The 67583-nt window shown below is 52.4% G+C and overlaps 5 protein-coding genes, 1 long non-coding RNA gene and 1 other non-coding gene across 8 annotated transcripts in view; 3 read left to right on the top strand and 4 right to left on the bottom strand.

Moving 5' to 3' along the window:
* Nprl3 (NPR3 like, GATOR1 complex subunit) overlaps window positions 1-19451 on the top strand; it is a 37903-nt gene extending 18452 nt beyond the window's left edge. The window contains exons 6-13 of the mRNA XM_059270255.1: window positions 1205-1286; window positions 7577-7714; window positions 9509-9665; window positions 14630-14736; window positions 15105-15234; window positions 17168-17357; window positions 17985-18177; window positions 18959-19451. Of these exons, the coding sequence (XP_059126238.1) occupies window positions 1205-1286; window positions 7577-7714; window positions 9509-9665; window positions 14630-14736; window positions 15105-15234; window positions 17168-17357; window positions 17985-18177; window positions 18959-19124 (1163 nt within the window). The 3' untranslated portion in view covers window positions 19125-19451. The remainder of the gene's footprint in view (window positions 1-1204; window positions 1287-7576; window positions 7715-9508; window positions 9666-14629; window positions 14737-15104; window positions 15235-17167; window positions 17358-17984; window positions 18178-18958) is intronic.
* Window positions 10407-10528, bottom strand: LOC131918144 (small nucleolar RNA SNORA55). The gene has a single exon (XR_009380884.1). It is a non-coding gene; the product is annotated as a small nucleolar RNA SNORA55 (small nucleolar RNA).
* LOC131916753 (uncharacterized) lies at window positions 11747-14997 on the bottom strand. Its single transcript, XR_009380591.1, has 2 exons — window positions 14521-14997; window positions 11747-11926 (listed from the first exon to the last, which is right to left on the bottom strand). It is a non-coding gene; the product is annotated as an uncharacterized LOC131916753 (long non-coding RNA).
* Window positions 19452-19892: 441 nt separating the features above from the next.
* On the bottom strand, window positions 19893-26186 carry Mpg (N-methylpurine DNA glycosylase). Its single transcript, XM_059270254.1, has 4 exons — window positions 25946-26186; window positions 24696-24896; window positions 22474-22678; window positions 19893-20330 (listed from the first exon to the last, which is right to left on the bottom strand). The coding sequence occupies exons 1-4, from the start codon at window positions 26129-26131 to the stop codon at window positions 19942-19944; spliced, it is 981 nt and encodes a 326-aa protein (XP_059126237.1). The 5' UTR covers window positions 26132-26186; the 3' UTR covers window positions 19893-19941.
* Window positions 26187-30715: 4529 nt separating this feature from the next.
* Rhbdf1 (rhomboid 5 homolog 1) lies at window positions 30716-43890 on the top strand. The gene is made up of 17 exons (XM_059269218.1): window positions 30716-30806; window positions 37353-37493; window positions 37563-37693; window positions 38526-38739; window positions 39050-39466; window positions 39538-39695; window positions 40160-40417; window positions 40496-40607; window positions 40728-40802; window positions 40887-41048; window positions 41645-41745; window positions 41871-41934; window positions 42306-42400; window positions 42611-42686; window positions 42755-42855; window positions 42962-43115; window positions 43262-43890. Exons 2-17 carry the CDS (start codon window positions 37377-37379, stop codon window positions 43679-43681), a joined length of 2655 nt encoding a protein of 884 aa, XP_059125201.1. The 5' UTR covers window positions 30716-30806; window positions 37353-37376; the 3' UTR covers window positions 43682-43890.
* A 723-nt stretch (window positions 43891-44613) lies between these two features.
* On the bottom strand, window positions 44614-47946 carry Snrnp25 (small nuclear ribonucleoprotein U11/U12 subunit 25). The gene is made up of 5 exons (XM_059269216.1): window positions 47724-47946; window positions 46540-46630; window positions 45861-45966; window positions 45209-45283; window positions 44614-44907 (listed from the first exon to the last, which is right to left on the bottom strand). Exons 1-5 carry the CDS (start codon window positions 47763-47765, stop codon window positions 44850-44852), a joined length of 372 nt encoding a protein of 123 aa, XP_059125199.1. The 5' UTR covers window positions 47766-47946; the 3' UTR covers window positions 44614-44849.
* Window positions 47947-53217: 5271 nt separating this feature from the next.
* Window positions 53218-63991, top strand: Il9r (interleukin 9 receptor). 2 transcript variants are annotated; one of them, XM_059269215.1, is made up of 9 exons: window positions 53218-53245; window positions 59200-59313; window positions 59647-59758; window positions 59842-60020; window positions 60491-60636; window positions 60999-61209; window positions 61670-61775; window positions 62725-62809; window positions 63557-63991. In XM_059269215.1, exons 1-9 carry the CDS (start codon window positions 53218-53220, stop codon window positions 63989-63991), a joined length of 1416 nt encoding a protein of 471 aa, XP_059125198.1. The 2 variants fall into 2 exon arrangements, with proteins under 2 accessions (XP_059125198.1, XP_059125197.1); XM_059269214.1 differs by having other exon boundaries at window positions 60996-61209.
* The last annotated feature ends 3592 nt before the right edge of the window (window positions 63992-67583 follow it).

The raw sequence follows: 67583 nt of genomic DNA, 5'->3' as shown, positions 1-67583 counted from the left end.
GAGCCAAAGGCCAGTGGATCTCTGAGGTCCAGGTCAGTCAGGGATATATAGAGAGACCATATCTCCAAAACAAAAACACTTGTATTGGGGGCCTGGAAATAGTTATAGAGTGGTTGCCTAGTAGATGTGAGGCTCTGGATTCCAGCCCCAGGACCCAAAACAATAACAACCAAAACAAACACAAAACACTTAGATTTTTATTTTAGTGATTTTTATTTTAGTTAATTATAAGTGTGATAGTAAGCAACTCAGAAATTTTATTTCCTCTTCTTCTTCTTTAATGGTACTCACTTTTAATCCCAGGATTTGGGAAGAAGAGGAGGTGGATCTCTGTGAGTTCGAGGCCAGCCTGGTCTGCATAGTGAGTTCCAGTCTAGCCAAAGCTACACAGTGAGACCATGTCTTAAAAGGAAAGAAACAGACAAACCAAAAGCAACAACAAAAATCTGTTAAAAAATTAAATACTAAAAAAACCCCACATTTATCTCAATTATATATATTTTTGTTAGAGATTTAGGAAGGTTAATAAAAGATAATTCAGTTGTAAAAACATCTCATTAGCATATGAGTGTGAGAAGAGGAGTGGGATATGGCGTGGGAATATCCAGTCACTGCAGCAGCAGGTGGGGTCTGGTGAGCCAAGAGACAGTTTGCTCCTGTGACTACAAGGTTGTGTAGGCCAGTGACAAGTTTAAATACAGATATTTTATGTAGAAATAATTTCACAGCCGGGCTGTGGTGGCGCACGCCTTTAATCCCAGCACTTGGCCGAGGAGGCCGAGGCAGGTGAATCTCTGTGAGTTCGAGGCCAGCTTGGTCTGCAAAGCGAGTTCCAGGTCAGCCAGGACTGTTACAGAGAAACCCTGTCTTGAAAAATCCAAAAAGAAAAAAGAAATAATTTCACAGATCAGCATGAGTCTACTTTTATTTTACAGGGATCAGGGATACACTGATTTTATTATTTTTATTATTATTATTATTATTGTTATTATCATCACTACAAGGATTTCCTGATGTTAGTTTAACATTATTATTATTATTGTTGTTGTTGTTATCATCATCACTACAAGGATTTCCTGATGTTAGTTTAACATTGCTTTAACATTACTTGTTAATGTTGACTTTGTTCTATAGTTCCTGTTCTGGCCTGTGCATGTTTCCTTGCTTTGGAAGCTGTGATCCTTACCTGTTGTGATTCTTGTAGCAAATGAAGGTCCTCAGTCCCCGTTCCACCACATCCTGCCCAAGTGCAAGCTGGCTAGGGACCTCAAGGAAGCTTACGACAGGTAAGACAGGCCATGCTTGTTAATCCCTCCTCCTGGGTCAGCTGCCCTAAGCTTCCTTCCAGAGCTGGAACACCCTGCAGCAGTGCTGCCATAGACTGGGGAATGCTCTGGCCTGTGTGTGCTGGGACTCTGCTGAGACAGCAACGAGGAAGGCTAGGGAAGGGACGGCTGGGTGGCCACTCTTCAGGAAAGCCACCTTGGTGTCCAGTTTTCAAATGGCAGCCCCTTTGTTGAGTGATGTGTACTTAGCAGGGACACATCACTTCAGACTCCTTTTAAAACAGAAGATTATACAAGATTATACACGAAAGCTGAAATTATTTTTCAACCATTAAACAAAATGACATTTTATTGAGCTTAACTTCCTGCCAGGTTCTTGACCACTTTTATTGAGGTGGGTCTCATTGAAGGCTACCTCTTCACACGTGAGGAAATCTAGGTTCAGTGGATAGAACTAGACTTGACTGTTATAGTCCTTGTTCCAGGAGAGCTGGAGTGTGAGACACTGATGTATAGGGTCAGCAAGTGTAGGGACACAATGGAACCTTATGTTTATTATATTGGTGACTGAATACTCTATTAAAATGTATACAAAATACTTAATATATAAAAAAAAAAAATTGTGTGTGTGTGATAGCGTTTCCCTAAGTGGTCTGGGCTGGTTTGAGACTTAAGCTCCTTCTGCTGGGATTGCAGGTGTGTGACTCTGTCTGGCTTTCTCTCTCTCTTTGTTTTTTTAGACAGGGTTCCATTATGTAGCCCTAGCTGGCCTGGAACTAACTCACTTATGTAGAAAAGGCTGGGCTACATAGCATCCAAAAAACAAAGTAAAAAGCAAATCAGAGACTTTAGGTTTCTAAAGAAAAAAGAGTGGACTGGGATTGTGGTGGAGAGTTGGAAGGAAATAAGACCTTATTATTATTTTTTTTAAACAAAAAAAAATTTTTTTTTTAAAGATTTATTTATTTATTATGTATACAGAAGAGGGCGCCAGATCTCATTACAGATGGTTGTGAGCCGCCATGTGGTTGCTGGGAATTGAACTCAGGACCTTTGGAAGAGCAGTCGGTGCTCTTAACCTCTGAGCCATCTCTCCAGCCCCCCCAAATTTTTTTATTAAGATATTTTCTATTGATTTTACATACCAACCACAGATTCCCCTGTCCTCCCTCCTCCCACCCCCCAGTCCTCCCCCACATTCCACCCCTCATTCCCACCTCCTCCAAGGCAAGGTCTCTCATGGGGTGTCAGATAAGCCCTTACAGCTTTGTCTGTCATCTGCCAGGCACAGCTCAGGGCTTGATGCATCACAGCACCACCTAGTGGACCAATTTGGAGGAGCACAGGAATTTGAGCTTTTGGTGAGAAAAATTTCTTCTCCTAGCCAGATATCCTGTCTGTTAGTACCCAGGGTCTCACTCCTCAGGTGAACTCTTACACCAGCCAGTCCTGGGTCCTAGAACCTGCCTTGGTGAGGCTGAGAGCCACAGTTCGTTGGCAAGATGTGGCAGTTGTGACCTCCTCTGCTTCCACCCATCTGGTATTGCCCAGTAGCCCTCTTGGCCTGATTCCCCCAGCCTCATCCCACAAGGTGTGTGGTTGGCCTTGAGGTCCTGTTCTCTCAGCAATAAAAAGGTGTGGCTGAGTGACATTGGCTGGGTAGCTGTCTTCTGACAGCAGGTCCTGCCAGATTCCTGAGAAAGTTCTCCTCAGAGAAGACCTAAAAGACAGGAAGTTGTGGGCTTAATTTGTGTAGAGCTTTGAGAGCATCTTTTCAACAGAATCATTCTGGATTTACTATTTTAACCAAAGCTAGGGTTCTGGTATGGTTGGGTAGCTAGTAATCCTGTTCCCTAAGTGTCTGTGAATATAGACTGGAAGTGGGAATCTCTTAGGAGGTCACCCTGACTGTCCCAGTACCTGTGTCTCCTTACAGAACTCCATGAGCCCATGTGAAGAAATGTTTTGTTGAGTGATTCTCTGAGTTAACAGGGACTGTGAAGAGTCTGGGAGGCTTAGCTCTTGGGAGCGCTGTGTTAGGCCTGGCCAGGCAGGGAGTGCTGGCTGCACTGCTCACTGCTCAAGAGCAAGAGCAAGCCTGTAGATGCCTCGGAATATTCCGAGAGTTACAGTCTGTATTTCACAAATATGTACCTAAAGTTTTGTTGGAAGTCTCAAGGTAGGACTTTTGAAGCTCACCCATGTCTCTTGGTTTGTGCGGCATCCCACCACATAGAGCAGGAAGCCTGACTCCCGCCGCCGTGTGGGGCAGAGGACACAGCACACATGATTCAGTCTCAGAGTAGGAAGAGGATGAGCTGAGTGGAGGTCAAAGAGTGACCTTTGGTTCTTAGCTAAAGGTAGGAGTTGGCATTCTTTCTCAGGCTGAGGAGTGAGGGGGTGAGATAAGCTTACACAGGGTGCATCTTGGGTGTGGACCATAGGATCCTGGTGCTCTGCACAGTCATGGTGTGCAGATGCAGGGCTCTGGCAGAAGCATTATCTCCTGTTGCAGAAGGGGCTGGGCTCTTCTGCTGTGAAGGCTGGATAAGCTTGGGGACAGTGTTTTTTTTTTGTAGACTGTTTTCAGACTAAATAATGAAACACCTGCAAACAGAAACACAAGCTTAGCAGAAAACTTTTCTGGGTGCAGACCCTGGGTTTTGTCTTGAAATGCAGATTACAGAAGTAGGGACAGCCCATTTTCTTCCCTTCTCTTAACAGACGTTAGTGTGTTTCCTGGTTTACCCTCTTGCTGTGAAGGTTTCCCCTGACTTTCTCCAGAGCTAGAGGCTAAAGTGGGGCAGGAATATTTCTAATGCTCCCTGTCCTCCCCGTGTACTGCAGAGGTTTGTCTAGAGTGCATCTGTTCCTTGGGGGACTCCTAATGGCAGCGCTCAGTGTCTCCACACACAGAGTTTGGTTAGTTCATAGAGAGGCTATAGCTCAGTACCAAGTATTCAGAGGGAAAATCATAGGCTGGGGATCCAAAGTCAGCTGTCAGGAGGATGCAGAGACACTTGAGCTGTGCTGGCCACAGCTAGCAGTTAAGCCTGGCCAATACTGTAGTCACACAAGTCTCTGATGTGCCTTTCCCTATGACTCTGTGGTTTATATAATTTGCTAAAGGCTGTCTTCCTTAGTGTCAGCCAGAGTAAGATTCTTCCAAGTGCAAGGCTGTAATTTGTTTCCTTTCTTGTCATATCCCAGGTACCTGAAACAGTACTTAGAGTTGCACCTAGCAAATGGTTGTCACAGTGTCACTGAGGTCCTAGGTGGAGCAGATCAGTTGTATTTGAAATGATAGGAGTCTTGGCGTTTAATTCTGATTTCATGTTGTTCCAATAGCTACCCTGTGCTATACCCTAAATAAGACAGCTCAAAAATAGGGCCTATTATTTCTTCCCTTTCTGACCATGCATTAGCAGATTGGAGGAGCCTGGCTGGTGTTCACATGGCATGACTCCATGCAGCACACTGTGACCTCTCCCCTTTTGCTCTCTTTTCCCATCTGCGTGTAGATCCTGGGAGCTTACGATGCAGTGTTTCCTTAGGTGGTTTCTGAAGGTTGGTTGTGAGCTTTGCATCCTGAAGAAGGGTACAGCTCTGGAAACTGCACTCAGAAATGCGTGGTTAGGGCCCATTTCTAGAAGAGTCCAAGTGTGTTGACTCCTCAGGGAACCTGGTCTTCGACCCACTTCTTGACACTCATTGAACCGTCTAGTTTGTTCTCCCCAAGGGCCTGTGAACCACCATTGCCCTCTAGACTCAGCCACAGCGTGTGCCTGTCCCTACACCCATCCTTGGTGCTGAGGCCCTGGGAGAAGCAGACGTGTTTGGGAGCCATGGCGTGCTTTGCATTGAACAGACAGTCAGTGCTGCAGGGATCCTGGGGGAGTGAGGAGTCACAGATGTGTTCTTCCAGGTCTCCTGTCCCCACTGCCTAGTCCATGCTTGAAGGGGGAAAGACTGGTTTTTGTGTTTGGAACTGTTGGCTAGAGTTCTTGGCAACCCTCTGGGGAAATTCAGAAACCTAGGGCTCTTGGTTTATTGCTGGAGGCTTCAGGGAAGAGGCTATAATAGTCCTCAGCAGCTATGTTGTGACACATGTTGAGAATCTCAGCATTTGGGAGGTAGGGAGGCAGGAGGATCACATGCTTGAATTCAGTTTGGGGTTACACAGCAAAATTGTGTCTTAAAAAAAGGAGTGGGCATGGTGGCACAAACCTCTACTCCCAGCTCTTGGAAGGCAGCGGCAGGCAGATCCTGTGAGTTTGAAGCCAGCCTGCATATCGAGACCTGGGACAGCCAGGGCTACATACAGAGACCCTGTCTCACAAAAAGAAGTGGGGGGGAGGGGAGAAAAGAGAAAAGAAAATGTGTTTTCCCGGGACTGGAGCAAGGACCTTGTTTCTCCCACAGTACCCAAACATTTCCACCTTTGACCTGGACAGGAAGAACTCTGGCCACAGTTCCTTGAGCTGCTGGCCTGCCCTATACTTGGCCATTCCCATACTGGGAGCTGAGAATAGCAGCAGGGTGGGTGGTGATGGGAAAGTATTTCTTGGCTGCTCTTCTGGGTAAGAGGCAGCAAAGGAAATGAGATGGGGGAAGGTGCTTTAGAAACGGGCAGTTTGAAAACCAAGTGATGTGTCCTGTACGCTTATTGGAGAACTGAAGTTATCATGAAGCTTTAGGTTGTATTTCCTACATTGGATGAAGGAGGCTACCTGCCTGCTTTTCTCTGAGCTTGACTGAGTTGGGGCGGATGACAAGAAACAGCTTTCTGGTGCAGAATCAGTAGTCACAGGGCTTTGCCTACACGGTCGCTTTCCTTCCTTTATGTCACTTGTAGAACTGCAGAAGTGTGCTAACATACTCCTGCCACACTGCATATAGACCTGAACAGATTCTGTTTAATAAGCACATGCTGTTGGCACTTAACACAAGCACTGTGTGGCTGAGCTATGGGGTGGGACTCCTTTGCACAACCCTCTTCCTGTGTGTGGTTCTTCCAGGGACAGCCTACAGGGCCACATGTCCATATGGATCCTGTTCTCAGCAGACAGTGTTCCTGAAGACCATTGCCTGACTCTGGGTTCTCCCCTCCTCTACATGAGTGCTGTGTATGCCAGTGCAAACCTGGTATAGACATGGTGTAGTTGGTCAGCACAGCAGTAGGTAGCAGACAAGTAGTATCCTGTGGTCCTGAGTACATGGGCATAGGGTGAGGGGTCAGAGTGAAGGTGGGACCAGGTGTCATGGGTCAGGGAATACCTCATTGAAAATGTGACTTTGGTTGAGATTGAAGTAATGAGAAAGCCATGAGGCATTTGGGAAGACAGTTCATGGCAAAATTTTAAGTGCCAGGGTCCTGACAATGGCTAGATTTGAGTGATGGAGCAGGAAATGAGAGCAGGAAGTGTGTGCAGGCCGTGGGGTTCTCTGTGTTGGAAGACGTTGGATGGTACTGCCCAGGTAGAAGCTGTGAGGAAAGTGGCCCAGGTGTTGGTTGTCTGGGCAGCTCTGGTCTGGTGTTGCTGAAGAGGTCTGGATTTTGATTATCCTTGCAGGTAGAGCACATAGGATTTATTGATGGTTTGGGTTTCTGTTTGAAATAAGTGAGTTGGGGACAGTGCTGCCATGTTTGCCCTGAACATGCTGAAGCTGTGACTATGTGTCAGTCATTGAGAATGTGGAGTAAGACGTTTGCCGTGGTAGGATGTGGGGGCTGGGTTGGATAGTCACTTGTATATCCTCTGAGTGATCGCTACATACACTGTACCTTAGCACTCCTACCACCAGCAAAGCGTGGGAAGGTGGGTGCTTTGTGCTTCTTACCAGTGACTGCTTCCCTCTTTTACCCATTTCTTCTCTTTGGAACTAGGCCCTATCCTGCCCAACTGCCCAGCCTGTGCCTGGGTGTGCAGCAGGTGTTCAAGACAGGTCCTCTTAGAGAGGATGTGCTGTGGATGCTAGGTGTCTGTCTGCCAGGGCTCTGCAGACAGAATTCCCAGGAGAGACAGAAGCAGCATCCTTTAGCTGACCGGCTGATTGGATTATACATTATTCCAGGGGGGTGGGGTGGGCTCTGAGTGTGTGTGTGTGTGTGTGTGTGTGTGTGTGTTCTTTACATGTTCTTAGATATATTGAGACCTGAGAAAATACTCTCTCAGCCCTGAGATCTCCACCTGCATTTTCCTCTAGCCAGCAGGGCAGTGTGTGAACAGGGTGGTGGTCTATGGGATCAGGTAGGTGGCAGCTGTACTAACAGTGACCACTCTTCATAGCCTCTGCACATCTGGTGTGGTGCGGCTTCACATTAACAGCTGGCTGGAAGTGAGCTTCTGTCTGCCCCACAAGATCCACTATGCAGCTTCAAGTCTGATCCCTCCTGAGGCTATTGAGCGGAGCCTGAAAGCCATCCGGTAAGAGCCAACTCTATCATGCCTTTCCCGTCAGCTGCTGCCTGAGACTTTAGTAGTTACTTCATTCCAGAAATGCTCTTCTTCCTGCCACAGAAGTTGGAGGTAGGGCTTTGCTGTTAGTAAAACCACATGATTTTACATCCAGCTCTGCCCAGAAATGACCCATCCCAGGTTTTTCCTGGGCCCTCCCAGCATAGTCTGGGTGAGTAGAACCTGACAAGGGTAGCCTGGGGCTAAGCTAGGCCTTTAGCAGCTTGCCTTCATGGTACAGTACACTCAGTAACTGTCAGCATTTCAGTCAGAAATTATGGGAACCCAAGTAGTTTCTTAGATTAAGTGATTTCCTGCAAGGAAAAGCTGGGCTGGAACAAAGCTCAGTGGTCTAGTGCTTTCTAGGCCCTGGGTTCTAGTTCTGTCCTCAGCACTACAAAGGAGAAAGAAGAGATGAAAAGAAATCTGTACATTCCTAACACTGGAAATGACAGGCACGCTCAGAGCACTCACCGCCCAGTCCTCCCTCCTCCTACCTCTGTGCTCCAGGTCAAATGGCCTCCTTTCCTGCTGAGCATATGTTGGTGGATATTTTGTTTTTCCTGCTTTAGAAAGAACACCCCCCACCCACCCCCGGCTTCTTTTTTTTGTAGTACTAATGATTGAACCTAGGACTTTGCACAAGCTAGGTAAGCACTTTACTAATGCATGCATATATATGTACATGTATATACACACACACACACATATATACATACACACATACATACATACATTTCTTCCCTCATGAGACAGGGTCTCTCTGTCTTCCTGGTTGTCCTGGAACTCACTTTGTATACTAGGCTGGCCTTGAATTCACAGATATTCACCTGCTTCGGCCTCCCAGGTGTTGGGATTAAAGGCATGGGCCACCATCCTCAGAACTTTTTTTTTTTGCTTTTTATTCTAATTTATTTATATGTGTGTGTGCATGTGTATGTACTTGTGTTTAAGGTAGCAGAGACAGGCAGATCTCAAGGGCTTGGTGGCCAGCCAGTCTAGCCAAATTGGTAAGCTTCAAGTTCAATGAGATGTCCTATTTCAGAAAATAAGGTGGAGAGCTGAGCATAGTAGTGCAGGCCCTTAAACCCAGCACTTGAGAGGCAGAGGCAGGAGGATCTCTAGTTTGAGGTCAGCCTGGTCTATATAGTGAGTTGCAGGACAGCCAGGGCTATACAGAGAGACCCTGTCTAAAAATAAACAAACAAGTAAAATAATGTTGAAGATTGATGAGTTGGCTCAGTAGGTAAAGGCACTTGATTCCAGGCTCGATGTGAGCTGAGTTCAAACCATAGAACCCACATGGTAGAAGAGGAGAACTGTGTGTGTGTGCCTCACACACATACAACATAAGTAAGTGTAAAAAAAAAATGGTGGAGAGTGATAAAGACATCTGATGCTGACCTCTGGTCTCCATACTCACATGCTTATGCACTGCCTCCCCCCACATACATAAACACACACACACACACACACACACACACACACAAACACACACAGAGGAGGTACTGGGAAATCCCAGAAGGGGGATGGGAAGTCAGGTATTCAGACTCTCCCTAGTTTTGTTCTAATTTCTGCACCCTGCCCCTCTAGGGCAGTAGTAATCCTTGCAGATTTTATTAAGGCCCCTGGACACGTGACTGCTTTCTCTGATTTCTCCCTAAACCTCTCCTGCCCACAGTTCAGTGCCTATGTTCCAAGCACTTACCTGGTACAGGGCCTGTGGCCCTTCATGTTCTGCTGACATGTGCCTCTGTCCTTCAGCCCGTACCATGCCTTGCTACTACTCAGTGATGAGAAGTCTCTGCTGAGTGAGCTTCCCATTGACTGCTCTCCGGCTCTCGTGCGGGTCATCAAGACCACATCTGCTGTGAAGAACCTGCAGCAGCTAGCCCAGGATGCTGATCTGGCCTTGTTGCAGGTAGGCTGGGGATGTGGAAGAGTGGGAAGAAGAGGCCTTTGGGTACATTTAGGGGCAGCCTGTGGGGGAAGTGCTAAGTTCTGAGAAGAGCAGACTGCCTGCCATGCTGACTCTCCAGGGTCCTTGTCTAGCACGTGAGAAGACAGTCCATGACCGGCCACAGACCAGAGTGGTCTAGGTGGGAGGGAGGCTTGGGGTTCTGGCCTCTGAGTCACACCTGATTTAGAGCTGTCTTTGTGAGCACTGGAATGACTTCCTTCTCGATGAGCCACAAGAGAAAGGAGAGAAGTGTTCCCAGCAAAGGCCTGGAGGACAGGCCGGGGACGTAGTAGCATACAGCAGACCCACAGCTCAGGCCAGTCACGGTGACACATAAGCAAGCGTGTGGGAAGTGAGAGCTCGGACCTGAGCTGCTAACTTGCCCTACTGTGTGTGCTTCTGTCCTTTGCACATTTCCCCACCTTTTATTCTTTCTCTTTTCTTAATAAAATACCTCTTTAAAGATGAGACATGCAGAGATTCAGCCTTATTCTAGAGATCAGTTAAGTCCAATCAAATGTTCAGAGAAAGCCTTCCCTATAAGACAGAATCTGTTTAATTCAATCTCTGATGTCTGCAGGACCAGTATCTAAGTGAGTTACTGGTCCACGTGTATCCCTTTTGTTTCACTGCCCCACTCCCATTTTTTTTTGTTCCCAACCCAGCCCCAGAGTCATCAAAATACCCCCATTCTCAGTGAGGAGGTGTGGCAGAGCTGTAGAGACAGGCCCCAAGGCAAGTGAGAAACAGCTGATCAGGTTGTCCTCTACTCGTGAGGTAGCACTGTCTGTCTCAGACCAGCAGAAATGGAAAAGATCAAGTGCTAGATTCCACTCTGGGCTCAGAGGGAGGGCCCCTCGGCCTTGTCTGTGTTTCTGGTTGAAGTGTGGTGGAGGAAAAGCACAGAAGAAGCTGGTGTGCAGGGGCTTGGAGTGCTCCCCAGGTCACCTATGCCAGGGCGGGAGGTCCCATCCAGGTGACAAGTGTAAGGACAGGACCAAGTGAATGAATGCCAGTATCCTGATCTGGTAGTTGTGTGCACCCTTTGGCCGCCAGGGGGTAGCAAAAGCCCACCCCAGGCACCTCGGTTTGCTCAAGGGCTAGACTTCTCAGTGGGATGAAGTGACCACAGCTCTGAGGCAGGCCCTCTCTGATCTCTCTTGCTATGGCTCATGTGGACAAGAGAAGTGAGTTGGCATTGCTGGTAGTTTTTGCTTTGTGGACCTATTGGGCTTTTTTTCCCCCCCAAAAAAAATCCTTTCTATTCTCAGAATAAGTTTGTTCCTTCTCTCTATCTGGCTCTCCCTGGGCTCTGTGAGAGCACTTAGCATTCCTGCCTTTGTATTTCAACTTGGCCTCCTAAGCTGGACGAGACCCAGCAAGGACCACATTCTGCTTCCCTCTGTAACATCTAAGACACAGAACTTCAAATATATTCATTGTCCCAGATATCCACACAGAGGGGCAATGCTGCTGTTGTAAAGAGTTTGGCCTACATGGATGATAGTGTATTTTCATTTCCTACTGCAAGTTTGAAAAGACTTACTAAGAGGCTGTTTGATGGAGTCTGTGCTAAGACTGCGCCTGACCCTCACTGTTACAGTCCTCTTTGATAAACCTTTGATGTCTCCTCCATTTCCTTGCCTTGGCCTTGTCTGGGATCAGGGAAGAGGGTGTTGTTTCCTTCTGTACCAACACCCTGCTGAACCTGATATAAATAGGAATTTACTGCTGGTGTGCTTGTGTGAGACCCTGGGAGTTCTAGCCCTGGTGGTTCACCTCACCATTCTCTGGGACTGCTGTTTCCTGTAGATGTCCCTGTGGGGTACAGTGGACCTTTGCGGGGAACATGTGCCTTGGGTGTGAATGTCACACATAATATAAGATCACTCTGATGGGCCTTGGGGCACACTTGTGTAATTCCAGCCCTCAGGAGGCTGAGGTGGAAGGATCTGAGTTCAAGGATAGCCTGGGCTATGAAGGGAGACCTTGTCTTCAAAAAGCAAGATAAAACAATTAGAAAATCACTCATACCATATCAATCCAGAGAGCATAAAATTCTGGGAGTTTTGTCTTGATGAATCACTAATAAATAGTGCTGGAGAGGTGGTTCATTCTGTCGTTATTGCAGAGCACCTGAGCTGGATGCCCTGCACCCAGATCAGGCAGCTTCTGGGAACTCCATCTGATGCCTTTGGTCTCTGAGGGCACCTGTACACAACCTGAACACACATGTACACATAATTAATACAAATAAATGAAAAATTATTAACAGTTTCTCATGAAAGTTCTACATAACATAAATTACAGATCAGAAAGTCCCCACAATCCTCTATTCCAGAGATAAACCCTGAAGATCCTGTCAGCATTTCAGTTGTTGGTTTGAATCAGCGTCTTGTTATGTCTTCCTGACTGGCCTAGAACTTAGAGATCTGCCTGCCCCTGTCTCTTGAGTACTGCATTAAAGGCCCCTCAGACTTCTGTTGTTTTGAGATAGGCTGAATTCTGTGTGGCCTTGGCTGTTTTGTTTCTTCCTTTCTTTTTTCTTTTAGTTTTTAGAGACAAGGTTTCTCTGCACAGCCCTGGTTGTCCTGGTGCTCACTCATTAGAACCAGGATGGCCTTGAACTCAGAGATCCGCTTGCCTCTGCCTCCCAAGTGCTGGGATTAAAGGCGTGCGCCACCACCACTTGGCCTGCCTTGGCTGTTTTCAAGCTTGTAATTTTCCTGCCTTGGCCTCCTGACCTCTTGGGTGTGTCACCATACTCAATTCTTTTCAGTTTTTTTTTTTTTTTTTTTTTTTTTTTAACAGTCTAGCTGTCCTGGAACTCACTTTGTAGATCAGGCCGGCCTCAAACTCACTGAGATCCTCCTGCTTTTTTCAGGTTTTTAATGTATGTACACATATTTTTTTGGCAGTACTAGAGATGGAACCCAGGTCCTCATGACTGATTAGGCGAGCACTCTACTACTGAGTTTCTGATGTCCTGCATATCAGATGTTTACATTATGATTCATAACAGTAGCAAAATTACAGTTATGAAGTAACAAAATAATTTTATGGTGAGGGGTCACCACAACCTGAGGAACTGTATTAAAGGGTCGCAGCCTTAGGAAGGTTGGGAACCACTGACTTAGAGGTTTAAGAGTACTTCACTGCTCTTGTAGAGGACCTGAGTTTGGTTCTTAGAACTCGTGCTGAGCAGTTTACAGTCTCCTGTAACTCCAGCTCCAGGGGATCTTACAGTCTCTTCTGGCTTCTGAGGGTACATTATCATGAACACACACACACACACACACACACACTATTTTGAAGAAGGGAGTTGAAGGAGAGTTGATTGCAGAAGAGAAGAAAGTGATGTAAGAGTGGAGTTTGGCTTGATGAGACTGCAAGCCAAGGAATGCCAGCAGCTGGAATGGACAAGGACAGATGCTTTGTTTGAACCCCCAAGGGAGCACAGGTTTGCTGGCACCTTGATTCCAGCCCTGTCATTCTGATTTTGGACTTTTAGTCCCCAAAGTGGTGTTCTGGCTGCCTAGTGGGAACGTTTTAGGGGTAGAGGGGAGATGGAAATCAAGTGTCAGCAGAAATAGAGAAAGTGGGCATGTCTGCCCGACAGCTCATGCCAGTGGCATTTGGGACAAGAGCAAAGAGGGGCAACAGTGAGATGGCCGTTTGCTCCATGTTTGAGCTGGTTGTTGGCAGATACCTGCCCTTGGTAATATAAGATACTGTGTCCAGGCAGGAGAACTCACCACCCTGGGCCCATCTGCTGAAAGGATGGAGGGGGGGTCTTTGTGATCTATGTAGAACGTCATTGCTTGGGATTTCACACACCTTCTCATGAAGGGCTGTGGTGCTGTATTTTCAGGTCTGGCTGTCTCCATGAAGTTAGTGTGTATGAAGGCCACCCTTAGAAATGATTTCTGGTATCTTTGTGTATTTCCTGGTATATGAGAGCCTAGGAGAGCAGGATGGTCTTTGGGGAAAGCAAGATACATAGGGATGAGTTGGGGCTTTCAGTATGCAGGAGTGGATACAATGAGAGACTCCATATTTCATTACTTTGGAGAATGGTGCTGGAGTTCTGGTTGCCATGGGAACACTATGCTTCTGCTGGAAACATCCAGCCCAGGTAGGCTGATCAGGCTCCCCAGCACGTCAGTGTCCTTGTGTTCATGTGCTTACTGTCTAGCAAAACAGTGGTACCAAGCAGCACAGGGAACTCTGAACACAGAAACAGTGCTGTAGTAGTCTTTCTCTGTCCCACTTGCCAGTTTCCAAATAACTACATGGAGACTTCTTATTAATTATAAAAGCTCAGCCTATAGCTTAGGCTTGTCCCAACAGCTCTTATAACTTAAATCAACCCATTTCTATTCATCTATGTGTTGCCACATGACTTCATGGCATTTACCTGTTGTCCTGTATGTCTTGCTCCCTCTCTGTCTGTCTGGCGACTCCCTTCTTCTTCCTAGCATCCTCTCTGCCCTGAAAATCCTGCCTAGCTATTGGTCATTCAACTTTTTATTAAACCAATCAGAGTGACACATATTCACAGTGTACAAAAAGATTATTCCACGGGCTGGAGAGATGGCTCAGAGGTTAAAAGAGCACTGGCTGCTCTTCCAGAGGTCCTGAGTTCAATTTCCCAGCAACCACATGGTGGCTCACAACCATCTATAATGAGATCTAGTGCCCTCTTCTGGCGAGCAGGCATACATGCAGACAGAACACTGTATACATGATAAATAAATAAATAAATTAAAAAAAAAAAAGATTATTCCACAACACAGTGCTGGTGGTACTCACTGACCCAGGGGCTGGGGTGGTACAGTGCTGCTTTAGATTGGAGGTGTTCCAGAGTGTAGGCAGGAAGGCCATGGCCTCCAAGTTCAGTCCCTCCATCTCCCCTTGGTCTGCAGGTCTTCCAGCTCGCAGCTCACCTGGTATACTGGGGCAAGGCCGTCATCATCTACCCATTGTGTGAGAACAACGTCTATGTCCTGTCTCCCAATGCCAGTGTGTGTCTGTGAGTACCATTGGCTGCTAAAATCTAGAGTCTAAAGCCAGAAAGAGCCCAGCAGGACCCTTTAGTGGCACCTCCAGTAGCCAGGCACCAGAGACCCTGAGGCCAGCTCTAACTGTATCCTGATGTGCATGCTCACTCAGGTGTAGATCCCAGTTGATGTGGTGCTGCCCATGTTAAGGCTATCTCTTCCTGGCTCAGAACAGAGAGGGGTTCTGTGGCTCCTGCCATGTCTTGAGGGACAGTGCCTGCAACTTTGTCCATCTAAAGGCCTGCTGGGTCACCATACTTGATTCTGTTGTCATTATGCTCACCCAGACGGTTGCTGTGAGCATGGGAGACTGCATTGTGACCACCGTTGTCTGCTCTAGGTACTCCCCACTGGCCGAGCAGTTCTCCCGCCAGTTCCCGTCCCATGACCTGCCATCCATCCTGGCCAAGTTTTCCTTGCCTGTTTCTCTGTCAGAGTTCAGGAGCCCTCTGGCTCCCCCGGCACAGGAGGTGAGTCATTAGAGCCCCCATGTGGCTGATAAGGTAGACTGGGTCTAACTCCCTGTCTGGTGGCCCCTGACTCAAAGGCATTGTGGACCTTTTTGCCTTAGTTTGGGGGGACTTGCTGGTGAGTACTGCAGGCTTCCTATGGTCCATGGAGCCCACCATGGGTATCCTCGGGTCTAGGACTGGGTTAGGTTTGCCAGAAGGGCATTCATTGGCTTTTCTTGGGCTGACAGGATCCCCTTGTGCTGCCTCCTGGAAGAGGGGCTTCTCATAACGGAGGCTGCAGACAGCTTTGTTTTCACTAAGCCTGGGCCCTGCTTTCCAAGACAGCTTAGTTCCTACACCCCTTCCTCTGGGGGCTTAAGAACCATGGGATCTTTGTGTAGAACCCTAGGGTCTCTGGGCCTAGAGTCCTTTTCCTAAGACCTACTGTACATCAGGCTAGGACTGTCTTGCCTGGTGGGCCTGGGTCAGGGGAGAGGCTGGCAGTTGGAGGCTGGTTGTGGTGGGGGTGCTTCTAAAGGTGCAGTGGGCTGCAGGAGTCAGTCACTTTTCACAGCCCCACACTCAAGAGATGGTGAGATGGTGACTTGGAGCACAGAGGCTTTGCCCCCGCTCTCTATTAAGTGCTTTGAGCTCTAGGAGAGGATCTGGGGAAAGAGGACAGGTGTCTGAGACAAGCTGGGTGATCTCCATGCTTTATCTTCAAAGCAAAGTATTTGTTTTAATAGGTGTCAGATACACTGGGCAAAATCAGTCTTTAAAGTCAAATACTTCCCCTTCTCAAATTGTGAATGGGAATAAGATCCTGGGTTTTTAGCTCATTTACATGCCGAGTGTGCCAAAGTTTAAAGCTGCCTTTCACGGAGCCCTTGGTTTCCAGGAACTGAGCCAGGAGGATGAAAGATCCACTTTGCATCTGTACCCTCCCTCCTCTCCCCCAGGCAGTTCTTGGGGGAGGGTCTGGCAGTGCTCCCACCCCAGCAGAAACTTCCCAGTTGTCTGGATAACGGCTGATCTTCCAGGCCATGTCTGAGCAGCTGCTTCAGGCCTTGTCAGGGGGCTGGGATGGAGCTGTTTGGTTTGCCACATCCCAGGGACATACTGTCTAGTGCTTATGAAGCTTTTGTGTTTTACTTTTTATATTTTGTGTTTCAATAGCTTGAATTCCTATCGAATTTTATTTGGTTTTGACCATGATTGGTATGCATGTCTTCCTCCCCAGTAACTCAGCCCCTTCCATGAGTGACCTGAGCAGCAGCTCTTCTGGGCCTCCCAAAGACCAGAGCACTGTTCTGTCTGCACACACCTTACTGCTTGGTGTCTGTGCCTGAGAGGTACTTTTCCATTGGTGCTGGCTACTGCCTGGCCAGTGCTCCTAAGGCCTGATTGTGCCTTACCAAGGAAGAGCTGTTGGCTCCACACTGGAGCAGTAGGTCCCTTTCTCATATCCTGGAATCACCTCTGCTCTCGGAGCAGACTTTCAGCTAGAGCCAAGGACCCCCAGGGCAGTTGCTTCTCTGAACAGTGTGTGGGGCCTGCCTAGCTGTGGACTGTTAATGGGAGCAGGACTCAGTGGGCTGGAGGGAGGGAGGCAAGAACAGACCCTGCTGTAGGTAAGGTCAGCTCAGAAAAGGGAGGGAGCTGGTGTGTGATGAGAGTTCCTGCAAGTGCGCTCTGGGAATTCTTCCGGCCCCATTGCTGACCTTCTTCCAACAGGAGGCCTTCCTGTGTAGGTACTGGGGCTGCTAAAGGCCACAGTTCTCATTCTCCAGGAACAGAATCAAGACTGGAGTTGGGGTTGGGGATTTAGCTCAGTGGTAGAGCACTTGCCTAGCAAGCGCAAGGCCCTGGGTTCGGTCCTCAGCTCTGGGGGCGGAAAAAAAGAGTGGAGTCAGGGAAGCAGTCCCCACTGTCTCGCTCTGCTCACCCACAGACCCAGCTCATTCAGATGGTGGTGTGGATGCTGCAGCGCCGGCTCCTCATCCAGCTGCACACCTATGTTTGCCTGATGGCCTCACCCGGTGAAGAGGAGCCCCGACTGCGAGAGGATGATGTCCCCTTTACGGCCCGAGTTGGTGGCCGCAGCCTCAGCACGCCCAACGCCCTAAGCTTCGGCTCCCCAAGTAGGATCCCCATCCAGGACATCTGTCTGGTAATGGGGGGCTGGGAGACTTTGGGATGGCATCCAGGAAGCCTGGGCACTGTTGGAGTAAGAAGTGTCTTTACATGTCTGTACACTCACCTGCCTCTCCTGTACTGCCATTGGTCTGAGCGGGAAGCTCCTCCTCTGAGCGTTTAGCTGTAGTCAGGAACAGCCTTTGCCTACTGCAACACAGCTGGACTCCCCCACTCCAGCCTGTGCTCAGAGCAGGGCCTCATACTGTCATCATAGGGACCACAGCTGTCTGCTGTTGGCGTCCATGTGAACTCTTAACTAGTGCTTCATCCCCCATGTTGGCTAAGGTGTGGAACAAGACACCCAGGCCTGCCTTAGTGGGCATGCATCATTCTTCCATTCTGGGCCCTTGAAGCTCTTCCTGTAGGGACAGCTCCTTGTGTTCCAGGTTAGCCATACAAGAGGCATACACACTGAGGAGGTGGGATGGCAGTGAGTTCTTGCATGAAAGCATATGGTACAGTTGGGTACCGGAGTGGAGTGTGGCAGTGACGTCAGGATCTGGATGCTGTCAGTGCCTTTGATGCTCCCCATCTTGGCACACTTGGCATCACTTGGCGGTTCTAACCCACAGCCAGCAGTGATGACATGACCCTTACCAGCCCCAGTATGGACAACTCCAGTGCAGAGCTGCTCCCCAGTGGGGACTCACCACTGAACAAGAGGATGACAGAGAACCTGCTGGCCAGTCTCTCAGAGCATGAGCGGGCTGCCATCCTCAGTGTGCCTGCAGCCCAAAACCCTGAGGACCTCCGCATGTTTGCCAGGTAGGGAGCAGGCGACTGAGTGGGACGTGGATAACTGTGCACAGCTGCCTACTACCACAGTTCGCGGTGGGTCTCCACCTGGAATTGAAGGGCAGGAGCTATTGTCCAGGGGTGAGGATACAGGCTCTGGCCAAGCCCCTGGGTTTAGTGGGCAGCTTACTCAGTACTTCTGGATGTTCCTTGTCACTCCTCGAGAGGCAGCTACCCTCAGGTTCTGACCCACTTGGGGCTTGGCAGGAATAAATTCTTGGCCCTGGGGGAACTTAGGACCCTGTGTGATAGCAGCTTGATGTCTGTCATATCCATCCTGACTTAGGTGTTGTAAGGGCATGGTGTAATGGGAGAGGTCAGGTTGTCGGTGGTCAGTGTTTGAAGAATCACACTGCAGACTGTTGGAGGACCATTTGCAACTTTTCCAAGTGCTGATCAGGCCTTCCCTGTTCCCTGGCCTTCTCTGTGCTGGACCCAACAGCAGAAAGCTCCTGGAGCAGACTGAACCCAATGCCATGGGAGAACAGAAGGAAGCCGTTAGCATTCCTCTCTCCATCAGGGTGCATGCTTGGGCTGCTCTGGGTTTGCACAGCTGGGCTGCTTTGTGGACTCACTTCAGGCCCACCACCGGTCACTGGGGGATTGGTGGACATCAGTCCAGGATGCTTGGGCCCCGTCCCACAGCTCTTTACAAGCTTGCAGGCAGCTTACAGGTCTACCTACCAATGGCTATTGGAGTCCTTAGTAGCACTGGTCTTCTGCTAGGCTCATGCCACTCTCTGTCCTCCAGGCTCCTTCACTACTTCCGTGGCCGTCACCATCTGGAGGAGATCATGTACAACGAGAACACACGGCGTTCCCAGCTGCTCACGCTCTTTGACAAGTTCCGCAGTGTGCTGGTGGTGACCACCCATGAGGACCCCGTCATTGCTGTCTTCCAGGCCCTGCTCACATGAGCCCAGGCAGCGTGCCCAGTGTGAATGGGAACTAGTCTACCCCTGACCCAGAACTCCTGGCTGGCCTTAGGAGGATGGGCAGCCCCAGCCTGGCAGAACTGGTTCTTGTCCCAGCTGTCCGTCTGGTCAGAAGAAGCTATGGGGCATCCACTGCTGGACTTTTTAGTTTTGAGACAAAGACTTATGTAGCCCAGACCTCATACTTGCTATGTAGTCAAGGGTGACTTTGAACTCCTGATATTCCTGCCTCTGTTCCTGTGTGCTAGGATTACAGACATGTGTTACCAATGTTACTTTAAGAAATACATGTATATTTATTTTCATTTATAGCTTTGTGAGTGTGGGTTCCCTCAGAGGTCAGAAAAAAGCATACGCTGGAGCTAGAGTTACAGAGGTTGTGAGCTGCTGGGTGTGGTGCTGGGAACAGAACTCTAGAAGAGCAGGAAGCACTTTTAACCATTGCCATCTCTCTAGCCCCAGCAGTCTTACTGTTCAATCTTAATGTTCAATCCTTACAGCATCTTAACATTGCTGAGCTGGAGAAGGTTTTCTAGATGCGTCTCTCAAGTCCAGACCTTCACACACACAAGTTGTGTCTTTCTGATCCTTTTCTCAACCCTTATGCAGCTACTGTGGAGTATCCTAGGTGTGTGTACCCATACACTGATGATCCCCCTCTCCGGTGCCAGACATACTGGGTACCCAGGTTTTCTGACCTGGATGAAGAATTAACTTCATGCACACAAATTCTGGCTGAGACTTGGACAGTTCCCCACAAACAAGATATTTATTCTACTTTTAAACAATAAAAAGCCTGTCAGGCTGTTTGCTGAGGCTGATACATCTGTTCAGCCACTCTATCTACCACACTGACCCATGGGCTGCCCTGGACATAGAAGCGCAGGGGCTTCTGGGTCCACTCCCCTGCATGACCAATGCCTATGCGAGCTGCTGCCACCACAGCTGGGCTCCTGGACTCTAGAGGGCCATGTTCCAGCCACACAGCCTCATCTTGGCCCAGGTCTCGCTGGTCAAAGCTCTTGTCAATGGCCAGGGCCTGGCACAGCTTGGAGGGACCACTACAGAGCTCACGGTCCTTGAGGGTACGGCTGACAGGGCTTTTCCGGCGGGTGTTGCGAAACTGCCGCATGGTCTCCAGGCCCTCCAGGGGCTCTAGTGCTCTCAACAGGACACAAGCCCCAGCCCCTGTGGGACAGACAGACAGCCTGGAAGTAAACTTCAGACCTCCTGCCATATCCAGTGTTACAAGGGTGCTGCTGTCTTCCTGCACATGTGAACTGGTATCCACTATATCCAGACCCTTGGCATCCCCTTCCCTGTAGCGTCAACTAGGTTGGTTGCTATGCCTTCCCTGAGTACCCTGGGAAGCCTCTACCAGACAAGCCTGACAGTGAGACTCCACCATTGCTCTCCAAAGCCAGAACTATGATCAACTAGTGAGGCTGAGTCTTTGGCATCCTCTCTCTGTAGCTTCCCCTAGTCTTGACTGGTAGTGGCTATGAGGAGGGCATAGGAAGCCCCAGAGAGCCAGCACCTCTGGGGTAGAAGGGATGCCACTCTACTAGCAAATGGTAAGTCTCAGACCTAATCCACATATGACACAGGTCAAGGGAGCCTGAAAGGTCCAGTCTCTTGAATTCCTCCCTCCCATGCTGTACTTAGCTCATCATCTGTGACTTCCTCTGCCATTTCAGGGAGAAGCAGGACACATGATCCCTACTCTCAGCTCCCAGGACCACCTTATCATCCCCTACCATCCTGGCTCCCTCTCATCTTCATGCAAACACTTTTGATCTCCAGGTCCTTGCCTAACTCTGCTACACCTCTGCTTTAACTTAGCACTCTGACCTCTGCTCTGCTTGGCCCCGCAACCCTCATCCTCTTCCCAAACCTTCAGCGTTCACACTTGAGTGTCAGTGATACCCAGGTCTTTCGCCACTACTCAACATGGATGACCCTCACCAGGACCATGTGCGCCCTTGTGGAAATTTGCCCCCAACCTGGATGTTCTTGGGGGGTTTGGTTACATGTTCATCCTTGCCTCTGCCTTGTTCCCCATGCCCTAAGAACCCGAGAGTTTTCTCCCTCAGAGACTGCAGCACCAACCATCTCTGTTTCCTTAGTTCAGCCACACTAGCGGAGGTAGTTCTGTCTAAGAAGGCTTTGTCATCTCTCTCTCTCTTTAATTAGAAGAGGAGGAGGAGGAGGAGGAGGAGGAGGAGGAGGAGGAGGAGGAGGAAGCAGCAGCCTGGTGCTGACAGAAGCCAGAAGAGGGCACTGGGTCGCTTGGAACTGGAGTTACAGACATGGTTGTGAACTGCCATGGGGGGGGGGGGGGCTGGGAAGAGAACCCAGGTCCTCTGCAAAAGCAGCCACTGCTCTTAACCACTGAACTGCCTCTCCAGCCTCCTCTTGTGATGTTTTGATGTCTAGTCTGCCATAGTGTCACTCAGTATCAGCTTTGCGGTAAGCACAGAGCCAGTTACCTCCAGCTCCCATGGCCCCTGCACTGGACACCTTCAACCTTCTGCTATGGACAACCACAACTCCCTGCATCACAAGTACTTGTCCAACAAACCAAGAACCTTTGGTGACTTTGGGCAAGCAGGGGGTTGCTCAGCACATAGATGTTGAAATATGCCAACCATGTTCCTAGCCAGTGGTGGCTTTGGCAGGATGGTACTGTTCTTCAGGCTCAGAGCACTGAGAACCCAAGGCTACACGCTTGTCATGACAGAGCTGGACCCCAGAGGAGAGCCGGTTTCTCCCAGGAGCACTGCACCAACATCCCTCCATAAGTGCTGTCTGGGGCCAGAAGGTCCTATGTGGTTATTACAGGGTTTCTAGCAAGCCTTTACCTGCTAGATGCTAGCCAGTTACGGTAACTAAATGTGTCACCAAACATTGCCCGATGTCCCCTAAGGGGGCAGAAATGCTCCTGGGTAAGAATAACTGAGCCAGATCCCATAATAGGACTTTTGGCAAGGCTCCTGTAAGAGCCCAGCTCACCCACCAAACCACCAGTCTCTTGATTTCCACTTCCCTACCCCCTGGCCCACTCCAAATCTAACCCAGAATCAAAAACACCATTCTGAACTCTGGCCCCAGAACCCGACTGCTTTGCATTCAGGTTATCCTGTAGCCTCTGTTCTGTGGAGCCTCGGCTGCTTTAGCCACGCTTGCCCTGTCAAGAACAGCCAAAGCTCCTGAAATCCCCACTTAGCCCCTGGCAATGGCACCTCCTCACTCAAATGCCTGTCTACCTCAGTCTTCCAGGGGCACTGGCCAGCTGCTAGCCTGTCTGCTTCCCAAGCCCAGCACCACTAACCTTGACTGGAGACATTCAGGCAGAAGTACATGCCATAGATGAGGTACACATACAGGGTCCCAGGTTTCATGAACATGCCACGGTTGCGGGGAGTCTGCCGGCCACCCCTTGAGTGAGCAGCTTCATCTTCTGGCCCCAAGTATGCCTCAGTCTCCACAATGCGCCCTCGGAGTTCTGTTCCATCAGCGAGTCGTCGGACAAGTACCTGTGGGCAGTGAGTCTGCTCAGACAGTAGGGATGGGGGGGGCACCCACCTGGGCAGTCCCCACTTAGACCTCCTCTCTTAGGCTCAGGATGTACCAGGAACCCAGGCCCAGCCAGACCGAGCTACCTGGCTCCTCCATTGTGCCTCTTCTTTTGGTCTGCTCAGAGCTTGAATGCCGCTGTTAAGGTCAGCAGCCCTTCTTGACCAACTACAGTTGTTCACTAAGGGTTCTGACCACATCTCGAGATTCACTTGGATTCACTGTGAAGGTTGACCTCAAAGTCCCCTCAGCGGTGTCCTCTGCTTTCCCACATCCTCTCCCAGAGTTCCCTTGAGAGCCTTAAATGTTCAGTGGCCCCAAGGGGTCTCTACACAGCTTCCTGAGATAGTCCAGATTCCATGGTGTGCTTATTAAGCTAGGCTAGCCACAAACGATCTCCATGCTCAGATTGTGCCCACTAGTGCCAAGGCTTTAATGAGAAACAGGGCCAGCAGGGCCAGCTCATGCAGTGCCTAGTCTGGTCCATGGTCCTAAGAATGGCCAGCAGTCTTAACCAGGGCTCATAGAAGGATTTCAGGATCCAGCCATGTCCCTCACATCCTTAGGTTTGAGGGGTTATTTGGCCAGAGGGCACCTTCATCTCAGTCCGGGTAGACCCATGATGCCTCAGGGTTGATGTAACAGGCAGGGAGAAGGAAAAGAGGGCCAGTGCTTGCCATGGAAGCCTGGAAATCCTTTCAGGAACCCAGAACACTGAAGACAGGGATGAATGTTTTGGGAAGAGAAAATGGTCAGGGAGTGTTCCTTTACTAACTATACTCACATGCTCCCACGTCTCCAAGGGGCACACTGGGACTTTCCTGGTGGAGGGCCTGGGAAGGCAACATGATCTTCAGTCCTGAGTAGCCTGCTGTCTTGGCAGCTCACTGCAGTGAACCTTTACTGAGCGTGTGACCCACACCTGGGGTTTCCTTGACCAAAGGAATACACAGGCTAAAAATACTCCTTTCACTGCCAGACATCATCTTGTCTACCAATGTGGGCTCAAGCAGGCATGACAGGGAGCCAGTTGACATGCCCAGGATGCTGAATAGAGGCAGATGTATGGTGGTGGTGGTGGACCATCCTTGGGCCCTTGACCTAAACCTGAGATGAATCTGTGCCATGTTGTTTTGTCATATTATAGATGTTGATTACTATGGTGCTTTTAGAAGGCACACAGATGCTTGGAGCTTAAAACATCCTGACAACAGAATTAAGTCTCTTCTCCAGTCAGTCAGGGTCTGTTCCTGTTAACATGGAACTCTTAGTATCAGTTCTTCTATTAGAGAAACTGGCTGTCCTTGGCCATGCTACCCTAAAGGGAAGCTTGTTAAAGGAAAGAGGTGGGCCAGGGAACCTTTAAAACTAGGTCAGGCCTAAGCTCTGGCACCTAGGAATAGAGAGTGCTTCAGTGAACCTGGCCAGCTTCATGATGTGCATTTGGAAGGTGGCAGGCCACACCAGGCTGGGCCTAGGGTAATCCCCACCTCCCACTCCAAGCATGCCTGGCACAGCCCAGATCCTGGGCCTATACTGAGCCATGCAGCAAGAAGACCAGCTCTTTCAAGTGATTCAGATACTGGCAGCCTAATGGTATCCCTGGCCCCAGCCATAAGGGAACAAGGTAGGCAAAAGTGGTCCCTCACAGATGCTGGGGCCTATACCGTCCATAGTCCTTGTAAACAACCTGTCCTAAGGGGATTTCAGATAGAACAGTCCCTATTTCCCTGCTGGGTAAGGCTAACAACATACCTATTGTTACTGTCAAAGCAGGTCAGTTGCCAGTAGCCCTGCTACCTCCACCGAGGAACACCACTATCAATATTCTTATTCTTTGCAGTGATCCTAGACAATAGCCAAACTATCTGGGGCCAATGTGAACAAAGCAGCTACCTATGTGAGCACAAGGAAGGCCGAATTAGAGACGTGAACAAGTAGTGACCACCTAGGAACCTGTACCTGCATTTATATTACCTGTCCCAGAAATGCACGGGCCAGGGTGACTGCTGGCTGGTCAAAAAACTCTGGTCCCAGCCTGGTAGGGTGGTCCTCTGGGCTGGAGAAGTAGATGCTCCGCTGGAGGCCCAGGGTTGAGGGTGGCCTCTCTTTAGGGATCTGCTGCTGCTGCTGTGATTCTGCCAATTGCTGCTTTTTTTGCCCAATCTTTCGAGAAAGCTGTAACAGGAAAAATACAAAAGCAAGCGTGCCTGCCTGAGTTTATCTGCAAAGTGGAGTGCCCAATGTGTGGGTCATTTCGAGGCATAAACAGAATGCTCCAGCTAATACAGCCTCAGGGGCCTTGGAACATGGTGTGGGTAAGGACAGGCTGTAGGCAGTGCCAGGGTGGGTTGGGTGGGCATTCTTTGCCCACAGCTGATGTACATAGAAGAAACTAGAGTCGGGGGCAAAGGGAGAAGGTGGGTGCCTGAGTTTGATACAAAAAGGCGGGCATTTTCTGATTCCCATACATTATATCATCTTCAAGGAAACTTGTTTCTGGAACCTGGCTCTTTGTTCCTAATCCTGGCCAGAACCTGGGCAGGGCCTAGCACAGAAAGAGACTGAGTTTGTCTTGTCATTGTTCAAAAGATAGCTCATGAGGCTCCCTCAATGCTGGCCAGAAGACCTGACACACAAGGGTGCACATGGGGATGACCACCTGCCTGGTCCCATTGTAAGTGCTCAGGGTATAATCCTGCTGGCCCCCAACTGACCTGACTGCTTGGATATAAGACTAACTAGGAACTGGGATAAAAAGTCTATGAGTCAGTAAGACACAGCAGGCCTTAGTTTACCAAAAGCCGGGTAAACAAAGTAGGGACATCTGACTACATCCTTCAGCTATTGTGGTACAACAGAAGGGGAGTGAACCTGGGGCCCGGGCCAAGGCCTGCTCTCAGCCCAAGCTGGGCTTCAGCTATGACCACGGCTCCGTGGCTGGTTAAAGCGCCATTACTTTTCTTTAAACAAAGTTCCACGTAGACCACTCTGGCCTTGAACTCCTGATCCTCCTGCTTCCATCCACTTCCCAAGCACTGGAAATACAGACGTGCGCCACCACGCCCGGGTAAGACCCATTATTTTTATCTGCTGTGCTGACGTCCAGGTTGGACCGAGGCTGCCAGGCTGCCGGGAATGGATGCTGACGTGACCGTCTCTGCAGCCCGACCCACTGTGCCAGCTCGCCGTGGGCTCAGACTCCGCGACGCTGCGCCCCCTCTCACCGGCGCTGGCATCTGGCCGGCCTCACGACGTCCGGTCACTCGGGATCCTGCTCTGGCATTCCCCGGGCGACGGGCTCGTCCAGGAAATAGAGGCTGGTCGGTGTCGGGAGGCAGGGTCACGGACACCGGTTTTAGAGCTCCTCTGCCCAAGCCCGCACTCAGAACGGCCCGGCCGCGGGCGCGCATCTAGCTGCTTACAGGATGCACCCGGCCGCCGGAAGCGCGGAGAGGGCGGGGACAGGAGCCTGCGCCTGCGCAGAAGGCTCACAGCTCGGGGGTGGGGCGAGTGTGCGAAGAGGCGGAGCGAGGAGCCTAGGGGAGGGGCGAGGCGAGTTGAGGATCTTTCTTTACCTTCACCACTCGGGCAGGACCTCGGTTCCCCAGTCCGGTTCTACCCCAGTGGCTCGACTGCCGTCAATCCCGCCCCCCGAACCTGGACTGAATTTTCGAGAGTCCCAGGCCGGAAGGCCTTGCTTTGCGACGGGCTGGGTCACAGCGGGTGCTGTTGGTGCTGTGGAGAACAAACATGAGGTCTTGGAACCTCAGACCGAACTCTGATCCTGGAACTCTCCTTCTCCAACCTTATGGGGTGGGGTGGGGGGAGGGCTCGAACTGAACGGAAGTGGATGCCTGCCCCATCTGGAGGCCCCTGCCCTGGGTCATCACAGCTGATAAGTGGAAGGAAAGGGAACCCCGCCTTGGCAGTAGACTCCCCCCCCCCCCCCATGCCTGGAATTGCTGCGAAGAAGGCTCACCACCTAAGCTTGGCCAGCTTGTGGGGCAGGACCAAGGCTGCAGGGACCTGGAAATACCCGTCTAATTGGGTAACAGTTGTCCTGCACCTCTAAGGACTACCTCTGCCCGTCTTAGGCCTGATACCCACCCTATGGGCAGCCTCTCAAACGAGGTTGTGCACCGGTGGAGGAGAGTTGAACCTCGAAGGGGAAATAACTGTATTGTTTGAGGGAAGGGAGGTCTTGGGACAGGGCAAGCTGCTCCACTCCAGCTCCGTGGCACCCTACACCCAGCGGAGCCCCTTCACCCTCTTCTACCGTTCTAGGGGGATCTGGGTCGGTGAGTTTCTTGGCAGACACATTCACACTTTGCCCCTGCCTTGTCAAAACCCTTGAGGGCTTGTCAGAGCTGTCTTTGAATTCTTTGACCCTAGCATGGAAGTGCAACTAACTGGGTATGGGATGGGAGATGCTAGACAGGACAGAGGGACAGGCCATGTGTTTGTGACCCTTAGGTGAGCAAGGCACTTGGCCCAAGGAAGGCTAGGCTATCCGTCAGGACTCTGATCCCCCACTGCTTCTCCACTGGCCGGCTCAGGCTGGGGCTCAGCCATCCCCTCTCATGGGCCTCAACCAGGACTTCCTGAGGAGGGAGGGGCAGCCTCTCTGCCTGGCTGCTGCCTGCTGGAAGTCATCCAGCTGTTTGTGGCACTCTGTGCCGTTTCCGGGGGTGGGGTAGGGGCAATATGTTGTAAATCTGAACTAATGAGATTGGCCTGGATGTGGCTTCCACCCCCTTCCTCCTTATCCCCTTCAGCCATTCCGTCCAAACAATGACTCTCCCTTCCGGTGGGAATAATGCCCCTTTCCAATCTAGGAGGGGAGCTAAGACCCTAGTTGGGTTCTTGTCCCCTGATAAGGGCATTCTGTAGACTCCTAGAGAGCTATCCCATCCCCATCTTTGGGTGAATGACAAGCTCCTCTGTGTGGTGGGGAGTCTGGCTTCTGCCCCAGGAGGAGGTGGGGGTGGTTGCCAGCATCCTCTTCTCCAGATGTTCTGGCCTGAGTGTGGGATTGTGCAATGTCTGCCCCCTCCTCCCCACTTCCTGGTTTGTGGTGTGAAGCTCCCACTGCAGGCTGGAAGTGTGTGGGGTTGGGCTTCCCTGCTGTGTTCTGCCAGGAGTAAGAGAATGTCCAAGAGGAAGGAGCCTGGGACCTCTTCTGTTTCCAGTGTATCTTACGGCCGGTTGGTGGCAAAGATACCGCTGGGAGACTCTTTGAAAGGGGTCCAGGCTGGGGTCGGCAGTGGTGTGAGCTGTTTTGATCCCCCACAGGTTGTGGGGAGGTTGGAGCTGCTTCTAGCAGTGGTGGTGTGGGCTGCCAGTCCTTGCTAGCTGTGTAGGCTACAGATGCCAGGTTTCAGTTTCACCATCCCAGGGTCCCGGCCCACTGGCTCAGTCTCCTTTCTAACAAGGGTAAAGCAGGAGCTGGGTTGCAGCCAGTTGGCTCTTCCTTGATTGGAAACTCTCACCCTTCCAGCAGCTTCTCAGCAGAGTGGCTGCTGACGTTCTGACAGACCTCAGGGGCTCTCTGTCATGGGGGGCAGGGCGGGGCGGGGCCTTTAGCGTTCCTTGGGCAGAGAGGGCAGCCATTGGGCAGGCCAAGGGGAGATATGCTGTCAAGGCTGCTAGGCTGTTGGCCCAGGAGCTTCTAGGACCCCCTTGTCAAGTCCTGGACCATGGGGAGGGGGTTGCCTCAGAAATAGCTGGGGATTTCAGGCCTTTGGCTAGCTTGGCCCACGCTGCCTTCTCCCCAAAGAGCCAGGGTCCTGGGTCCTTCCGTCCATCTTCTCTTCCTATAGGGCCTGGAGGCTAAGCTGAAGGTTCAGGCAGCTGTTGAGAGTCCTCAGGGATCCTATCCACACAGGTGCTGGCTGGAGTACTCACAAGACCTGGAGTAGTGTAGACGCCTGTCCACCCTGATACCTGTTCATCAGCTCCCAGAGTGTTAGGGAACTGTAGCCGACTTCCTGTTCTGCCTAGTCCATGAAAGTACGAGAGAAACCAGGGACTGGGATTCCAAGTACTGGGCTCCTCCACCCAAAGCACAGGTCAATAGGACAGGCAGGAGGTCCTGGGATTGGAGAGACTGGATTCAGACCTGACATACGTCCACACTCCTCTGCTCACACTGGCCTCATGCCCTTGCTCCGGAGGCCAGGGTGGGCTGTGTCTGGAGAATCCTGACCCCATGTGCTGAGATGGGCATTTCTCTGCAGGGATCATGCTCTTGGGAATAGCACCTGTGTATGTGGATGGAGATGACAGGGTTTGCAAGAGGGCTGTGGCAGGCTCCCTCGGAGCGAGGGGATTGCAAGGCCTCTGGAGCAGTGAATCCTGGCAAGCCGTTTTTTCTGTCCCTGTGTACAGGCAGCTTCTCTGCGGAATGTCTGCCTTGAGGTGACTCCAGAGCTGTTCAGCAGTTGAGAGTGCTTGCTGCTCTTGTGGAGGCCTGGAGTTCGGTTCCCAGCACCCACATTGGGCAGTTCACAACTGTCTGTAACTCCAGTTCCAGGGGGATCTGATGCCTCTTCTGGCATCTGTAGGCACCTGCAACCACATATGCAGAGTCATAAATAAACACAGAATAATTCTTTTTGTTTAAAAAAAAAAAGATAAATGGCCAGGCGATGGTGGCGCACACCTTTAATCCCAGCACTCGGGAGGCAGAGCCAGGCGGATCTCTGTGAGTTTGAGGCCAACCTGGGCTACCAAGTGAGTTCCAGGAAAGGTGCAAAGCTACACAGAGAAACCCTGTCTCGGAAAAAAAACAAAAACAAAAACAAAAACAAAAACAAAACCTGACTCCTGGAGTAGGGGGCATCTTTACTGTGAATCTCCTGTAGGGCTTCTTACAGCTGGGAATAGGTGTCTAGGTCTCAACATAGCTCTAGGTGGATCCCTAAAGCATCCATGGCAGGAGGAGGGACCTATAGATACCAGATGCCCAACTGTGCCCGGTTCCCGATTTTCCAGAAAGGACACCATCTAAGCTAGCCCAGTCTGGGCATCAAGACCCTGCTTATTCCTAGCAGGGGTCAAGAATGCTAGCTAGCTATGGAGACGGTCCCATCTCTGGCCTGGCATGTGTGGGCTACAGGAACCCAGAACATCTGCATTAGGACAGCCTCCTTCTCCCTCAGCCTGCAGCCTCAGCTGAGGGTAGAGGAGCATTTTGTGTCCAGCTTACAGAGGAATGAGTTTCTGCACCAGAGGTGATGGCTGAAGGCTGAGGCAGAGGGAAGAGGAGAGTGGACATACAAATGGACGGACAGAATGCTGCTGTCACTCTGCAAAATGGCTTAAGGGGTGGCAGGTGCAGTGTGGCCCTTGTACCTGCTGGGAAAGAAGTAGGGGAAGGGGTAATTGCTGATCTGGGGTTGCTGTGACACGGTGTATGAGTGTTAGTGTGCACATGCGTAAATACATTAGGGCAAGAGTATGAGCCTATGAAAGTGATTTGAAGTGCATGTGTGCGCACGTGTCTGTGCAAACAGGCGTGTGAGGGGTTGAATGCATGATTGTTTACTATGAAGGATCAGGAGTATGTGCATGAGGGAGGTGAGAGCTTCCGGAGCCTCAGTGATTTACCAGAGCCTGCCTTCCAAAGGGGCGTCCAATCTGGCCTTTAGGTGCCTCCCACTCCCACTCCCTTGCTCTGGGGCTCCCCTCCCTCCCTTCCCAAGCAGTTAGGGGCAGCACAAGGGGAAAGCCGACCTAAGAGTCAGGGAAAGGCGAGCCCAGGACTGACTTTGATCATTGCAGTCACCAGCGAGCCCGACTCCCAGCCACAGGTGTCTCTGCCGGACGGCTGGCAGAGCGCAGCCGGCGGCCTTCCCGGAGGAGGCGCCCGGGGCGGGCGGCGCGCATTCCTCAGCCCTGAGTCAGGCGGCCGCCCCTCGGCCGGGCCCGCCCCCGGCGCGCACGCCCCTCGGCCCGTGGCATTCCCAGGCGGACGGGCCCGGCCGGCGCGCGGGCGGCGCAGGCAGGGACTAGGCGCGGGCGCCCTCCCGGCCGGCGGCGGCGGCGGCGGCAGCCGGTGCAGACCCCTCCGAGGACCCTGCGGCGGTGAGTGGCGGCCGGGGTCTTGGCGTGGGGCTCAGGGCGGGCCGGTGCGGGGCTTGCGTTCTGGCGCAAGTGTCCGCCGATCGCTGCCAGGCGGTGCGCGGAGTTTTTCCCGAGCGGCCGCGGAGGCGGCGCGGCCCGGATTCCAGCCCGGCGCCCCACAGAAATAGCCCGTGGTCGGATCGGCGCAGCCTGGCGGGCGGGGCAAGCTGGGCACCGGCCTCACCGGGTCCCCGGGGCCAGAGGTCCTGGGGCCGCAGCGGCCCGGAGCGGCGCCTCGGCTGCCAGCCCTTCCCCCATGCCCTCCTTAACCCCTGCCCCCCAAGGGTGGCATCTGAAACTCTGCGCAGAGCGCGCGACTTCGGGCCACCGGGTCCGCGTCCTCCCGGCTCACAGGAGTAACAGCAGCAGCTGCGGGCTGGGGAGCTCCGCTGGGCCTGCTCGGCCCGTTTCAGCCCGGTTCGCATCAGCAAACCCGGGAACTGCCTCCAAAGACAGCTCCCGCCCTGTGCAGTGACCCGGAGGGCGAGCTGGAGGCCACAGTCGGGTTCTTGAAGTAGGCCTGGGCGCGGTGGGGTGACCGCGGACCCTAGGTGCCCAGGGATAGGCGAGAGGGCCTGTCTGTCCTGCTGGGAGCATGCTTGTAGAGCTGGGTGGAGAATGGTCAGGGGACTCCCCCTAGACTTTCTTTCCGCTCAGTTTGTCCCGATCAGAGTTCCTGCTCCGTGTGCCTCTTGGGGTAGTGTGTCTGTCTGCGTGGGCGGGGCCCGGATTTGGAGGCCCCCAGCTCTGTCCTGGGAAAGCCCCCCCTCCCCACTTCCTGTTGAAGCAGGGAGAAGATTCTAGGATGAAACTGGCTTTTCAGGTTTAGACCAGCTAGAAGCCGGGGCAGTCCCAGGCTAGGTGCTCCCCACCTCCACGGGGCGAGCCTCAGCCCCTTGCCCCCGCCCTTAAGCCTGGAGGATGCTGGGGATCTCAGCAGCTGGCTGGTTCTTAAGAGGTTCCAGAGGCTGAGTTCTCTGCTACCAGGGTCATTCTGGGCAAGCTGGGTCCCTTAGAGATCTGCTAAGAGGGCAAGTGTGTCGGGTAGGCCAGACTGAAGGTACAGGTTCTGGCACCCTCCGCAGACCTCCAGGGAGCCTCCATGACTGGCCAGCTCCTCTGCAGGAGCCCTTTGGGGAAGTCTACTTGGGTGAGCCAGCCTTGGTTCCCTTGGGGAGCTGGTCTAGTGGCATTGGTTTAGGTCTCCATTGAAAGGACCGTCAGAGTCCTTCCCTCCTGTTACCCTAGCCCCATCCCTCCAAGCTCCTCACCGTACCCCTTTCCGGAATGTGAGTATCTCCCTCACCTCACTGGCATAGGTTATTCTGCCTCAGGATCAGATTCTTGGCCTTCTGACCATTTTTTTTTTGAGTTTGTTGTGTTTAGGGGTGACTCCGCGAGGGAGGAGGGAGTCACCCAGAGAGTCACAGCAGCCTCCCTCAGCCCCAGATGTTCTGCAGCCACAGGATCCCTCCCAGTTCCCTGGCAGACCTGGCCGAGGTGCTGAACTCCCTTGAGGTCCTGTGACCTCAGGCAGTGAATGGCCTCTCTGAGTTAATCTGTAAAATGGACGTGACTCCTTCCTGCCATACTGTCAACAGGATTTGTTAGGATCAGGTCTGAGGCAGGTGTCCTTGGCTTTTGATGACTGAAGCTCTTGTTGCAGACTCAGTTTACCCTCCAAAGCCTCTCCTGTCTTGTCCTGCTTCCTGTGGTTCCTGGGAGGGGTTTCTGAGTTGTAGAACGTCGGGAGTCAGTTAGAGCAATTCTGGGGAACTCTGTGCCTCCCGCTCCATTCAGTGACTCAGCTGGACTGCAGATTGGGACCAGAAGTGTCCGACTTAGTGGGCACTAATCCAGGGTCTAATTTACAGCGAACTTCTTACTCCAAGCCCCTTTATGACTGGGTGGCTTGGACAGGTCCCCTTTCCCCTCTGAGCCCCAACTGGATCAGTGATTTTGGCTGGCCATCAGAGACCCCTGGGCTGTGTGTGCTTTTGAGCGATGGCTGGTGGCTGTCCCCGGGGATGGCCCTTTTCCTCCCATGTGCTCCACCATCCCTTGTTCCCGTGGGTCCCAGGGCTTCCTGCACCCCTAGGGCCTAGGAGTTTCCCACAGATTGTCTGCAGCAGAGAATCCCTTGTTCTGCTGCACTCTGTGTGTGTGTGTGTGTGCTTCTCAGAGATGCTGGCAGGTGAAGGGGAGGGGCAAAATCTAGTGTGTCCTGGAGATGAGGGAGGACACAGCAGAGGCCTGTCCTGCCCCGTGCTGAAACAGGTTTCTCCTACGTGAAAATGGAGGAGCCAGAGCGGACGTCGCCGAGTTCCTTATGGTTCACAACGGGCCCAGCCAACACTCAATGTGATGCCATTTACAGATGGGACAAAGAGAGGCCGGGGGAGTCGCAGTAGCATGTGGTGATGGGCCAGCATAGAGGCTATAGAAAGCTGTGAGTCCCTCCCCCAGGGGCAGTTTGAGGCCAGATATTAGATCAGAGAGAAGATGGGCTTCAAGTGGGGGTGCCAGAGTGTGAGGCAGCTGTGGCCCACACCGGGGATGCAGTTTCACACCAGCTTTGGGCAGATGTCTTGGATGTCTGCGCCTTATGGCTGTACGTCCCGTACTCTACCTTTGCAGGATGCACCCTCAGGTCCTTCTCCCACCGGCAGCTCCCACCTGCAGCTCTGCTCTCTTGTTTTTTTCTTTGAGACAGGGTTTCATGGGGTAGCCTGGACTGGCTTCAAACTCAGAATCCTCCTTCCGGAGCGGAGTGCTGGGATGACAGGTGTGTAACACCTTACCCAGCGGTGCCTCAGCTTTGCCTGCCTTCTCCCCACTCAGGCAGCTGTTGATTCAGCTGCCGCTTATTGAGCACCTACTGTGTGCCAAGCGCTTTCACCACCCCCTTTCAGATGAGAAAATGGAGGCCTGCCAGCTGTGGTGGTGCACATCTGTAATCTCGGCACTTAGGAGGTGGAGGCAGGAGGAGCATCAGTTCAAGGCAGTCCTCTAACTACATAGTGAGCCTGAGGCCAGGATGGGCTGCATGAGACCCTGTCTCAAAGAGTCAAGAGAAAAGTCCAGGCGTGCTCACGCTTGTAAGTGCTGGAGACAGTGGTGTGGGTATGGAGTTTTGGCTCATGCCGCGCTACCTGCCTTCTGGCTTCCTGGCTCTAACTGATGAACAGGGCTAGCCCGGAGGGTCCCCAGTTGTCCCACAGCAGGATCGACCCCTATCTCTTCGACAACCTCCCTCCTACTCTTCACACCGTGTCCACGGACAGTCAGAGTGGATTCTGATGTGTGCCACTTCCGTAGCTCCCTGGTCCACCCTGTCCCTCACCCTCAACTGGAATCTCGCTCAAGCTGCTTGGAGCCCTGACAAGGCCCGGGAGCCTGCCCTGACTCCATCCCACTGCCAGCCACTGCCCTGCCTTCCGACACTTCCCACTTACTCTAGCTCCTTTTTGGGCGGCTCCTTATGCTTCTGGGGTGACTCATGGTGTGTGACCCCAGGCAGTCAGCCTCTCTCTCCATGGGCCATGGTTTCCCACTGCACCGAGGCCAGCAGAGGAGAGAGAAGGGGGCTGACAGGGAACAAGAGCCCACTGTGTGCCTGGGGGAGATCTAGACACTGAACCACTGTGGGCCGGCAGCGTGCTGCTCCTTGGCCTAGACTCTTTGTCTGGCCTGGTATGCCCCTCCCCCAGGCCTTGTGTATCCCACTAGTTTGAGGCCCTGTTAGGAAGAGAGCATCGGGTGGGGCATCTTGGGAACACAGTACTAGGGCAGGGTGGGCATCCTCTCCCCAAACTGCAGGCCTAGAGTTGTGTGTGTGTGGTTCCCTTGGGTTTCCCTTCACTGCGGCATGGGAGGTTTGTAGAAGGGGACCCCGGGAGAGCCAGATGTTCGGCTGGGCCAGGCTGTTGTTGGGCCAGGCTCCCTGTGCTGGGTCACCGGCCTCTCAGCTCGTGCTTTGCCCATTTGCACTCACCCAGGCTGCTCAGCTGTTGTCTCCAGGTCCTGCTGCTGAAGGGTCAGCTCCTACCAGCGTCCCTGCAACCCCACTCAGGAGAACGGGTGCTTGCCACCCTGTGGACAGCACCAGGGGACAGCCCTGGAGGGCAGCAGAAAGCGTGTCGCAGGACTGACTGCGATACAAGAGAAAGGGAGGTTAAGACAGCCTTTGGTCAGGGAGGCGGAGCCGTGGAGATCAGTAGCTGTGGGAAATGGCAGCTTGGATTCCTGAGAAGGGCACCAGTTCAGTGCCACGTAGACGTGCTGGGCACAGGTACCCAGCTTGTTGGGAAGGCCAGTCCCCAGCACTTCGCATTCTCTGTGGTCCTGGGAGCATTCCTGGTCATGTTCCTTTCTGGAGCTCCTGAGTGGCGCGGCTCAGGATGGGCCAGAGGCAGGACATGTGAGGCATCCTCCATCCTGTCTGGTACCTGTCCCTTACCCAGTGGGCCTCACAGGGCCCAGCCCAGCCTTGGGGGTTCACTGCCTTCCAGGCCTCCTTTTCCTTGATTGTTTATAGTGAGAATGGAGCCTCTACCTCCTCCAGACATGGAGAGGGAGAGCCCTGAATTGAAGCATCAGCAGGTGGGTTACACAGGTCTGTTCAGGTCCTAGATTAGGTCTAGGATTTTGTATCTTCTGCCCCCTGAGTCCTACCTCAGGGAGCCCTGCCTGTGTCCTTAGCCCTGAGTCCTACCTCAGGGAGCCCTGCCTGTGTCCTCAGCCCTGAGTCCTACCTCAGGGAGCCCTGCCTGTGTCCTCAGCCCTGAGTCCTACCTCAGGGAGCCCTGCCTGTGTCCTCAGCCCTGAGTCCTACCTCAGGGAGCCCTACCCTGCCTGCGTCCTCAGCCCGCTTTCATCTTCACTTTCCAGACACCTGAGGCCCATCACTTGGAGCAGGGTCAGGTGTATATCTGCTCTGACTGTCCTTGTAAAGTGGAACTAAGAGTCCCACAGAGGTCAAGACTTGCCTGACAGTCTTGAGCTGGGCCTTTCTGCACTGACTGGAATTTGGCTAGCCTCAAAAGCACAGATATCTGCCGGTTTCTGCCTCCCAAGTGCTAAGATTAAGGATGTGCAACAGTATGCCTGGCTCAAATATATATATATATATAATTTTGAGACAGGGTCTCACTATGTAGCCCTGGCTGTCATGGAATTCACTGTGTAGACCAGGCTAGCCTTGAACTCACAGAGGCCTGCCTCTGCCTCCCAAGGGCTGGGATTAAAGGCGAGCACCACCATGCCCAGCTACACACACACACACACACACACACACACACACACACACACACACAATCAGAGACTGAAGGACAACTTTGTGGACTCATTTTTCTTCTTTTTTTTTTTTTGTGGTTTCTGGGGATTGAGTCAGGCTCGCACACCAAGCACGTTTACCTTCTGAGCTTTCTGGAGGGCCCACTTGTGTGAATAGTTTAGGGCCTTACTATTCACTTTTCCCCAACCTGTCCGTGCCTAGAAACTTCATGGCCTTTTTTGGCAATTGGCGCCACCTCGTGGTCATTCATTGTGGTTTCTGCTCCAAGGAATTTTTGTTTTGTGTTTAGATGTGGTCTCACTGTATACCCCTGGCCTCGAACTCATAGACATCTGCCTTTGTCTCCTTAGTACTGGGATTACCCTGCACCAAGGGATTTCTCTTTCTAAAGTCCTTTGGACACAGGCGTCTGGTGCCCTGGCTATTGCTCTGAAGCCCCAGGAAGTTAACTTTCTTTAAATGTGGGGAGTCTTCTGCAGAACTGATTGATCACAAACCCCACAAGTGTGGGGGTGGAGGTCATGGTGGTGAAGATGGCCGGGACAGATGGGCTAGTGCCCTGTGCTCCTAGGCTTTTCCAGCTGCTCCTGTGTGTGCACAACCCCACATGCTATCTGTGTGGTTTTCAGCCTCTTCCAGCTGCCAGGGAATTGTCACTACCCTCAGCCAAGCACCTGTAATTTGCTTTCTGCCCAACACACCGGGCACTTCCTTATTTAATAAGGCTGTTGTTACCCAGGCTTTAAGTTCAAGAGGGTGGGAGTCTCTACCAGTGTGTGCCAAGCATCTTGTCTTGCTTATAGTAGGCGCAAGTAGTGTTGCCCCATGGCTTCTCTCTCTCTCTCTCTCTCTCTCTCTCTCTCTCTCTCTCTCTCTCTCTCTCTTGATTTTTCAAGACAAGGCTGTATAACAGCCTTGGCTGTCCTGGACCTCTCTTTGTAGACCAGGCTGGCCTCGAACTCACAGAGATCCGCCTGCCTCTGCCTCCTTGAGTGCTGGGATTAAAGGCGTGTGCCACCACCGCCTGGCTGTCCCATGGATTTCTATTGTTGGGGGACCTGTCTGTGGTGAGATCAGGCACAGAGCATGCCAGCATATGGCAGGAGCTGTGAGCACCTCTGCTGGGCTGGCGCTGCTTCTTCTAGGTTTGGGTCCATGGTGTCCCTGGAAACTTACCAGGGTTGTCACTCAGCATACCCCTCCATCCCCAGGCCTGTCTCACCGCATCCGGAACCATGAGTGAGGCCCGAAGGGACAGTACTAGTAGTCTGCAACGCAAGAAGCCCCCATGGCTCAAGTTAGACATCCCAGCTGTGGTGCCCCCAGCAGCAGAAGAACCCAGCTTCCTGCAGGTAGGTTCTGGCCACTAGGGGTTTTGGGAATTCCCTGGCCAGGCTCCTCACCATAACTCTGTTGTCTAGCCCCTGCGGCGGCAGGCTTTCTTGCGGAGTGTGAGTATGCCAGCTGAGACAGCCCGTGTCCCATCACCCCACCATGAGCCTCGGAGGATGGTGCTCCAGCGTCAGACATCCATCACACAGACCATCCGCAGGTACCACAACATCCTGGCTGTTCCATAGGCTGGGGCTAGGGCAGGGGCTGGAGGCAAGCATACAGAATCCCCTTTAGGAACTGGGGATGGCAATGGGAGGGGCAAAGGTCCCTTCCCTCTCAGCTTCCTCCTCCATCTTAATCCCAGCAACACTGTATCATCTTCCTGTTCTGGGGACCTATGGCTGGCACTCCACCTGCCACTCTGTTCCCCGGGCATGCGCTCTCCTTTCTCCCCACCCTAATACCCTGGCCCCTCACAGACAGGTACGCTTTGGGCGTGTCCACACGCTGCCTCTTCTGGGGCCCCGGGCTGCTTGCAAGGCCCTCCCACAGCGCCAGTCTCTCTCTTGGTCCTTGCTCAGGTACCTCATGCAGGTCTTGAGTGTGTTGGTGTTTTCTGGCACGTGCATGTTATATAGCCTCTTGGAGATGTTGGAGTGCTTGACTTGACATTCCCTGGCTGTTCATGGCAGGGTCTGGCTGTGTTTTGATTTGCATGTCCAAAGACCATGACCACCCTACAGCTCCTGTTGCTGAGTTCTGTAGTGCCCTGGGGTGGTGGTGGCTGCCTGAGGCCAAGGTCTCTCTCTGGACTCAGGGTTGGGTGAGGGCCTATGGGAACTTTCTGCTGACAGGCATGCAGAATGCTGCAGTGGGACTTGGGGTGGCCAGAGTTGGAACTGCCTTGTCCTTATAATTAGATGTTGCCAACTAGACCCGGTCCTTGGAGTGACTGGAGGCCTACCCAGGGGGTTGGCCTTTGAGGCTCCCTGACTGGGGTAGGGGGACAGGAGACATGGCTTCCCCTTGCTGAGTCCTTCCCATGCCAGGGGGACAGCAGACTGGTTCGGAGTGAGCAAGGACAGTGACAGCACCCAGAAGTGGCAGCGCAAGAGCATCCGTCACTGCAGCCAGCGGTATGGGAAGCTAAAGCCACAGGTCATTCGGGAACTGGACCTGCCCAGCCAGGACAACGTGTCAATGACCAGCACTGAGACGCCACCCCCGCTCTATGTGGGGCCATGCCAGCTGGGCATGCAGAAGGTGTGCTGCCTCCTCCTGCTGCTCCTCTAGGTGGTGGGGAGGGGCTGGGGGGAGAGAGTATTCCTCCGAGCCTGTGGATGGGAAAGCAGCCACAGCGTCTTAGAAAGTCTCCTGAGATAGTCCCAGAGAGGGAGCCTAGGAGGAAAAGTCGTGAGGCTGTACAGTTCAGATTCAGGATAGCAAACGTCACGGGAGAGGAACCCCTCTAGGTGTCGTGGATGAGCGTGAGGCTTAGCGTGTAGGGAGCATTTACGCTTTCCGAGGAAGGCTTGCCTGGGTCTGTATACTGATCTAGCATCTTCTCCACCAGATCATAGACCCCCTGGCCCGCGGCCGGGCCTTCCGCATGGCCGACGACACCGCCGAAGGCCTGAGTGTCCCCCACACTCCTGTCACACCGGGTGCCGCCTCCCTCTGCTCCTTCTCCAGCTCCCGCTCGGGTTTTAATCGGCTCCCTCGGCGGCGCAAACGGGAATCAGTGGCCAAGATGAGCTTCCGGGCTGCTGCCGCACTGGTGAAGGCAAGTGTAGGGGGCCAGGGCTGGAGGTGTGGGAGCGGGGCCCACTTCCACTGCCGGGTCCTGAGGTCACCTCCTTGTCCTCAGGGTCGGTCTATTAGGGATGGCACGTTACGAAGGGGACAGCGCCGAAGCTTCACTCCTGCCAGCTTCCTGGAGGAAGACATGGTGGACTTCCCCGATGAGCTGGATACGTCTTTCTTCGCCCGGGTAAGAAGAGCCTGGGTGTCGCCCCATCTCCTCGGTCTCTGGATCCACCCTGACCTCACATATTTGCTCAGGAAGGTGTCCTCCATGAGGAGCTGTCCACATACCCAGATGAGGTGTTTGAGTCCCCGTCAGAGGCAGCACTCAAGGACTGGGACAAAGCCCCAGAGCAGGCCGACCTCACGGGTGGGGCCCTGGACCGCAGTGAGCTCGAGCGAAGCCACTTGATGCTGTGAGTACAGGCAGTGGGGGAGGGGTTCAGAGGGAGAGTCTGCCTCACTGGGAGCAGCTGGGCCCTTGGGTGCGATGCTGCAGTAGTCATAGCTTGGACTGACCAGGGAACTGGGAATCTAGCCTGACCACTGTGGGTATGAGGACCCAGGGGCAGGCACAACCCTAGACTTTGATGCCCAGCTACAGAAATTGCAGAGCCCAGGGGCTAGAGTCTAGATGGGAGGAAGACCATGGCCTAGTCAACACTGTTGAGATATACAGCCTCAGTCTTGAGGCTCCCCATTCCCTCCCTGCCAAGCTGCCTGGAGCTCACTGGTAAGGAGGAGAAGGAAGAGAGATGACTTCCTGGAGGTCTCCACCACCCCTGGGAGGGCAGCAGAGACCCGGAGCAGTGTTCTGGTTCTGCAGCGGGAAGGCAGTTGTAGGTTCTAGGCAGGAAGTGAACATGCTGTTCCCCTCCAGGCCCCTGGAGCGAGGCTGGCGGAAGCAGAAGGAAGGTAGCACGTTAGCCCCGCAGCCCAAGGTGCGGCTTCGCCAGGAGGTGGTCAGTGCGGCTGGACCCAGGAGGGGTCAGCGCATCGCTGTGCCGGTACGCAAGCTCTTCGCCCGGGAAAAGCGGCCCTATGGTTTGGGGATGGTGGGAAGGCTCACCAACCGCACCTACCGGAAACGTATTGACAGCTATGTCAAGCGGCAGATCGAGGACATGGACGACCATAGGTAGGCTGTGTTGGGATAGAGGCTGGGCTGGGGTGAGGAAGCCAAGGCAGGCATGTTCCTGATACCTCTGTCTCACAGGCCCTTCTTCACCTACTGGCTTACCTTCGTGCACTCACTGGTCACCATTCTGGCTGTGTGCATCTATGGTATTGCGCCTGTGGGCTTCTCGCAGCATGAGACAGTGGACTCGGTGAGCCCAGCAGCTCTCCCTGCACCCAGATAACTGGAGTCCAGGCTCTGGACCCTGTGGCCCGGCTCTGGGAGGATGGAGGCCTCCAGATTTGATCCGATCTCACTCCCTACCTCCCAGGTACTTCGGAAGCGGGGCGTCTATGAGAATGTCAAATACGTTCAGCAGGAGAACTTCTGGATCGGCCCCAGCTCGGTGAGGACAGGGCTGGAGGGGGAGCTTAGAGGTGTCCCATCAGTCCTGGGCCCCAGGCCACAGCCGCTGTCTCCCTCTTCACAGGAGGCCCTCATTCACCTGGGTGCCAAGTTTTCACCCTGCATGCGCCAGGACCCACAGGTGCACAGCTTCATCCTTGCTGCCCGGGAGCGCGAAAAGCACTCAGCTTGCTGTGTACGCAATGACCGGTCTGGCTGTGTGCAGACCTCGAAGGAGGAGTGTTCGGTGGGTCCCCTACACTCCTGCTCTGTCTGCGCTGTTCACTCTTACCTTCAGATTTAGGCGTCACGGCGTTTTTTACTGTGGCTTTTGTCAGTGTGTGGCACCTCCCCAGGCCCCGTCATTCTTGCATTTCACTCTCAGTTCCTGTGGAAGACCGTCATTTGACTTTAATTTGGCCTCGGTTTGGGCCTGCTCTTTCAGCACCTGTTTGGCGTCATAACTTGGATATTGCCTTATTGGATGGTGCAGGCCCAAAAGCGCAGTAGTTAGGAAGCTGAAGGAGGAGGAGGATGGCTAAGTTCCAGGCCAGCCTGGGCTACACTCCATGGTCTCAAGAGGAAAGAACAATGCAAGACTCCTCCAAACCACAGCACCATAGCTGATGCCGTTCCCCAACTTCAGGGTAGAGGCTGTCTCTGTGCCTCTACTGTGCCGTTGGGCACCTTGGAATATGCCCCTGTGTGTTTCTGGGGTTTTAACCTAACAGCTGTGTGGAGGCACTCATGAGGCCTTGCCTTTGATTCCCGACTGAGCCAGCACATTGCTCTGAACTGGGCAGAGCGTGGGATCTGACTAGGGCTGACCCTGTGTCCCCACAGTCCACGCTGGCGGTATGGGTGAAGTGGCCCATTCATCCCAGTGCTCCAGACCTCGCAGGCAACAAGAGGCAGTTTGGGTCTGTCTGTCACCAGGACCCCAGGTGAGCACTATTGATTACTCTCTAAAATACCTTTGGTATGTCTAGGGGTGTAGAGGAGTCCTTGTTTTAGGCAGAAGGGTGACATTGCCATGGGACAAAGGCTCTAACCATGTGGGCTCATGCAGGGTGTGTGACGAGCCTTCTTCCGAGGATCCCCACGAGTGGCCAGAAGATATCACCAAGTGGCCGGTGAGCTGGGGTCTCACACTTGTGGAATGGGGGAGGAGGCCATGCCCTACCTTAACGGTGCTGCAGACTCTCACTGCCGGATCACCCACATCTTTGCACTGCCCTAGCTTTTGCCCAGCCTGTCTGTCCGACAAAGCTTGCCTCTGTGAGCAAGGAGTCAGGGCAAGAAAATGGCGTGAAGACTTGAGAGGCTAAAAAGCGTGATTCTGGTTTGCAGGCGGCTCAGCTCAGGCTTTGGGTGTTACCTGCTTGAATCAAGAGAGGCCTGGTTTCCGAGTCTTCTTTGTCTCGGTCTCCAATAAGGGTATTAGGCCAGAGTTGGGTGTGTGTGGTAATGACCCTGACCCACTTGTTTTTTCTTCCTCACTTAGATCTGCACCAAAAACAGTGCCGGGAACCACACTAACCACCCTCACATGGACTGTGTCATCACAGGCCGGCCCTGCTGCATTGGCACCAAAGGCAGGTGGGTGCTCCTGCGCAGCTGGCTTGGGGCAGCACTTTTCTCCCTCACTAAAGCCTGAAATAACTGATTCCAGCGTCAGGGAGTAAGACTGGGCCAGTGAAGGTGGGTGGGGCTGAAATCTGCCGGGGTAGATTGGACAGGTACCTGAAGACCTCAGCAGCCTCCATCTACAAGGCTGGGCACCCTCCAAACCCTGGCATGACCCTCTAGGTGTGAGATCACCTCCCGGGAGTACTGTGACTTCATGAGGGGCTACTTCCATGAGGAGGCCACACTCTGCTCTCAGGTAGGCCTCGAGGGCGTGCCCCTCTTTGCCCCCGGCCACTGTGGAGGCTGATGGGCCGCTTTGCGCAGGTACACTGCATGGATGACGTCTGTGGCCTCCTGCCTTTCCTCAACCCCGAGGTGCCTGACCAGTTCTACCGCCTGTGGCTGTCCCTCTTCCTGCACGCCGGGCAAGTGGGACTGGGGGCTGGGGGGGGTGGCCTCATTCCCCACAAGTGGCGGGCTAGAGGGGAGAGAGCAGTCACCTTCCTGCTGAGTGCCCCTCACTGCCCACAGGATCCTGCACTGTTTGGTGTCCGTCTGCTTCCAGATGACCGTCCTGCGGGACCTGGAAAAGCTGGCAGGCTGGCACCGCATAGCCATCATTTACCTGCTGAGTGGGGTCACGGGCAACCTGGCCAGTGCCATCTTCCTGCCATACCGAGCAGAGGTAAGGCGGCTTCCCAGGGCGTGACCCCACCTGTGTGGAGATCAAGTATGCTCTGAGAGGTGGGAGGGGAAGGTGAGGGCCTGAGCTCCGGGGACGGGGAGACGCTGCCGTCCCACAGGCTCACAGCTTCCGACCCCCTCCGTCAGGTGGGTCCAGCCGGCTCGCAGTTTGGCATCTTGGCCTGCCTCTTTGTGGAGCTGTTCCAGAGCTGGCAGATCCTGGCCCGACCCTGGCGTGCCTTCTTCAAGCTCTTGGCTGTGGTGCTCTTCCTCTTTGCCTTCGGGCTGCTGCCCTGGATCGACAACTTCGCCCACATCTCAGGCTTCATCAGTGGCCTCTTCCTGTCCTTTGCCTTCTTGCCTTACATCAGCTTTGGCAAGTTTGACCTGTACCGCAAACGGTGCCAGATCATCGTCTTCCAGGCGGTCTTCCTGGGCCTGCTGGCCGGCCTGGTGGTACTCTTCTATTTCTACCCAGTCCGCTGTGAATGGTGTGAGTTTCTCACCTGCATCCCTTTCACCGACAAGTTCTGTGAGAAGTACGAGCTGGATGCTCAGCTCCACTGAAGCAGCCGTGGGCACCCAGCCTCCCAGGGCTGAACAGATGGTGCTCCCTGAACACTGACCTCTTGTGCCTTGCTCGTCCCTGTTGAACCCCTATACTGCTGGACATTTATTACATGAGTTCGCACGATAACCTTCTAACTAGTCCCCCCGACGACCACTTCATGTGGCCAATAAATGGACTGGGAGCGTTTTAGCTGCCACTAACTTAACCAGAGCTGTCGCCTTTCCTGATTTCTGGCTGGGGCTGTGGGGAGAGGCCACGAAGACCTTGGACATACAGGTCCCCATGTCAGTGGTTCTCAACCTGTGGGTCGTGACCCCTCTGTCAAACCTCCATCTCCAAAAATATTTATATTACAACTCATAACAGTAGCAAAATTATAGTTTTGAAGTAGCAATGAAAATAATTTGGTTGGAGGTCACCACAACACAAGGAACTGTATTAAAGGGTCGCAGCGTTAAGAAGGTTGAGAACCACTGCCCTAAGTCAGAGACATCACTGGCTGTCACCTCTCTGTGAAGTTTTGTAGTGGGGCTAGTGGCCAGTATTGCGACATGGACCTGGGGGACCTGGTGCTGCTGTATCTCCGCAGTAGGGAGTACCTTTCCACTGAGCCTGGGAGACACATGGCTATAGGGAACCTGTAGGTGGAGGCCTGAGGCCCCCACTCCCCCTCTGTCACCTGCTAGGTCCTCCCGAGGCCCTGGGATGCAGGCTCCTGTTTCCCCACAGCAGAAACAAAGCTATCGGCTCAGCTTGTAGTATTCCATGCTGGGAGGCCATGGCAAGAGAGGTGAGCAGTGCGGTCCCAGGGCTTAGGTGTGGCCTCTGAGACTTCAGTGCTCCCCAACACCAGTGTCTGCCCTCACCTCCCTCTGGCATGGGACAGATCCACCTCACCCACATGGAGTGGCTTTCTGATTCCTCCAGATACAAAGCAAACAGGTTTATTCTGTAGGCCAGCCCCACCATCATGTAGGATCTACAGGCTGAGTTCACAGGAAAAGCGAGGGACAGAGGAACTTTCCACGTTCTGAGGGCTCCAGGGCTCCTGCTGACAGCTCCATCCGGGCAACCCAGGGATGCAGCTACCTCAACACCCTTTCCTGTGAGGACAAGGGGAGGGGGCCATCTTGCTGGGAAAGGTTAGATCACTCCGTCTGGGGATCACTTTTGCCTAAGCTTCTTGATAAAGGAAACCTCGTCTCGATTCCGGATACCATAACTGAAAAAGAGAAAGCCACAGAGTCTGACATACAGAAGAATCACCCGGGTTCAAGAGGGGTCAGGAGCAATCAGGTGAGGCTGCCCATCACCTTCCTCCTCCTCCTCCTCCTCCACACCCCGTTTCCTTCTGCTGGGAGCACAGCAGGCTTGTTTCTCCACCCTGTGTTAAGTGGGAGGCCCCAAGGAAATGCCCCCGGGACAGTCAGTCCAGCCAGGGACCTTCCTGTCACAGCCCCTTGGTGGAGCACGGGGCACTGATGGACCACAGACCTACAGCTCAGGAGGTGGACTACACTTACTCTCTGAGCTTCTTCCTGTCCTCTGTGAGCTTCTCCCCAGCTGAGGTCAGATGGTACGTCCGCCACACGTACGACCTGCAAAGAAGGGACTTAAATGATACACAGGCTATCCCCAGGAGGGTGAACTGGGCAGCTGAGATGGTAGAGGCTTGTGGCACACAGCCCGTGGCGCCCAGGACAGATATATTCCCTTTCTGGAAGTTTTCCCTACATGATGTATATGGTAGGCCCGAGGCAGTTGCAGGAGGTACCGAACACATCTTGCTAATGAAATAGGTGATACACTGAGAGTCAGATAACAAGACACTTGATCCAATAGGAGGGTGAGGAGGGAAGGGGGCCACTGACAGGTATGCCATCTATAACCAGGGAGTCACTAAGGTGCTAAGGTGTCAGGTATTTCCAAATGAGGATATCCAGCAGTGTGGGTGGGGTGACGTCAGTGAAAGGGTATGTTTAGAAAGGACAACCAGGGCAGGACCCTCAGGCACAGAATTACCCAACCCGAAAGCTCTCATGACACGGGACTGTCGCAGCATCGCTCCTTGGTAGTAGAACATTGGTGGTATACACAAGAGCTGAAAGTTGCCTCCTCACAGTGCCCTACACAACCCCAGGAATGATACAGAGAAGGCACTTCTGCCTCACTCACCAGCTGATGTGCTGAATGCCTCCTTCCCGCTCCTGCTTGAGCTGCATGTATCTCTGGATAGCCTTCTTCAGGTCCAGGACCGTGGCATTCTGTACGACGACCACAGCTGTAACCACGGACACATAAGGGAGAAAAGCCATGTGGGAATCCACACACGAAGCCCCAGGCAATGGGAGAGAAAGCCAGGGCTCTGCTCTGTGGGGCAGGGTGCCTGTGTGGCTGCCCCAACACACCCAGGCATGGTCCGAGCTTCACAGACTAGCTCTGCTAGCACCTTGCTGCTGTGAAAGCTGAGGCTTAAAGAGAAGGATGGTTGTGGTCTGAATGAGTGGCCCCCATAGGCTCATGTATTTGAGTGTCTGGTCCTCAGTGGAGCGGTTTGGGGATATTTAGTGTAGCCTTGTTGGAGGAGGTGTGTTACAGGGGCTGAGCTTTGAGGTTTCCAAAGCCCATACCATTGCAGTTAGCTCTGTCTCATGCCTGTGGATCAGAGTGTAAGCTCTCAGTTACTGCTCCAGGACCATGGCTGCCTGCCACCACGCTCCCTGCCGTGATGGTCATGGACTCTAGCCCTCTGGAACATGGATTCTAGCCCCCACAAACATTTTCTTTTATACGTTGCCTTGATCGCGCTGTCTCTGTACAGCAAGAGAAAAGTAACTAAGGCAGTGGTACTTACGCATTACCTCTCCATCCATCTTGCACACTCGGACTGTCATTGCTTGGCCATATTCCAGTGCGATCTGAGAGTTGACCTCTTCTAAAGTGACCTAGGAAAGACCAAAGGGAGGTGGAGATGCTGACCCAACACCCACACAACAGTGAGAACCAAGCTGACAGTGCCCCCAAGTGGTGTCTTGTATTATGAAGGGCAAAGATACAGGGGTCTTGCCTACTATGCCTTAGGATTTTCTGTTAAAAAGTCCCCCAAGGGAGCAAAGGAACAGGATGGAGACGGAGCTGCACAAGGGAAGAGCATCGGGCCTAACAATTCTGAGAGCCCTCTATCAAGGGCCTCAAGCCTGGTGCCTCAGGACTAGGTTGAGGCAGGGCAGGGGTGCAAAATTTACCAGTTACCAAAAACCAGTGATGACAAAAATAAATATTTTTTGTTTGCTTATTTTGTGGCAGGAACTCACTATGTTAGTTACCCTGGCTGGTCTGGAGCTCTGAGGGGGTCAGGCAGGCCTTGAGCTTACACAGATCCGCCTGCCTCCGCCTCCTAAACGCTGGGGTTAAAGGCGTGTGCCACCACTGCCTGGCGACACGAGATGTTTTAAGACACTGAGGGAAGTACAAGTTGAGAAAGTGGTGTAACTTCGTGGTAGAGCACTTATTTAGCGTTCGAAAGCCTCCAAGTGTGATCCCCAGTTCTGTGCGCACACAGACGTTAAATTAAACACCCCTGACGGCCAAGGTTTAAAAAATACATTAAAGAATTAGTATGCCGCCGCCGCCGGGCGGTGGTGGCGCACGCCTTTAATCCCAGCACTGGGGAGGCAGAGCCAGGCGGATCTCTGTGAGTTCGAGGCCAGCCTGGTCTCCAAAGCGAGTTCCAGGAAAGGCGCAAAGCTACACAGAGAAACCCTGTCTCGAAAAACCAAAAAAAAAAAAAAAAAAAAAAAAAAAAAAAAAAAAAGAAAGAATTACTATGCCCACGCACACTGATGCTTGAAGCAAATGGAAAAGACCGGTCACACTGCTCGTGAGTTAAAATCTTACTATTTGTTTAATCCTAACTTGTGACGCCTGTGAGGGAATGTTTTGGGGTCCCCTCATCCCAAACTTTCGCTTAGGCGCAGAAGCGTCTTTCGCTGGTGGGACCACCGGTGCCCATCCACACCCCAGAGCCCTGTCGCACACCTGGATCGGAAGGTCGCAGAGCAGCGGGTCTTGCACCACCATGGCGAGACCTTCTTGGAACACGTCCACGGCTTCGGAATGCGGCAGTGTCTCCTCATCATCCTCATCGTCCTCAGGCACTTCCGGCCGATCCGCAGGCTCGGGGTCCTCCAGGGCTGCCAGCTACCGGTAGAGCCTCTTGCTTTTCGGTCTCTTCTCCAGCCCGCCCTGCCTTCCAGCGCGTGCGCAGTGATTGCGCCACGCCCCCGGCGAGGCAGCTCGGTCATTGGTGCACTGTGTGGCTTCAGTGACCAATGAGACGTGCGAGACCGCGGGGGAGGCTGGGAGCGTGCCGACAGCAGGCTATTGGCGGGGTATTAGTCACGTTGCGGGTGCGGGTGCGGGTGGCGCGGGAGCGGTATGCAGTTCGTCGGGTCCTGTGTGGTCGAGCTGCAGTCAGGCTGCCCTTCTACCTGGGCTGGTCGTCAGGGAGGGTCAGCACTGCCACCGTTTCATCCAACACACCTTCCTGTCCCCCAAGCACAGCGTCACTCACAAAGTGACACTAGGAGATGGGCGCCTCCTGCTGCTCGGGGCCAGCCGTTGCTACCCGTGCGCCTTTGCCCCAGCCAGGTCTCAGTCACTCAGGGATTCCTCCTTGGGCTCCATTCCAAAAAGTGTCCAGAAAGGTCCACTTAAAACCTAGTGAGAGAGGCTGGCGAGATGGCTCAGCGGTCAAGAGCAGCTGCTCTTCTAGAGGATCTGGGTTCAATTCCCAGCTCACGACTGTCTGTAACTCTAGAGATCTGACACTGTCACACAGATATACATGCAAGCAAAACACCAATAGAATAAACAGATAATTAAAAAAAAAAAAAAAAAAGCCAGGCGGCGGTGGCGCACGCCTTTAATCCCAGCACTCGGGAGGCAGAACCAGGTAGATCTCTGTGAGTTCGAGTCCATCCTGGTCTACAAAGCGAGGTCCAGGACAGGCACCAAAGCTACACAGAGAAACCTTGTCTCAAAAAATCAAACACCGCCCCCCCCCAAAAAAAAAAACCTTAAATACCTAGTGAGATGGAGCCGGGCATGTGGCACATACCTTTAGTCCAAGCCCTTGGGAGGCAGAGGCAGGCAGAACTCTATCTCTGAGTTCTAGTCCAGCCTAGTCTACAGAGCTAGTTCGAGGACAGCCATGGCTACAACAGGTAAGTAAACCCTGTCTCGAAAAAACAAAACAAACAAATCCAGGCGGGACCCGTAGTCCTTCGTACCACGCAGGGTGGCAGTGCCAGGCTCCCATCTGCTCTCCACCTTCTCTGGTCTCCAGTCTTCGTGTTCTTTCTATTGCCTTTTTACACCAGTCCCTGTAATTGTCTGCATTTATTTCGTCTGTGCACCATGTGTGTGCAATGCCCACAGAGGTCAGGGTGTCAGATCCTCTAGGACTGGAGTTATAGACAGTTATGAACCAATATGTGGGTTCTGGGAATCAAACCTTAGTCCCCTGGGAGAGCAGCCATGACTCCTAACTGCTGAGCTAGCGCTCTCTCTCTCTCTCTCTCTCTCTCTCTCTCTCTCTCTCTCTCTCTCTCTCTCTCTCTTAAATAATGGTTACCCTATTTAAAATTCCAGTCCTTGGGGCTGGAGCAATGGCTCAGAGGTTAAGAGCACTGGCTGTTCTTCCAGAGGTCCTGAGTTCAATTTCCAGCAACCACATGGTGGCTCACAACCATCTGTAATGGGATCTGGTGCCCTCTTCTGGCATGCAGGCCGAACACTGTATACATAATAAATAAATAAATCTTAAAAAAAAAAAAAAATTCCAGTCCTTGCCTGGCAGTGGTGGCACACACCTTTAATCCCAGTACTCAGAAGGCAGAGGCAGGAGGATCTCTGTGAGTTTGAGACCAGCCCTCTCTACAGAACAAGTTCCAGGACAACCAGGGCTACGTAGAGAAAACCTGTCTTGAAAAACCAAAACAAAACAAAAAAAGAAACTCCAGCTCTTGTCCCAAGCCTGTTGTATGCCTCTAATCCAGCATTTGGAGAAACTGAGTCAGGGAGATCTGTTTAAGGCTCACCAGGGTTGTATAGCAGAGATGAAGAAAGTAAAACAAACGGATTACACAGTGAGACCTTGTCTCAAACCAGACCAAACCAACCAACCAACCAACAAACCAACCAATCAAACAAACAAAAAAAAACTTTTCTATGGTATAGATTAATTGGCCTAAAGAAGCACAATTTCTGGCCAGGTGGTGGTGGCGCACACCTTTAATCCCAGCACTTGGGAGTTAGAGACAGGCAGATCTCTGTGAGTTCGAGGCCAGCCTGGTCTACAGAGAGAGTTCCAGGACAGCCAGGGCTGTTATACAGAGAAACTCGGTCTCGAAAAAACAAAGAAGCACGATTTCTTTCTCGTCTTTGACATTTTTGTTTGAGATGTCGCCTCTCAAGCACATACTGTTTCAGGCAATTTGGCTTTATTAGTTGTGTCAAGTTTTCTGTCTTTATCATCAGAAAGGGAAAACCAGATCTTGAGATGACTGGCCTTTTTTCTTTCCCATGTTGTCCTTTCTATGCCACCATAATTTTCATGTCCTTCTATCCTGCCTCATATCTGTGTCTGTATCCCCGTATGTTCACATCAACACAGAACTGTGAAGCAGCATCATATCAGTTACTAAGTCTTGTAAATATTTATTATTATATATGCCTTTTGGCACACTAAAAGACTAAGCATTAAAGGGACTCTGACCTACTTTGAGGGAAGGATAGTGTGTTTGTGGTTGTACTGGGATAGTTACATTAGGCAGAATTGTGAACTTGTCTTCACTTGGAAATTAAGCGTGATGTAAGGGTATGTGTTTGGGTGTCAAGTTGACAAGGGTGGACTTGTAACGATTAATATTGATTGTTAACAGGACAGAGACTCACCTGTGAGGCAAGTCTCTGGTTTATCTGTGAGGTATTTAGATTAGGTCAATGTTTGGGCATGCCTGTGGTGAATTTTCATGAGTCTGATGCCTTAACTACTCAGCCATTCTGGTTTCTGGGATTTTCTCAGTTACATTAATTGAAATGGGAAGACTCACCTGGAATGTGAGGCACACCTTCTGGTGGCAGCTTAGACATTAATATAAAGTGGTACGAAGGGAAAGATTTTGCTTTTTGCCTGCTGCTTGCTTTTGTGTTTTGTTCACGAGTTCATCTATTCTGTTGATGTCGCGGTTCCCGCTGTCTTCCAGTGACACTGGAACTCAGCCTTTTCAGCTCCCAACACCGATGGAAGACAAGTGGTTCTCCAAGAGTTCTCTTGGCCTTAGAACTGCTGAGGTGCTGGCCAGTGGTGGCGCATGCCTTTAATCCCAGCACTAGGGAGGCAGAGGCAGGTGGATTTCTGTGAGTTCGAGGCCAGCCTGGTCTACAGAGCGAGACCCAGGATAGGCACCAAAGCTACACAGAGAAACCCTGTCTTGGAAAAAAAAAAAAAGAACTGCTGAGGCATCCAGGCTTGAGGACTGAGCATCTCCTGGGTTCTCAGCCTCTCCAGTGTGCAAGCAGCTGTTGTTGGATACGCAGACTTGGTAAACCAATCTACTACAACTCCCTTTAATATGTCTCAATTCTACTGGTTCTGTTCCTCTAGAGCCCCTGGCTGATACAGATGAATATGCCACCTTTTAACATAAAAATATAAAAATTCCATTATGTATTAGGCAATGAATAGTAGAAAAGGGAATGAAGAGATGATATTGATCCATTTGGTCAACAGAGTGAAAGCCCAAATGACTTTGCCCATTCTTCTAAATAGTGAGGTTTCCAGGAGGACCAAACTAATGATAATAAGAGTGATTCATAAAAATAATAACAAATGTAGTCCTCACAGAAGGCTTAGAGCAGAACTCCCGAAGGTCCATTTCAGTTAGTGCTTCACGTAATGATCTAGTCCCTTTTCCCCAGCCCCTTCCTTCTTGCTTTTGGGACAGGATCTCACGTAGCCTAGGCAGATCTTAAACTCACTCTGTAGAGGATGGTGTTGCTCTTCTGAGCCTCCTGACTAGCTCCCAAGTGCTGGGGTTCCGGGCATGAATCACCATGCCTGGCTCACTGTCTTCAGGGTGGAGTTTCTAGCTCTGTTTCTTTTCTTTTCTTTTTCTTTTTTTTAATATCTAATAATCTTATGTGAGCTTAAAAAACAAAAGCAACTGTGCTTGGGGGACTAGAGAGATGGCTCAGTGGTTAAAAGCCTTGGCTGGTCTTCCAGGGGACTCTGATTTGATTCTCAGCACCCACACGGTGGCTCACAACCAATGGTCCAGCTTCTTTTGATGGAACTCTGAGGGCACTAGGCACACATGTGGTGCAGAGACATACATGCAGGTAAATATCCAAATACATAAACCCAACCCAAACCAAACACACACAAAACCCCCACAAAATCAAGTGTGGTGCACACACCTTTCATCCCAGCAACTGAGGAGGTAGAGGCCGGTGGATCTCTGTGAGTTCGAGACCACCTGCTTCCAGAAATGAGTTCTGGGACAGCCAGAGCCATATAATAGAGAGATCTTGTCTCAAGAAACAAATCAAAATAAAACCCAAAAACTTAATAAAAATATACAGAAGTGTCTGTGCTCACATGGGCTTCCATGAGGGAGAGGTAAAGATTTCCCGTTTCAAAATCCCTATCTATCTATCTATCCATCCATCCATCCATCTACCATTTTTCTTTTTTTTTTTTTTTTTTTTTTTTTTTTTTTTTTTTTTTTTGGTTTTTTGAGACAGGGTTTCTCTGTGTAGCTTTGCGCCTTTCCTGGGACTCACTTGGTAGCCCAGGCTGGCCTCGAACTCACAGAGATCCGCCTGGCTCTGCCTCCCGAGTGCTGGGATTAAAGGCGTGCGCCACCACCGCCCGGCCATCTACCATTTTTCAAGACAGGTTTTCTCTATGTAACAACCCTGCTTGCCCTGGAACTCGCTTTGTAGACCAGGCCTTCCTCTGCCTCCAGAGTGCTGGGATTAAAGGCGTGCCCCACCAACCGTCCGTCTTGTTTGTTTCTCCTGACTGAGTTTTTACTTATGTTTAGCACTCACACTCGCTGTCAGTGCTGTCTCAAAAAACCTCGAAGGGGAAAAACCTAGAGGGCTTCTGCTCAAGCCTGCTCTGTACCACGTCCTTGCTGCCCGTGTGCTCCTGTGGGGTTCCTGGGAGGACAGTGCACACTCGGTCAGTCGTTAGACAAATGTCCACCATCCCTGTCCGGTGATGCTCGGTGTCATGGAGTGAAGTCTTATCCCTACTAACATTCTGGCTTGCAGCAGGAGGCGACAGGCACCTCTCAGCTCCATGGAGGACAGTAGCTCTGTGATGTGCTTGTGGTTTCAGATGTGGGTGGCCCATGTCCGCCTGCTGAGACTTATCTCCTGGATCAGGTAAGGGGCTTTGCAGTTCACACGAGGACAGTTGGCAGTAAAGTCACCTCCTGGCTGGAGTTGCCTGCGACTCTCTATGGCCCTGAGAAGATGCACCTCAGAAGGTGAGTGTGTTTAGGGCTCCCCTCTGCTCAAATTAATGTGAGCTTCAGGAGGCAGAGAGGTACTGTGACCCCCGTGACGTGGGTGACAACCTCCTTCGATGTTGCCTAGTGCACTGGTCTCGACTGTCTCCCAGGGGTGGCATCTTTGCAGAGATAATTATGAAATGACAGACTGCAGTGTTCAGGGCTGGGGTGGGGGTGAGGGTGATGGCAGTGTGTCCATGCCCTGAAGTGACAGAGCGAAGGACAGCAAGTTTGTCAAGGCGTATTGCTGATTGTGGACAAAGGTTTGCTTCTCTGATTGAGCTGACTTTTGGGGGGGACAAAACCTAACAGCGTAGGCCCAGGGTTGGTAAAGTCCCTCTAAACCCCCAGATCTTTGGAAAGCTTCATGGTAGAGGAGGCTATGGGGGGCAGTGCATGTGGGTGGAATTCCAGGTTAGCTCGGTGGGGTTGGGAGTGGGGAGAGGAGGGTGTGTGGTGTGGGGTGAGCGGCATTCTGTTTCCGGGTTACTGGGCTTCAGGAGGCTGTTTTGCTGGGACTCCCCCTTTCTTTCCTAACTTGATCTTCCCAGGACATTGATGCTCTCGGCTTACTCTTGGCCAGGGCTCGGCCTCCTAGGTGTAAACTATAACCTATGACTCCCACGATGGAGAAAATTCCTGGATACCCCTAGGGGCAGGGTGGCTTTGGTAGGACATGGGAGGGCATTTTGGAGTTGGGCTGCTGCAAGAGACGTGCATTATCAGGACCTCGCCCATCTGGTTTAGTCAGCCTTGCCTGCAGGTGGCTTCGGGGAGGCCCCTGCCAGTGCACGGCATAGAGGCACTTCCTCACGAAGGCAGCGGGAGTAGCGGGGCACCATTTCCTCCCACCCGCCCACCCTTCAAGTGCACAGTGTCAGTACATCTGCTTGAGCCCTGCCTTGGCCGGGACCTCTTGTTCGGGTGCTGAGAGACACAGCTAGCCGAGCCTGGGCACAGCTGTCCCATCAGGCAAGGAAGCTAGGCTGGAAGGTGGGCAAGCGCTTTAGGATGGGTAAAGAAGCCAGTTGGAGGGACGGAGTAAGAATGCCAGGAGAAGCTCCCTGGCCACCTCCCCACCTGCTTCCCGGTGCTATTCAGAGCTGCACCCTTCTTTTCTTCCCCGGTACACCCACCGCTTCTGGATCCGGCCTTGTCTGAGTCCAGCCAAGTGTGCCGTGGATATCTGCTCCACTAGCTGTCCTTCCTGCAGGAAGTATGTGGGAGGGTGCTTCTGGGGGGCTTCCTTCTTGGCCCCTCATCTCGACTCCTTCCGGTCTGTCACTTGGTCCTCACTCACTTAGTCTGCTGGTGCCGTCCTTCCAGTTCTTACCATCATCAATGTCCTCACACGCCCTGTGCATGGCAGGATGCCCCCGGTGACAGAGAAGGTCCTTACACCCCAGGGGGGCAGTTCCCAAGGGGAAGCTGGATCCTGTGCCCACCCCCAGTCCCATTTCCTGGCACAGCTTCCATATGCCACAGGCTCCTGCTGCTGATGGAGAGAGGGGGGTGTCCCCCTCCAGAGAGAAGACACTGCTGGACAAGGTTCACCTAAAGAGCAGCCTCCTTCCACTCGCCTCCATTTCTGTGGGCTTTGTGCATGGGCAGGAGAATAGGGAGTTCCCCCACCCCTGGTAAGACAGAGAGCAGGGCCTGGGGATGTAACTCAGTTGATAGGTGCATGCCTAGCGTGCACAAGGCCCTGGGTTCGATACCCAGTACAGAGAAAAGAAAAGAAAAGAAGAGATGGAGGGATGGTTTAGTGGTTTAGGGCACTTGCTGATGGCGGTGGTGGCGCACACCTTTAATCCCAGCACTCAGGAGGCAGAGGCAGGCGGATCTCTGTGAGTTCGAGGCCAGCCTGGGCTACCAAGTGAGTTCTAGGATAGCCAGAGCTGTTACACAGAGAAACCCTGTCTCGGGAAACATAACCTGGAATGCAGCTCAGTGGTAGAGTATTACAGTACCTCATGAGTGCACACACACACACACACACACACACACACACACACACACAGAGCAGGGCTTGGCTGTGGCTTCTTGTAGAGTACTTACTTAGCTCTGTTCTTGACCACAACTGTATTGTTGTTGTGATTAGTATCATCTTTTTTTTTTTTTTTTTTTTTTTTTTTTTTTTTTTTTTTTTTTTTTTGAGACAGAGTCTTGCTCTGCCTAACTGACCTGGAACTCCCTGTGTCTCCTAGGTTGAACAGGATTCAAGATAATCATCCTGCCTCAACCTTTGGTGTTTGCCTGCATGTATGTATGTCTGTGTGAGGGTATCAGATCCCCTAGAACTGGAGTTACTGACAGCTGTGAGCTGCCATGTGGGTGCTAGGAACTGAACCTGGGTCTTTTGGAAGAGCAGCCAGTGCTCTTAACTGCTGAGCCATCTCTCCAGCCCCTATACACCTGTATTTATATAGCTATATGGTTCTGTGCAGCAATAGGGAGAGGGAAAAACGCACTTGAAGGGAAGCTGGTTTGTGGCATGTGCCATACAGCACCAAGTAGCCCTATGCCACTGGCCAGCTCCCATGCTGGTAGCCAACTCCGGTCAGGGAGGGTGGAGGGCAAATCCTCTGTGGAGATCTTCTTCTGTGTCAAAGGCAGAGGCCAGTTTTTAGGACAAGCTACCCATTGTAGTGGCCCAGAAAATCAGGGCAGGTAGGCCAACAGGGTCAGACTTGAATCTCAGAACATAGAAGAGGTGGGGCTTTAATCCAGTCTAATGACCCTAGCTTGTGTCAAGCTGACATAGAATTAACCAGGATAGACCCTGCCTCAAAATAAAAAGTGAAAAAGAGGACCTGGAATGCAGCTCAATGGTAGACTATTAAAGTTCCTTGTGGGGGCCGAAGAGATGGCTCAGCAGTTAAGAGCACTGACTACTCTTCCTGAGGACCCAGGTTCAATTCCCAGCATCCACATGGCAGCTCACAACTGTCTGTAACTGCAGTTCCTGGGGACCCGACACCCATGGCAAAACACCAATGCACATAAAATAAAAACAAGTAAATTATTTAAAAAAGTACCTTGTGCATGCACACACACACACACACACACACACACACACACACACACATACACACACAGTAGGGCTTAGCTGTGGCTCCTTATAGAGTATTTACCGAGCCCTGTTCTTGACCACAATTGTATTGTTGTTGCTGTTATTGTTATTAGTATTTTCAGTTTTTTTGAGAGGCTGGGAGGCTAGGGCTATATCCTCACACCTGTTGTGAAGGGCTGTGCTGGGCAGTGGTGTGGGCTCCACAGCAGGGCTGTGTGCCCGGGCGCATCCATCCCAAGATGGTGGGTGTTGGTTTCTCCAGGTTCTCACAGGTTCTGTAGTCTGGTGTGTATGGGTTGTGGTCAGACATTTTTGATCTGAGCCCAGCTCCTTTTCAAGGATCAGTGAGAGTTCAGTTGCCTCCCTCTGTCCTAAGCACCTGGCCCAAGGTCTCTCTGTTGAGGAGGGGAGCCCTGCCAGTGATGTGCTCCAACATGTACTGGTAGCACAGCAGGGAGAGAGAGGCTTGCGATGTCCAAGACTTTGGCCTCGTCGGTGAGGTCCAGCCCCAGGACCCACACATTGCACTCAGAAAGTTCATGGATGGTGTGGCAGTTTGTGGGACCCCTTCCTAAAACAGGGGTCCAAGAGTCACATTCTGGATTAGTCTCTGGTTTCCCATCATTAGAAGGGTAGTGACCCCACCCTCCCCAAGTCGCCCAGTACACATGGAGGTTCCCTGTGCAGAGGAAATGTTCTCCACCCACACAATTGCACTGGGCCATTTCCAGCCCTGGTGCACTTGCCTCTGTCCCTGGCTAGAAACGGGGTACGCTGGGCTGAAAGTCACTCTCATCCTCCTCTCAAGCCATCTGCTCCAGGGTCAACCCGAGGCTGCGATGGGCTGATCCTCTCCAGGGGTGGCAAGTTGTCCTGAGGTCTGTGTCGGTTCTCAGTTGGGAGTGGCGACAGCGCTGATCCTCCCCCCAGGTTCTGTGAGTCTAGGATCCTGCTCTCACAGACCCTCGGAGCATCTGAGAATATGTATCTCACTTTGTCAATGGTCACCACGAGAGGAGACACACACTTCCCGGGGAGCTTAGTTTTCATGTCCGTGGTGACCCAGGTTGCAGGCTCCATCCCAGAGGAGGACAAAGCCTTAATGGGTTTGTCTAGAGGTACAGACGGACAGGCAGACTGAAGTCTGTCTTGGGGTTGTGCGGACGGGCTACTGGGCGGGTGGGTCAGGGTGCTGCTGAGGTGGTGCCAGCTCCTGAAGGCCAGGACCGTGGTCTCTGGGCTTGTGTGTTTCCTTCTTCCTTATCACTCATCAGGTTGTATAACCAGGGTGGCTCTGCTTCCTGCTCAGGGGCTATCAGTGAGCCATCTATAGATGTAAATGGGGTGACAGGGCCTCAGTAGAGGCTCATCCCTCCTCTCAGGAAGTCAGGCACTTTCTGAGAGGTAGCTTCTGGTCTCCATCCACTTCTGGCTCCTTGGGGGTCCCAGGGCTCCAGGTCTTGCTCTTCTCAGGGGCTTCCCTCTGTGGGACAGCTGAGAACACCACATGACGTACAGTTTGGAGAGAGCTGTCTGTTGTCCAGACATCTGCTGTCTTCCTTCCCTGTGTTCCCAGGGCAGAACTCTGGGAGAAGTCTATTTCGGGAGTAACAAATAAGACAATGCTCAGAGACTTGCCCTGTGACCCGAGAGGAGCCCTGGTCCTCTATGTGGCTCCACTTCCGCATTGCGAATGGACAGTCGAGAGAACCTAGGTAAAGCTGGGCGTGGTGGTGCGTGCCTTTAATACCAGCATCCCAGCGCTCAAGAGGCAGAGGCTGGAGGATCTCTGTGAGTTCGAGGCCAGCCTGGTCTACAGAGTGAGTTCCAGGACAGCCAGGGATACATAGAGAAACCTCACCTCAAAACAAACAAACAAACAAACAAACAAACAAACAAACAAACAAACATCCAAGACAGAAAGTGCAGGTATTGCAGAGCCTAGGGCACCAGGCTGAGAGGGACGGCAGGCAAGTGTGGACATGCTGCTGTCAGAGCCTAGGATCTAGGAGATCTGAGTCTGAGGGGGCAACTCAGTGCTGAAGGCACCTGTCCTTGGTTGGGTCAAGTGGCTTTTCTAAGCTTCAGTTAATCAGTGAAGCTGGCGAGCTGTGACCAGTCCTGTCCACAGCACATGGTCAGGGCACCTGCTGTGGGAAGCAGGCCTCCTACGGGGTGCCTAGCACTGGGGACGCCTCCCACAGGGGTGCCTAGATCAGGACGCCTCCCACAGGGGACACCTCCCACAGGGGATGCCTCCCACAGGGGACGCCTCCCACAGGGGATGCCTCCCACAGGGGATACCTCCCACAGGGGATGCCTCCCACAGGGGTGTCTAGCACAGGATGCCTCCCACAGGGGACACCTCCCACAGGGGATGCCTCCCACAGGGGATGCCTCCCACAGGGGTGCCTAGCACAGGATGTCTCCCACAGGGGACACCTCCCACAGGGGATACCTCCCACAGGGGACACCTCCCACAGGAGTGCCTAGCACAGGATGCCTCCCACACGAGTGCCTAGCACAGGGGGTGTCTCCCACAAGGGGTGCCTCCCACAGGGGGTGCCTCCCACAGGGGTTGCCTAGCTTGGGACACCTCTCACAGGGGACACCTCCCACAGGGGGTGCCTCCCACAGGGGTTGCCTAGCACAGGGACGCCTCCCACAGGGTGCCTCCTACAGGGACACCTCCCACGGGGGACACCTCCCACAGGGGGTGCCTCCCACAGGGTGCCTCCCACAGGGGTTGCCTAGCACAGGGACGCCTCCCACGGGGTGCCTCCTACAGGGACACCTCCCACGGGGGATGCCTCCCATGGGGTGCCTAGCACAGGCCCTACAGTTGAGTCTTTCGCAGGTTGGCCCTCGGAGAGGATGGCTGTGAAACAGGTCCTGGGCCCCTGGTTCCTGGTCTACACCTGTGTCAACTCTTGTGTCTGCTGGGGAGCCTCCGTCCCAGAGCGCGGAACAGGTGAACGTTGGGCACCATATCTCCCTGAGGTGGCTGGATAGAGAGTTAGGGGAGCTGGGGACAAGCTGTCATCTGTGACAACCCAGAGAAAAACATGGCCCCAAACGTTGCTGGAACCTGTCCTCTAGTGTCCCACTATCTCCCACCCCACAAAGCTCTGAGGTCTGACTGGTCCTGGTACCATGGTCAAAACCCAGCCATTCCCAAGCCTCTTATTCTGCCCCGACACATTCTCTTGGGACTTTCTCTGGAGTCTGTCTGGTTAGATCCTCCCCACCTACCTCAGTTCTGCCTCGAGGCCCTACTGTGTGCTCCCACCATCCCCATCCCCAGGGCCGCAGGCTGGGACATTCACCTGCCTCAGCAACAGTCTTTTCAGGATTGACTGCTCCTGGTCGACTCCAGAGCTGGGCCTGGAACCCAGGGCCTGGCTCCTCTTTACCAGGTGAGGATGGAGGGCCAGGCTGCTTGGGGAGGGTACAGGGTCCCCGTGGTGGCAGCATCCATGCTAACCCTCGGCCTTTCCAGTAACCAGATGACGGACATCAGGCACAGGTGCACCTTCTGGGACAGCGTGTGTACCCTCATGCTGCCTCCAGAGGAGGTGCTGGTGCCGACCGATAACTTCACCATCACTTTGCACCGCTGCGTCCTGGGGCAGGAGCAGGTCAGCTTGGTGGACTCACAGTTCCTGCCGCGGAGACATGGTGAGTGGGACAGCCCTGCCAGCAGTGGCCTTGCTGCTTGACTCTGAGGCTGTGGCCTTGAGCCTTTGGCTCTGCCTGAGAATCCTTGCCAAGCAGGACTTGAAGCAGATCGGACCCTGGAGAGGGGGTGTAATGGCTGCCGCAGGGCCAGGGTTCCGGCAAAGACATGAAAAGACATGGCCAGGTGGGGTTAGACACTACAGTCCGAGCTACTGGAAATGCACTTCAGTCAGAGCAGGAATTACTCCGGGAGGGCACCAGGAAGAACTTCCAGCAGCCAATTGTGAAGGAAATCACCTTGCTGCCAGGACTTAAGGAAGCACTGACGGCCTTTCCCCCAGGGGCTTTCCTGAGTTAGTCTTCGAATGAGGTCCCTGGCCTGAAGGAGCCCTGACCGTGACTTCTTGGTGATGTTCTTGGTCCCAGTTCCGGCCGTGCTGAGGAACCTCACTGGGTCCTTCTTGTTTCAGTTAAGCTGGACCCTCCCTCGGATCTGCAGAGCAATGTCAGCTCCGAGCGCTGTGTCCTGACCTGGAGCATCAATTTTGCTCTGGAGCCCTGGAGCACACTCCTCAGCTATGAGCTGGCCTTCAAGAAGCAGGAAGAGGCCTGGGAGGTAACAGGGTGGTAGCTCCCTGAGGTCTCTCTCCTGGGACTGGCTAGAGTCAGGGGTGAGAACCGATGGAGTCGTCAGAGTTAGATGTGCACGTGTGTGCTGTCTACATACAAGCCTATGCTTGTGTGTGTGTCTATGAACATAGTGTGTGAGTGTGCCTGTTTGTACATGTGTGTTTGTATGTGTGTGAGTGTGTCTTTGCTCTATGCTTATATGGGTGAATGCATACTGGAGAGAGTGCATAAACGTGGTGAGTGTGTACTCATAGATGTGTATAAATATGTACAAGTGGGCTTGTTGGTACATGTGTGTCCGTTCTTTAGGACCCTGCACTCAGTCAAATGCCCCCAACCCTGCAGGAGGCCCGGCACAAGGACCATATTGTTGGAGTGACCTGGCTCAGCCTTGAAGCCGTCGAACTGAATCCTGGTTCCATCTACGAGGCCAGACTGCGCGTCCAGATGACTTTGTCGGAGGAGGATGGGGACGCGGTAGAGGGGGAGTATTATAAGAGCCACTGGAGTGAGTGGAGCCAGCCAGTGTCCTTCCCTTCTCCCCGGAGATGGAGACAGGGTAGGTGCTGGGTGGTGGCTGCCTTGTCACAGCCCGGGCCGAGTCTCTGTTCCTTGGGTCCTTCTGCCTCTCCTCCATTTCATCAATCTACAGCCCTCCCTTTGTTTCTGAGATGTGTGAGGATTCATAGCTAGTGGCCACCGTTAGGAGCAAGGGTGTCCAGGACTGCACACTGGCTGATACTTCTGTCTGAGGTGGGACAAGACCTGGGTTTCCTTTGTGAGTGTTGGGCTGACCCTATGTGCGGTGATGACCCTCAGCCATATGGCAGATGGGAAGTGAGGGGTGCAGATGAGATCATCCCAGGAACATCAGAGGTGTGACACAAACCCCAAGGCCCGTCGTAGACCCCTTCTGCTTTGACTCAGAGAACTAATGGTGGCTTTTTTTTTCCATGTGGACTGAGGGGAACATCCTGGCCCTGAGGCTGCTGACAGCCATGGACTCTTTCTGCCCCCAGGTCTCCTGCTCCCGTCCTGGCCATGGTCAAATAGCATCCTGGTCACTGTGTCCATCTTTCTTCTGCTGACCAGCCTTATCCACCTTCTGTTCAAGCTGTCACCCAGGTAGGTAGGCCATGCGTGTGGATATGAGTGTGTGTGTGTGTGTGTGTGTGTGTGTGTGTGTGTGTGTGTGTGTATGAATTGTGGGCATGCATGTAAGTATGCTGGGGTACACGTGTATTAGTACATGTGGGTGAGACTGGGGAACCACAGCTGCCTGTTGATGGCACAGATGTTATCCCTAGAGCTATCAGCCTCATCTGAGAGGACACAGCTGGTTGCTTCCAGGCCCTGAACCCACTGTTGGAGATCAGTCTGCAAAGGACACAGGCCATGGTGTAAATAGGGGCATTAACCAGAGAGGCTACAGCGATCCACATGGGCTCCTGTTCTGGGATTTGTCCAGAGGTTTTATTTATTTATGGAGGCTAGGGTGACATGATAAGTATGTGTTGCTATGCCTAGTAGCTCTTTGAGGCCAGGTTGGATGTAGCGGGCTGGCATCTGTAGGGAGAAAGGAGTTCCAGTCTTGGCAGTGACTTTAAGTTTTCTAGGGTGTCACATTGGGAAAGGCTTCTATCTGGGTCCCTTTGGTCCTGACTTTTCTATTTTGGCTTCAGGGTTGTGGGGGTCCCTGAACCTAAGTCCCTTCAGGACACCATCTGTGGGAGGCCAGCTCCCACCTTTTAAAAGGGTTCCTATGAGGAGGAGAGAGGATAAGAAACTTTTAGATAGAAAGGTAGTGGAGAGGAGACAGACAGAAACACAGGATAGCTTTGGGAGGACCTGGATCAAAATCCAAGGCCCCTTCTGGCTCTTCAAAAGGACTTTTTATAACAATGCCAAGGAGCAGGGCAAAAGACCTCCCCCTTGCTAGATCAAAGCATACCGCACAGCCAAGTGCAGACCCTTCCACACACCTGGTAACACCTGGTCCAGTCATTCCCCTGTGCAGCCCTGCTGGGTAAAGCAGCTCAGATCTCACTAGAAACCTCTGTGGGTCTCCACTCAGGGTGAAGAGGACCGTCTACCAGAATGTCCCCTCCCCAGCAGTCTTCTTCCATCCTCTCTACAGTGTGTACAACGGAGACTTCCAGGTGTGTGCAGGGGAGCGTCAGGGAGGAGGGGTCAAGGGTGGCACTTCAGGGGCAGATACGGCCTAGAAATCTGCCCTGTGGAGCAGAGTTTGGGCTTCTTAGACTAGGGGGCATTAGCAAGCGTGGGGGCCTTGTCTATGCTCTGAGCCTCTTTTGTATATATGGTCGACTTACATTTGTACCCCATCTCTAATGGGCACATATTTTGCTGTATTTATGGGATGGTGTTACGGGTCAGCTTTCCATAGCACAGCAGTGATGGACTGTGAGATAGATACAGGGGCATTTTGTGGAGGCTCCTAGTCCCACTGAGAGACAGCATTTTTTTGGGAGGCTCATCCCTCCAGTTGCTCCATGGAGGCTCCAGACTGTGTCTCTAGATTTGTGTGTCGCTGCATTTAGGGGGTGCCCATATCTGTCTCTGTTGGATGGCCCCGGAGAGCATTCTGGCATGGCTTTGTTTTGTCTTTGGCGCCTGTCACATCTTTCCCGTTCTTTTGGCACCTGGTTCAGGCTGCCATAAGCCCGTGGCCTCAGCTGAGGGGGGCACTGAGGGGTCTAAAACAACTCAGTGTTTCACACGTGGGAGGAGGTTAGAGTGCGTTGGGCACAGGCTCTCCTTGGCTCTGGGAGTGCATGTTAGAGCTTCCTGGAGAAGATCTGGGTTGTGCAGGGGAGGCTGCTGCTCCTAGAGTGAGTCCCAAACATGCTGCCTCAGCCTTTCTCCTACCCCCTGCTCTGATGCAGACCTGGACAGGGGCCCACAGAGCCGGACCACAACCAAGACAGCATAGCGTCAGCACTCCATCAGGAGGCTCAGAGTCCAGCATCGGGGAAGCCATCACAACGCTCACCTACAGCCCAGCACGCCCTGTGCAATTTTCCAGCCTGGAGTGGGAAGACACAGGCCCTGGCTTCCCAGGGCCCCCAAGCTTAGAGCATGTGCTGCCATCAGGGTGTCTGGAGTTGGAAGAACAGCCATCTGCCTACCTGCCCCAGGAGGTCTGGGCCCCTATGGGCTCTGTCAGGCCCCCTCCTCTAGACTCAGACGGAGGCAGCAGTGACTATTGCATCCTGGACTGTAGTGAGGAGGGCCACCCCTCAGCATTCCCAGAACACACCCAGAGCCCCGAGCTCACACAGGCTCAGCCGGTGGCCCTTCCTGTGTCCAGCAGGGCCTGACACCTACCGAGGGATGTGAGCATTTTCCTCTCTTTACCCTCGGATGGCACCAGACTCAGTCTCAGCCTGTCTCAGCTGGACGCACCATTTCTGTTTTGGGAGGTGAACTAAAGATTCTGGGACTGGCCCTTGGGTGGGCGTGGAACTCCAGAGAGGAGGCAGCTGTGCATTGGTCAGAGGCTGTGTGGATGGAAGCAGCTGGCTGTTCCTCACCGCTCTGCTCTGCTCTGCCCTGTGGCGAGGAGGCCTCCACACTCAGTATCTCAGCGTCAGGCTTCCCTCTCCCTCTTTCTGGCTTTGTCCCAGTCCTGAAAAGAGGGCATGACAGGGTTAGCCTGGGCCAAGGGGACGCCGCTGAGACAACATGAACAGGTGAAGTGTGTCCTTTTTCTGTCCCTTCCCGAGGTGCCTTCCCCACTAAGACTGAAAGTGATGTTTTTGACTGTTCCAGACTGTGGGTGGCTGCTGGGGTTGGGGAGAATGGCGGAGCTTTGAGCAAGTGGGGTTGTCCATCTCGGAGATCAGCAGGATGGAGCCCCACTGAATGGTTCAAAGAAGTCTTACCCATCTGTATGAAGTACTTTTCTGTTGCTGGGAAAAAACCACCACGACCAAAAGTGACTTACAGAAGAAAGAATTTATTTTGGTTTAAGATTCCAGAGGGATAGGAATACATCATGGTGCAGAGGCATGGCGGCGAGTGGCAGTGAGTGGCAGGCAAGTGGCAGGCCCAGCAGCAGGAGCAGGAAGCTGAGAGCTCGCATCTTAACCACAAGCATGAAGCAGAGTGAGCTGAAGTGACCTTTTATTCGCCAAGCAAGGCTCCACCTCCTGGAGGTTCCACATCCCCTCCAAACCATGCCACCAAATGAGGACCAAGTGTTCAAATAGCTGAGCCTATGGGGACGTTCTCATTCAAACCGCCACACCTGCCCCAGCCTTCTGCTGTTCCTAGGAGGAAAACTGAAGCTAAGGTCACTCAATGGAGATGGAAGAGACTGTTCCTCAGCAGCTGTGGACTGTGAGGGGGCACCGATACCCCACTGCCTTGTGGGGCGGTCCAGAGGGAATGATGGGTAGACAGAATCTGACTGTTATTTTCCTAGGCCTGCCCTAACAGAGTGCCAGGGACCGGGTGGCTAGTACTATAGATTCGTTTTCTCCTTGTTCTGAAGTTCAGGGGCCTGGAATGGAGATGCCAAGAAGGCCATGCTCCCCTTGGGGGAAGGGTTGGTTTCAAGTCTTGCTTTACATTTACTTCCTTTTGAGCAACCTCTTCCATACTGGACTAGGTGCTACCCCAGTGGCTGGCAGAGCCTACCTCCGACCCTTGCATGTAAGCAGAGATTGTGATCCAGTGGGCAGAAACTTAGGCTGAGCAGGTGGACGCGTTTGTACAGATTTGGGGCCTTAAGGCACTGACCCATCAGGAGTCCTCCTGATACTTTGAGGGTTTTTTAAAGGGTAAGCATGGCAACAATGGTGTGAACTGTGAAGATTATGTCTGAAGCCAGAACAGTGTGCAAGGGATAGCCAAACTACTGTATGGTGGGCACGGTGAGTGGGTGGGCACGGTGAGTGGGTGGGCACGGTGAGTGGGTGGGCACGGTGAGTGGGTGGGCACGGTGAGTGGGTGGGCACGGTGAGTGGGTAGGCACGGTGAGTGGGTGGGCACGGTGAGTGGGTAGACACGGGGCAGTATTGTGGAGTCAGAGCTGGTGTTCCGGGAGGGCTCACAACGCTGACCCCAGAGAAAGTGTTGGCTCACAGGCTCATCCGTGGCATGATAGCCTACTTAGAACTGAGGGAGCTGGAATCCCCCTCCAGTTCAGTTCCCTGCCTCACCTGTGCTGGCATGCAGAGATTTTAAAACAAGGATCAGGTTATTTAGAATAAGTACTTCAGTGGAATAAAAATTTCTAAGAGGAGATTTAAAGTTTTATCTTTTAAATTTACCTTTCATTTCAATAATTACCCTTTTTGTAGAGACAGTGTATACACCTACATAAATACTATTCTGGTCTTTACCATTCTTTTCTTCTTCTTTTTATTTTTTTGGTTTTTTGAGACAGGGTTTACCTGTATAGCTCTGGCTGTCCTGGAACTCGCTTTGTAGATCAGGCTAGCCTCAAACTAAAGTTTGTGTGTTTTGTAGGCCATGGAATGACCTGTGAAAACAATTAAAGACTAATTTCACAAAAGGCTGTTTAAGATTCTGGACTCTGGGGCTTTTTATTACATTCCTGTAACATTATTCCCGTGACCATCGCAGCTCTTACAAAAAGAAGTAAGATGTTGTTGATGAAAGTAATTGTCACCGATCATTTCCAAGTATAGTAACTAATGCTGGCAATGGTTACTAGGCAGCCATGACACCATTTGCCTGGCTGTGTGATTAACATCTGTTACTTAGACGCTTGAAGAAAGATGGAAAGGCTTAATGTCTACGGCAATCCATTCAAAATACAAAAGTAACAGCTCATTAGAAAGATTCACTTTGCTAGGTATAGTGGGAGCACAGCTTTAATCCCAGCACTTGGGAAGCAGGGGCAGGGACATCTCTGAGTTTGAGGCCAGACTGGTCTACAGAGCGAGTTCCAGGACAGTCAGGGCTACACAGAGAAACCCTGTCTTGAAAAAGCAAAACAAAACAAAGCCAAAAAACAAACAAACAAATCCCCAAACAAAACCAAACAACAACAAAAACAAGATACCCCTAAAACACAATAAAAACAAAAAACAAACAACAACAAAGACAAAACTAACCAAACAAAAAACCCCAAAGAGGAAAGATTAATTTTTATTTAATGAAAACGCACATAATCTGAATAAAGCATTTCAGAATCCACTGTCCAGTCTCTGTCGAATAGAGATGACAAATTCTCAGGAATGGTTCTTGTTTGGTTATAAAGATCTATGTGAGAGTGTTTTCCTCCAGTGTCCAAGAGCGAGGATATGGAGAAACCTGAGATACATAATACAGTTAGGTCATCTTAGAAGTAAGCGTCTGCGTAATTGTCTGATGTCTGTGATGATCTGTTTCCATGGCAACTGACGGTAGCTAGAAAAGTTGAAGCGGTAAAGGTTTTTCTGGGCTGGGGATGTGGCTCTCAGGTAGAGTGCTTATCCAGCAGGTGAGGCCCTCATTAGTACTGTAACAAAAGTGTCTGTATTCCTGCATGTATGCTTTTCATCTCCAGTAGCAATTAGCTTAGGGTCTGAAGTGTGAGCAAAGGCTCTCCATACTCCTTATATCTTTGAATAAGTATTTTGTCTTATAAATATATATTTGCTTTTCTTTCATGTGTGCATTTGAAACTGAAGTCTTTTTATTTTTTTCATTAAAAAATGTTTTGTGAATGGATGTTTTGTCTGCATGTATGTCTGTGCACCATGTTTGTGCAGTGCCCTCAGAGGCCAGAAGAGGGCATCAGGTCTCCCAAGGGAGGCACTCTGTGGGTGCTGGGAATCAAATCCTGGTCCTCTGGAAGAGCAGCTGGTGTCTCTAAACCAAGGAGTCATTTCTCCAGCCCCAAAGAGGCCTTTACAGTCAGTATAGCTATAAGAATTCTTCCCAGAATGAACTGCGATG

The sequence above is a fragment of the Peromyscus eremicus genome, chromosome 8a, assembly GCF_949786415.1.
Source record: "Peromyscus eremicus chromosome 8a, PerEre_H2_v1, whole genome shotgun sequence".
NCBI lineage: Eukaryota > Metazoa > Chordata > Mammalia > Rodentia > Cricetidae > Peromyscus > Peromyscus eremicus.
This window is presented reverse-complemented; position numbering and strand designations above follow the sequence as displayed.

Coding starts and splice junctions, on each gene's coding strand:
- Rhbdf1 (XM_059269218.1), top strand. CDS start 37,377: ATGAGTGAGGCCCGAAGGGACAGTACTAGTAGTCTGCAACGCAAGAAG. Junction 40,608..40,727: donor AGCATGAGACAGTGGACTCG/GTGAGCCCAGCA, acceptor CCTACCTCCCAG/GTACTTCGGAAGCGGGGCGT. Junction 42,687..42,754: donor AGGCCACACTCTGCTCTCAG/GTAGGCCTCGAG, acceptor CGCTTTGCGCAG/GTACACTGCATGGATGACGT.
- Il9r (XM_059269214.1), top strand. CDS start 53,218: ATGGCCCTGAGAAGATGCACCTCAGAAG. Junction 53,246..59,199: donor GAGAAGATGCACCTCAGAAG/GTGAGTGTGTTT, acceptor AGTCTTTCGCAG/GTTGGCCCTCGGAGAGGATG. Junction 60,637..60,995: donor AGCAGGAAGAGGCCTGGGAG/GTAACAGGGTGG, acceptor CCAACCCTGCAG/GAGGCCCGGCACAAGGACCA.
- Snrnp25 (XM_059269216.1), bottom strand. CDS start 47,765: ATGGTGGTGCAAGACCCGCTGCTCTGCGACCTTCCGATCCAG. Junction 45,967..46,539: donor GATGGATGGAGAGGTAATGC/GTAAGTACCACT, acceptor CCGTGGTTACAG/CTGTGGTCGTCGTACAGAAT. Junction 44,908..45,208: donor GACAGGAAGAAGCTCAGAGA/GTAAGTGTAGTC, acceptor TCTCTTTTTCAG/TTATGGTATCCGGAATCGAG.
- Mpg (XM_059270254.1), bottom strand. CDS start 26,131: ATGCGCGCCCGCGGCCGGGCCGTTCTGAGTGCGGGCTTGGGCAGAGGA. Junction 24,897..25,945: donor CCGGCCAGATGCCAGCGCCG/GTGAGAGGGGGC, acceptor TTCCTGTTACAG/CTTTCTCGAAAGATTGGGCA. Junction 22,679..24,695: donor CCCGTGCATTTCTGGGACAG/GTAATATAAATG, acceptor CACTGCCCACAG/GTACTTGTCCGACGACTCGC.